Genomic DNA, 72,089 nt, shown 5'->3' on the forward strand with positions numbered 1-72,089 from the left:
TGCTTCAGTTACTGCATTTTTAAATTTTCTCCTTTCGTCAATTAAGTTCAATATTTCTTCTGTTACCCAAGGATTTCTACTAGACCTCGTCTTTTTACCTACTTGATCTTCTGCGGCCTTCACTACTTCATCCCTCAAAGCTACCCATTCTTCTTCTACTGTATTTCTTTCCCCCATTCTTGTCAATTGTTCCCTTATGCTCTCCCTGAAACTCTGTAGAACCTCTGGTTTAGTCAGTTTATCGAGGTCCCATCTCCTTAAATTCCCACCTTTTTGCAGTTTCTTCAGTTTTAATCTACAGTTGATAACCAATAGATTGTGGTCAGAGTCCACATCTGCCCCTGGAAATGTCTTACAATTTAAAACATGGTTCCTAAATCTCTATCTTACCATTATATAATCTATCTGAAACCTCTCAGTATCCCCAGGCTTTTTCCATGTATAAAACCTTCTTTTACGATTCTTGAACCTAGTGTTAGCTATGATTAAGTTGTGCTCTGTGCAAAATTCCATCAGGTGGCTTCCTCTTTCATTTCTTAGCCCCAATCCATATTCACCTACTACGTTTCCTTCTCTCCCTTTTCCTACTACTGAATTCCAGTCACCCATGACTATTAAATTTTCGTCTCCCTTCACTATCTGAATAATTTCTTTTATTTCATCATACATTTCTTCAATTTCTTCATCATCTGCAGAGCTAGTTGGCATATAAACTTGTACCAATGTCGTAGGCGTGGGCTTCGTGTCTATCTTGGCCACAATAATGCGTTCGCTGTGCTGTTTGTAGTAGCTTACCCACATTCCTATTGTTTTATTCATTACTAAACCTACTCCTCCATTACCCCTATTTGATTTTGTATTTATAGCCCTGTATTCACCTGACCAAATGTCTTGTTCCTCCTGCCACCGAACTTCACTAATTACCACTATATCCAACTTTAACCTATCCATTTCCCTTTTTAAATTTTCTAACCTACCTGCCCGATTAAGGGATCTGACATTCCACGCTCCGATCCGTAGAACGCCAGTTTTCTTTCTCCTGATAACGACGTCCTCCTGAGTAGTCCCTGCCCGGAGATCCAAATGGAGGAATATTTTACCTCCAGAATATTTTACCCAAGAGGACACCATTTAACCACACAGTAAAGCTGCATGCCCTCAGGAAAAATTACGGCTGTAGTTTCCCCTTGCTTTCAGCCGTTCGCAGTACCAGCACAGCAAGGCCATTTTAGTTAGTGTTACAAGGCCAGATCAGTCAATCATCCAGACTGTTGCCCCTGCAACTACTGAAAAGGCTGCTGCCCCTCTTCAGGAACCACACGTTTGTCTGGCCTCTCAACAGATACCCCTCCATTGTGGTTACACCTACAGTACGGATATCTGTATCGCTGGGGCACGCAAGCCTCCCCACCAACTGCAAGGTCTATGGTTCATGGGGGGGTTGATCAATACTAATCGTCCCTTTTTTCCTGTTTCGTTTTATTCTCATGCCAAGACGCCAACTAAGTTAACTAAGGTCTCTCATCTTAAACTGATTCATTAATCCTTTCTTCAATTCTTTCTTCCACCTTATTATTTCTATTAGAGAAAATGATCAACTCGTCTACATAAACAGCTATAATGAGTATATTTTGTTTCTCAATTCTGAAGTAAATGCAAGAATCATATTCTGACTTCTTTAGATTCATTTTATGTAATGTAACATCTAATTTTATATTCCAAATGCGTGACGCCTGTTTTAGACCACAAACTGCCTTCTTCAGCTTGCAAACCTTCATCTCCTCCCCCTTCTTCACGTAGCCTTCAGGTTGACGAATGTAAACTTCTTCATCGAGATCACCATATAGGAACGCAGTTTGAACATCCATATGTTCAATGTCAAGATCAAATTCAGCTGATAAAGCTAACAGGATGCGAAGTGAAGAATGACGAACAACAGGCGAGGACGTTTCATCAAAGTCTATTCCTGGTATTTGGTAATAAACCTTCGCTACAAAACGAGCCTTATAACGTTCAATTTCACCATTTGACGTTTCTTTCACCTTGAACACCCATTTCGAATTAATTACCTTCCTGCCTGGTGGCAAATCAGTCAAAATCCATGTTTCATTTTCAAGTAAAGATTTATATTCATTATCTAAGGCTTCCTTCCATTTTTCACAGTCATCACAATTCATTGCTTCTTCATACGAATTTGTTTCAGAAATACAAGCAAGACAAGCAAAATTATCATTAAAATATTTAGTATTTGGTTTTCTTTCACGTGATGATTTTCTAATTTCTGGTTGCATTTCTGGCTGCACAACATCCGTGTGTCTATGTACGTTGCTATTTACTGTTTTCTCTGTGTCACTTTGTGCTAATTCAAGATAAACTGCATTTCTGTCAACTTCAGCAGGTTGTGTCAGTTCAGTTGCCTCTTCAATGATGTTAGGTGCTGGCGGTAGTTGACGACTGTCTATACGATTATCGTCAATTGGGTTACTGTTTGGAATACTGTTTCCACAAGTGCACTTTGAGTTTTCGATGAATTGCACATCACGGGCTTTCACAATTGTCTTTGGTGAATTTGGTTCAATCAGACGATATGCTTTAGAATCTTCGCGATATCCAACAAAGATAAGTTCCATAGATTTGTTTTCTAATTTCGTCCTTTTTTTCTTTTGGTATATGTACAAATGCTCGACATCCAAAGATTCGTAAATTCAGATTTATCCAACAACCACTCCATAATTCCTCGGGAGTGACATTCTTAACAGCTTTTGTTGGAGATCGATTCTTCAAATAAATTGCTGTGTTTACAGCTTCAGCCCAAAATTGTCTACTTAGACCTGCATTTGTTAACATTGATCTTGCTTTTTCAATGACTGTCCGATTCAAGCGTTCTGCAACACCATTCTGTTCTGGCGTGTAAGGAGTTGTTGTTTCATGTTTAATTCCATTCGTCTTTAAACATAACTTCATGCGCCGATTGACGAACTGTTTTCCATTGTCTGTTCGAAGTATTTTGATTTTTCGACCAGTTTCATTTTCTACTCGTGCTTTGAATTCGATTGATGTGTGTCAGACTTCTGTTATTGATTTTAGCATATAACCAAAAGATTTTCTGGACAGATCATCCGTAAAAGTGAGAAGATATCGTGATCCTCCCCACGAAGCCATGCTCATTGGTCCACAAACATCAAAATGCACAATGTCAAGTAGATCTTTTGCTCTTCTACCTGATGTTTTAGGAAAAGGTTGTCGAGACTGTTTACCTTTTATGCAGGGAATACACGGATCTAAATTGACGTTCGTCCAGTTCAGTCCATCAGCCATTTTTTCTTTTAATAAATGCAAGCTTACACGCTTCAGATGTCCCAATCTTCGATGCCACAATTCATAACTGTCAATTTCTACAACATTTGCGTAATGATGCACTTCATCTAATCGATACCATACCATTTACTTGAGTAAATGGTATGGTTCCAGAAACAATTACATCACTTTTATTGTATACACCGCACTGCACATTGTCAAACAATACACACAATCTACGTCTTGTCATCTGACTAACGGACAATAGGTTGTAAGCAAGGCTTAGAACATACGCAACATCATTAGCAGTTATCTGTTTATTCTTGTCGTCACAAGTAACACGAAGATGAACGTCGCCTTCTCCAATAGCCTGAAGATTGGTATTATCTGCTACTGTCACTTTAGCAGCTGTGGTCGATTGGAAAGTGTTGAACGAGTCTCTTTGATTCGTCATGTGTCGTGAACACCCGAAATCCATATACCAACCATCACTGTGATGCGAAGATGCAGTTAGAGCCATTAACACAGTTTCGTTTTCAGTACTCACTGCATTCGCAGAATTTGTAAATTTATTTGGTTTCTTCTTTTTTCTACACTCATTCGCCTTGTAACCAGGTTTCTGACATTTATAACACTTAAAAGGCTTGATATTTCGCACATCACGTTGGATATTCGTCTTCTGGTGTTTACTGTTCTGCTTACTAGCTACCAGCGCCGAATCTGTGGTCTCATTTGTGGATGCAAAGTGACATTTCGTCGATTCTTGAATTAATTGCTGACTAACTAAATCACTAGTAATCTTGACACCCGAATTCTCAATTGCGATAATCAAGGGTTGGAAATCTGCTGGAAGTCCACTTAGCATAATTGCAGCTACGAAATCATCGTCTATTTTCTTACCAATGCTTCGAATTTGTTGAGCAAGTGACATAATTTTCGACAAATACGCCTCCATATTTGTCTCAGAAGCCAATCATACACTCATTAAGCATTGTAACAGCCCATTATAACTAGATAAACTCTTATCTTCAAATGCAGATTGTAAATTTTGCCATCCTTCTTTAGCATTCGTGGCTCCACGAAGTTTTGGATACACAGATGAATTTACAGATAAACATCATTTTGATAATGCTTTCTGTACAATCTTCTCATCTTCGTTAGTGCCAGCAATTGTGTCCCATAGTCCCCCATGAACCATGGACGGTGCCGCTGGTGGGGAGGCTTGCGTGCCTCAGCGATACAGATAGCCGTACCGTAGGTGCAACCACAATGGAGGGGTATCTGTTGAGAGGCCAGACAAACATGTGGCTCCTGAAGAGGGGCAGCAGCCTTTTCAGTAGTTGCAGGGGCAACAGTCTGGATGATTGACTGATCTGGCCTTATAACATTAACCAAAACGGCCTTGCTGTGCTGGTACTGCGAACGGCTGAAAGCAAGGGGAAACTACAGCCGTAATTTTTCCCGAGGGCATGCAGCTTTACTGTATGATTAAATGATGATGGCGGCGTCCTCTTGGGTAAAATATTCCGGAGGTAAAATAGTCCTCCATTCGGATCTCCGGGCGGGGACTACTCAAGAGGACGTCGTTATCAGGAGAAAGAAAACAGGCATTCTACGGATTGGAGCGTGGAATGTCAGATCCCTTAATCGGGCAGGTAGGTTAGAAAATTTAAAAAGGGAAATGGATAGGTTAAAGTTAGATATAGTGGTAATTAGTGAAGTTCGGTGGCAGGAGGAACGAGACTTTTGGTCAGGTGAATACAGAGTTATAAATACAAAATCAAATAGGGGTAATGCAGGAGTAGGTTTAATAATGAATAAAAAATAGGAGGGCGGGTTAGCTACTACAAACAGCATAGTGAACGCATTATTGTGGCCAAGATATACACAAAACCCAAGCCTACTACAGTAGTACAAGTTTATATGCCAACTAGCTCTGCAGATGATGAAGAAATTGATGAAATGTATGACGAGATAAAAGAAATTATTCAGATAGTGAAGGGAGACGAAAATTTAATAGTCATGGGTGACTGGAATTCGTCAGTAGGAAAAGGAAGAGAAGGAAACGTAGTAGATGAATATGGATTGGGGGCAAGAAATGAAAGAGGAAGCCGCCTTGTAGAATTTTGCACAGAGCATAACTTAATCATAAAAGAATCATAAAAGAAGGTTGCATCATAAAAGAATCATAAAAGAAGGTTGCATACCTGGAAGAATCCTGGAGATACTAAAAGGTATCAGATAGATTATATAATGGTAAGACAGAGATTTAGGAACCAGGTTTTAAATTGTAAGACATTTCCAGGGGCATATGTTTACTCTGACCACAATCTATTGGTTATGAACTGCAGATTGAAACTGAAGAAACTGCAAAAAGGTGGGAATTTAAGGAGATGGGACCTCGATAAACTGAAAGAACCAGAGGTTGTAGAGAGTTTCAGAGAGAGCATAAGGGAACAATTGACAGGAATGGGGGAAAGAAATACAGTAGAAGAAGAATGGGTAGTTCTGAGGGATGAAGTAGTGAAGGCAGCAGATGATCAAGTAGGTAAAAAGACGAGGGCTAATAGAAATCCTTGGGTAACAGAAGAAATATTGAATTTAATTGATGAAAGGAGAAAATATAAAAATGCAGTAAATGAAGCAGGCAAAAAGGAATACAAACGTCTCGAAAATGAGGTCGACAGGAAGTGCAAAATGGCTAAGCAGGGATGGCTAGAGGACAAATGTAAGGATGTAGAGGCTTGTCTCACTAGGGGTAAGATAGATACTGCCTACAGGAAAATTAAAGAGACCTTTGGAGAGAAGAGAACCACTTGTATGAATATCAAGAGCTCAGATGGTAACCCAGTTCTAAGCAAAGAAGGGAAGGCAGAAAGGTGGAAGGAGTATATAGAGGGTTTATACAAGGGCGATGTACTTGAGGACAATATTATGAAATGGAAGAGGATGTAGATGAAGACGAAGTGGGAGATACGATACTGCGTGAAGAGTTTGACAGAGCACTGAAAGACCTGAGTCGAAACAAGGCCCCGGGAGTAGACAACATTCCATTAGAACTAGTGATGGCCTTGGGAGAGCCAGTCATGACAAAACTCTACCATCTGGTGAGCAAGATGTATGAGACAGGCAAAATACCCTCAGACTTCAAGAAGAATATAATAACTCCAATCCCAAAGAAGGCAGGTGTTGACAGATGTGAAAATTACCGAACTATCAGTTCAATAAGTCACAGCTGCAAAATACTAACGCGTATTCTCTACAGACGAATGGAAAAACTGGTAGAAGCCAACCTCGGGGAAGATCAGTTTGGATTCCGTAGAAATGTTGGAACACGTGAGGCAATACTAACCTTACGACTTATCTTAGAAGAAAGATTAAGAAAAGGCAAACCTACGTTTCTAGCATTTGTAGACTTAGAGAAAGCTTTTGACAATGTTGACTGGAATACTCTCTTTCACATTCTAAAGGTGGCAGGGGTAAAATACAGGGAGCGAAAGGCTATTTACAATTTGTACAGAAACCAGATGGCAGTTATAAGAGTCGAGGGGCATGAAAGGGAAGCAGTGGTTGGGAAAGGAATGAGACAGGGTTGTAGCCTCTCCCCGATGTTATTCAATCTGTATATTGAGCAAGCAGTAAAGGAAACAAAAGAAAAATTCGGAGTAGGTATTAAAATCCATGGAGAAGAAATAAAAACTTTGAGGTTCGCCGATGACATTGTAATTCTGTCAGAGACAGCAAAGGACTTGGAAGAGCAGTTGAACGGAATGGACAGGGTCTTGAAAGGAGGATATAAGATGAACATCAACAAAAGCAAAACGAGGATAATGGAATATAGTCGAATTAAGTCTGGTAATGCTGAGGGAATTGGATTAGGAAATGAGACACTTAAAGTAGTAAAGGACTTTTGCTATTTAGGGAGTAAAATAACTGATGATGGTCGAAGTAGAGAGGATATCAAATGTAGACTGGCAATGGCAAGGAAAGCGTTTCTGAAGAAGAGAAATTTGTTAACATCGGGTATAGATTTAAGTGTCTGGAAGTCGTTTCTGAAAGTATTTGTATGGAATGTAGCCATGTATGGAAGTGAAACATGGACGATAACTAGTTTGGACAAGAAGAGAATAGAAGCTTTCGAAATGTGGTGCTACAGACGAATGCTGAAGATAAGGTGGGGAGATCACGTAACTAATGAGGAGGTATTGAATAGGATTGGGGAGAAGAGAAGTTTGTGGCACAACTTGACTAGAAGAAGGGATCGGTTGGTAGGACATGTTTTGAGGCCTCAAGGGATCACAAATTTAGCATTGGAGGGCAGCGTGGAGGGTAAAAATCGTAGAGGGAGACCAAGAGATGAATACACTAAGCAGATTCAGAAGGATGTAGGTTGCAGTAGGTACTGGGAGATGAAGGAGCTTGCACAGGATAGAGTAGCACGGAGAGCTGCATCAAACCAGTCTCAGGACTGAAGACCACAACAACAACAACAACAGTCCCTCATGTTTCAGGTACATTTCCATCGTGAATTTCCAGTCGTTGTAGTTTGTCATACCGGTCAACTTTTCAAAATTAAACAGTGATTGTCCACTCAAAGCCATCTTGAATACGTTCAGATAGTTCAACAAATAAATCTTGAGTTTCTCTGCAAAAAGAAAATACGATAGCAACACGTTGAACACTCGCAAAAATTATGTAACCTTGATTTATCATTTTAATTCTTTGGTATGGAAAGTTCACTAATATCTCCTGGGCCCATAACATATTGACTCTAAATAGTCCTCAGTGAGATTAAAAATTTGACCTTTTAATCAAATACGCAATACATCATATTGCCAGGAGCACATGTTTTTAGAGACCATTTATTCAACGATGTAGCCGGTGGTGTGGCCGAGTGGTTCTAGGTGCTTCATTCTGGAACCGCGTGATCGCTACGGTTGCAGGTTCGAATCCTGCCTCGGGCATGGATGTGTGTGATGTCCTTAGGTTAGTTAGGTTTAAGTAGTCTAAGTTGTAGGGGACTGATGACCTCAGATGTTAAGTCCCATTGTGCTCAGAGCCATTTGAACCATTTTCAACGATGTACATAACGAAGATCAAGGAGAAAACATAAACAACCATACATATAACGCGTCAAAGAGTAAAATATGAATGTTCCCAACAAGTACCGTTCCTACTGACTGTCACAGCTTGTCCTGCCTTATCTTCAAAAAATAAGTGCTGATGACACCACACAACCAAAAGCCATGCCACTTGTTATGGATGCGTTTCCCTTTCTTGGATCGTGTAAGGATTTTAAGTGTGCTTTGTCACCAAAAATGATTTTGTTTGCAAAGTTGTCACCGTCACAGAACCTAGTCAAAAATGTAAATGTCGCGACTAGGGCCTTCCGTCAGGTAGGCCATTCGCCGGATGCAAGTCTTTCGATTGGACGCCACTTCGCCGACTTGCGCGTTAATGGGAATGAAATGATGATGATTAGGACAACACAACTCCCAGTACTTGACCGGAGAAAATCTCCGACAAAGCCGGGAATCGAACCCGGGCCCTTAGGATTGACATTCTGTCGCACTGACCACTTAGCTACCAGGGGCAGACGTCTCCTCTGGTGATCTGTCACTTTCAGCTGCTACATCAAGTGACTTTTACAGGGCCGTTAATGGAGATTATATGGGAGAATTCTCCATACTGAAGAAAAGCTTAAGCCCAGTGTTGGGAACGGTAACGAACTGATTTCATCGGGCTAACAGCAACATTGCCATGAACCACTCAGCCAGAAAGATGATGCCAAGGTCTTTCAAGGTTCAGTGCTGAACCCGTCTCAAAGAACTTTTTCATAAGACTGCGAACTGTTGATTCATTTGGTGCCTCATTACGCCCAAGAATCGCGCGATGTTGCCTAACAGCTGCTGCTTAACTTTGTAAATTCTGATAACACGTTTTCACGATTAGCATACGCTATATACAATTGAATAGCTCCATGGTTAGACACCAAATGCGAGAAATTGAAACCGAGTGAACAGTCAGAATGTTTCCTGCAAATAGAAATGAATCAAAACAATGTAACTAACTGACAAAGAAGAATTTACCAGCCGATTCAAGACTGGGGCTCTTTTTGAACCACCCTTTATTTTTAACTTCATTAATGGTGACTGTGGCTATACAGACTGGATCATATATTTTATGGTCAGTTCTTTGTAAAAAGTTCATAGTTGTGGTCAAGGAACTCTTACAACCTATGTGTTCTGCTGCACTTAAGGAATGATTGTGTAGAGTCGCTATAGTCAAGAAGGTTACCTATGGTTGTACAGTCCTCATTTCAGTCACTCATACACACTTGACATTAGATCGTGAGGCACTCATCACAAAAAGAGGAGTATATTGCCACTGATCATCTTTGCTGTATTTCTGTCATTGGCAACTTTGGAAACCACATGGTTATTCTATGAAGGTTAGGCCTGAAGCGAAAGGACGTTCTATTGGCCACTGGAACGACGTCAGCATCGAAACAGGGCTGCGAGTGAGGGATGCGAAGTTGTGTGGCGCCGTCACAAACTAGGTTACTCAACAAACAGAATTTACCATTTACGCATTGTTTATTGGCAGTTACTTACTTCCTTAGATCCCGCCTTCTGGTGAGGAGCACCATCGTCGGGATTTCCGCCTCTGTGATGCTGCTGCTTTCTCTCTTTTTAATTAAATATTGGAGTAGCATACTCTAATAAAAGTTCAGTCGGGTCCATAAAAATATTTCAATTGCCTCCAGCGCCACTTCAGTATATTTCTGCTAAGTCACGTTGGCTAATCTCTTATGAATGTTTTTTTTTTCTTTCGACATTGTGTCAGTTCCATTATTCTTGTTGAACAGGAGCTAAGATTCTGATATATGTTGCATCCACTTGTCAGACGGTACTAACAAACCTCGGAATAGAAATTCTACCCAGATAGGGACATTGGAGGAGGTCAAAGTAATTCACTTAACGATGCCCCCAGTATGTTATCACATTATGCAGCACAATGTACAATATAGCCTGCCAGATATCTGAATCCTTTTGCTGAGCATTCAACATCATCTGTCACAGCAGATGGTGCAGAAGCCTCGCAGCCAAAACTTATATCCTGTGTCTGTTCTTCCCCATCTAGCATGGCCAGTGCTTTAGACATATCAGGCAGGATTCCACAAATCAACTCGATGAGAGGAATTGCTGTTCTTCCATTTGAACATACTATATGTTCGACAGTGGAATGTCATGAGCATTCTTTCCCAGAAGCAACAAACGTAGGCGATGTTTCACTTCTTTCGTAGGAGCATGTTGATAAAAACGACCTACCTCACTAATTTGAGAAAACAAATTTACGAGGCCTTCCTGGTTCAACCCTTCTGTTAAAATGTACTTACGTCTGAGGTAAAATAAAGAATTAACTGATGTTAACAGTCCTTTCTGGAATATCAGTCGCTTCTTTCTGTTGCTAATCTGTATTTTCTCACAGCAAGAATACGTTTTGTTGAGTATTGGTTTTCTGGAGTTACTCTTCAGTTCCGCTAATGTCTTTTTATCGAACACTGTACGAGAATTCGGAATGTGAAAAGATTCGCTGAAAAGTTGAAAGAAGTCTGCCGTTTCCTCTTCTTCCGGCAACAGGTAATGAATTGCTTCAGCAGTTATATTTGAAAACAGTTGCAAGGCTAGATATACACGTTGCCGCTCTCTTATTTTGAATGTTTGACACTGAGAAGAAATTGTGACAGTTTGGAACACATTATAATTACCATTTAACTAATGATAGGAGTTTCTCGATTGGCACTTTCGTAATAACTTTCCCATCGGAAAGCTTTATCCCTTTGTCAAGAAAGTGATTGCGGAGTAATTTGTACAAGTGAGAGACATCTGAAAATACAATTTTTTCACTGGATCCCGTGGATGTGGGAAACATGAACTGACGTGATTGAGATGCAGGTTGTTCCCCACAAATTGATTTTTCGTCCCAAGGTCACGTTATAACTTACATTATGATTCGAGGAAACAGTTGAGTTTAGAAGCGCCTCTGCCATCTGAATGTCAAAGTCATAAAATATCGCATGTTTCTACCCTGAACAATGTCCATGACGCACAACAACAAGAACATTACTGTGTGGACATACAACACATTCCTTCACTTCATTAAATGTCACACTTCCATAGACGTTCGTAAAAAGACAATACATACACGTGCTCGATGTCAGAAAATGATCGTCCCTTGGCTTTCATCAAATATAACACATTAGTCAACACCCCCAGGCTACAATGGAACGACGGTGACTACCATCTCTTCAAAGTTGAAATTTCATGTAGTGGAAAATCGAGTCTGTTCCTCAAGAAGGTGTAGCACTTCCTCGGGATAGAACAAATTGTCACTGCTTTGCATATGTCCTCTCTTTTCTTCTTTCCAGAGAGCAAACAGCTGATCTGAGTTTCTGAGAAAATCTTCAAAACATCCTTCACTGTATTAGATACTAGATTATTAGAAGCCAATGGACTCTCCGTTTGTCTGTGACGAATGGACTTCAGTTTTTCTCTCATAACTGTGTCTTTAGCTTTTAAAGTGCTGCACATAGTTTCAAGTTTTTAGATTCTAGTCTTTAATCTCTTCACTCAGTTTCTGAGCTGACACAGTTATTGATTTTCTGGGTTCGTAGTATCAGTTAACGTGGATTGATCGACCTTCAGTTTCTTGGATGGCAAGTTTCCAAATGTTTCCAGTGCCCTTCTCAGACTCGCTCTCGCCTGATACATGTCTTCCCAGCTATGTTTTAATTGTCATTCAGCACCAGTACAAAAACATGAACCACCCAGCAGATTCATGCTCGGTACAGCATCCGGTTTCAGAACTTTTCTGCTGGGTATATTCTACAGCTCCACAAGCAACTACCAGGCAAAATCGGCTGATTTAAAATGCTGTAAACAAACAGTAGCATTAGCCACATTAACGCTATCTTTATGGTAACACTTTGAAATCCACATAGTATCATACTAGTGACGAAGGGAGTTTGTTTACACTTGCACTTCTTTTCGACAAACAGAAACAATTTTAATACCTTATTATGCTAGTAACTTGATAAATTTTCATTATTTCTGATAGTAACAGGTTGAAATGTTTTAATACTGTAATTAGATCATACGTTCATTGGTGCTGTGTATTGTATGTGACTTAATTTGTGGTTATAAGGATTCCAGCATCACCTTACATTTCTTTAAAGCCTGATCTGTAACATTACTCTTATTATACATACAATATGACTTAATTAGCCTTTCCCTAATGTCTTGTTTCTACTGTTGCAGTCTTCTGTAATTGCATTATTACACTCTTTTTAATCGTGGGTAGAGACACTGTGAAAAATTTACAGACAACATAGGCACACAATATTTTGCTATATCTATTATGCAGTACCATGTATATGAACCACATGATACACTGAAGAAGTATATTTCAGTCCATGACTAGTGATCACATGTACACTGAACCACAAGTACACTGAGGATACATTCATCTGTAACTATCAGTTACACGTATGTTTAACATATTTAGTGAACATTCTGTTAGGGTATCCACACAGTAGCTATTACAGTTGTTACTGATACAGTGGCTTCATTAAAATTTGTCATGTTTCTGGCGTATTTATTTCCTTATTCTGGAATTCCTATAGAGTCCTGGACTGGGAAATTACATGGGACAAAATAGTTTCCTTATGGTGTCTGTGCATTGTTTCCCTGCACTTCTTTGCCACTTACTTCTGCCCCTCAAGTTACTTTCTAAGTAAACTGAATCGCCCAACCTACAACTAAAGTAACATAATAACACATGGAATGCTTGCAGTTAGCAAACACACAATTAGCTTTTATTTTAGGTACCAAATTCCATTCTCTGTAGTGTTTGGATCTCACTTGTACTATCTACATTATTTTACTTCTACTCATTATGCTTTGTGCTATTTCTGTTAAGAACACATTTAATTTTCGTAATGTGTACTGAAAGTCATATTAATGCTTCCACCAAAACCGTACACGGTACACAAATATGGCGTGGAAGATAAGAGTACAACAAAGACCATTAGCGAAAAAATCGAATCTTCGTGTGATGAATGCATCAGCTGCTAACGGCTACTCTCGCACGCATGTGCGATGTTGACTTTCGACCGGCGTTCAAAAAGAAAAACTAAAAGACTCCGCTATCCAAACAATGAACAGTGTAGAACAGTGGTTCAGCTACAACAAGCTAATTATAAACAAAGAAAAGACAGTAGCACTGAACTTCTATAATGTAAAAGTAAGACACCACCCAAACATAGAAATAGAACTTAGGGACAGAGTTCTTGAAAGTGTTGACAGCACTAAATTTCTGGGACTCTGGCTCCAGAGCAACACAAAATGGGAGGTACACATTGAATATTTGCAAAGAAAACTAAGCAAAACCTGTCACATGATACAGATCTTAAAAACTTGTTGCAGCAAGGCCAGCATGTTAAATGTATACTACTCCTATGTGCATTCTGTAATTTAATATGGCATAATCTTCTGGGGCAATACACCAACAAATATTAAACTTTTCAGGGTGCAAAAGAGAATATTAAGAATTATTGAAGGGTAAACAATACAAAATCATGCAGACCCATATTCAAAAAACTGTCAGTTCTTCCTCTTCCTTGCATTTTTATCTACGAAACATCAGTTTTCATCAAACAATATATCGAGAGACACCCTACATCTACATCTACTTGAATACTCTCAATTCACATTTAAGTGCTTGGCAGAGGGTTCATCGAACCACAATCATACTATCTCTCTACCATTCCACTCCCGAACAGCGCGCAAGAAAAACGAACACCTAAACCTTTCTGTTCGAGCTCTGATTTCTCTTATTTTATTTTGATGATCATTCCTACCTATGTAGGTTGGGCTCAGCGAAATATTTTCGCATTCGGAAGAGAAAGTTGGTCACTGAAATTTCGTAAAGAGATCTCGCCACGACGAAAAACGTTTTTGCTTTAATGACTTCCATCCCAACTCGCGTATCATATCTCCCACACTCTCTCCCCTACTACGTGATAATACAAAACGAGCTGCCCTTTTTTGCACTCTTTCGATGTCCTCCGTCAATCCCACCTGGTAAGGATCCCACGCCACACAGCAATATTCTAACAGAGGACGAACGAATGTAGTGTAAGCTGTCTCTTTAGTGGACTTGTTGCATCTTCTAAGTGTCCTGCCAATGAAACGCAACCTTTGGCTCGCCTTCCGCACAATATTATCTATGTGGTCTTTCCAACTGAAGTTGTTCGTAATTTTAACACCCAGGTACTTAGTTAAATTGACAGCCTTGAGAATTGTACTATTTATCGAGTAATCGAATTCCAACGGATTTCTTTTGGAACTCATGTGGATCACCTCACACTTTTCGTTATTTAGCGTCAACTGCCACCTGCCACACCATACAGCAATCTTTTCTAAATCGCTTTGCAACTGATACTGGTCTTCGGATGACCTTACTAGACGGTAAATTACAGCATCATCTGCGAACAACCTAAGAGAACTGCTCAGATTGTCACCCAGGTCATTTATATAGATCAGGAACAGCAGAGGTCCCAGGACGCTTCCCTGGAGCCAGATATCTTATTAAAAAATGAAGATATACGTGCAAACAATACAAGACAAAAATCTGACCTTCATATGAAACAGGTGAGAACATCATTGTGCCAAAAAGGCACACTACATACTGGGATAAAGATTTTCAATAACCTACCTAACCATATTAAATAAATAGGTAAACTCTGTAGTTTTAAGACTGAAGTAAAGGCATATTTAATTGATCATTGCTTTTACAGTCTGACAGAATATATAAAAGCCAAACAACAAAAATAAAGATGCATTATTAATATTCTACCTTGTATGTTGCCTGTAATGTTTGTTGTATGTATGAATCTTTGCTAAATTACTTCAATATCTACTCCTTAGGATTGCAATACAAACTGTATTTTATCTTGTAAATACCTAACCATGTCCAAGATCCTTGTATATATTCTATACATATGGGATTTGAAGGACTAAATAAATAAATAAATAAATACTATAGACCACAGTCTAACATTAGACTGTGCTATAGACTGTGACGAGGAAGTTTCGACCACCGCTGTTGGCTACCCTGCAAGCTGAGTTGGAACTTGACAGTAAAACAAGTGAACGTGGAGAATTCGCGCGGTTGGTTTTGTGAATTTATGAGTTGGAAATATTTATATTATTGAAGGTACGTTTCAGAAAATAAAGCAACGTATTCTTGTGTCATTGCCTTACTCTGGAAATCCGTAAATATTAAAGACTTCGTGTATTTAAATTCACTGCTCTTGGAAAGTCGAGCCATTAGGAGTAAAAGTTTTCGTTGTGTCATATAATGTTCAGCGGATAAAGATTTTACGTATTTATGTGTCTCAGTGACACTTTTAAAGTACCTTATGTAGTGAAAGTCTTAATTACCAACTGCTGTCCACATCACTGAAGCAGGATACTAAATTGATTAAGTGCTGCGAAACGTTGCCGATCTTGGTTTTTCTGTCAGTTTTTGTACCCAAAACATTTCATGTTGACGCGGAGACAATTTAGACAGCGAAGTATTTTCTGACGTTTCCATCACTGATGTGAAAAGCCTGCGGAGTGCTCAGTATTCAGCGACTTGCCTATTGACAGGGTGTTGACCAGAATAAAATACCATTTGGTACTGACTTCAAGCAAAAGTTCTCCGATGCATGCCATGCTAGAAAATGCCCTGGCTCTCGTTCCGCGAGCCCCACCCTTCATTGCCGCTCTCACTCTTCCGTACTCTGTTTCAGTAATTTCAGCCACATTTTCTTAAATGTAAGAACAATTGTGCAATACGGAACTGACTTGGTGCATAAGGTTACGGTAACAATTGTTGATTTCTCTTTATGTACATAATACCCATAAAAACTCGCATATGTTTCATTTTCTGTGCTTAGTTTTCTGTTAAGCCAGTGCTGTCATGATAGGGATGTGTCCAGTTTTGTATATTTCCGCCTTTGTCCCTTCATTCCTGTGTGGTATTCTCTCCACATATTATAATGTTACAGATTGCTTTGTCTTTTCCCCATGATTCTTAAATCTATCTTCCAGTGTCATCCGTATCAGGCTTTTTAACAGCTTGATACAGTGTCGATAAATTGATGGGCTTGAACTGGGAATTTTCTTATTAACCCCCTCAGATGCATAAAAACTTTAATGTATTGTGCTAAAATGGGAAAGTAGGAGTTTTTATCAGAAATGCAGCTGTAACTGGAATACTCAAATGTATAATGCCCATTTTACTGGCTTTGCCAACTCACACTAGACTACTTCATTCCAGCCCGACATAGTCATCTGGCTATGATACAGTTCAGTCTGGATTGCAGGCTTATAAAGGAACATATATATACTTCTAGTGTAGTACATGATCCAAAATATTCTTCCTCCCAGTGGATCACGATCTTCACTATTTCTGTTTGGGTCTAGTAAACAGCGCTATCTAAGCCACAACCCACAATAAATAAATGGCGTACTATAAACAAAATGCAATACTGATGTTTATCACTAAACATACAAACAAAAACAGGCCAGGCAATATTTATGTATCGTATATCATCAAACTTAAAAGAATTCATCAATTGCTCACATTGTCCATGAGACCCAGTTTCTCTGTATAGTTTATCAGAACTTTTCTATATGTGCTCCTGTCTTATTATTTAAATGTAGACTAGATTTATGTACTTAGCAAAAGCTCAATAAATTTCCAATTTCCCTCTTAATTGGACATCTCCTATGCTTACTGGTTATGTCTGTCAATTGGAAGAGGGCAGTGAGCGTAGAAGAGCGTTCCAGTAGGCATTCGTGTGTCTTTGAGAGTTTTGTTGTGGCTTGTGCTTTCAATTCTGTTGTGTGCTGTGATCCTTTCAATTTTGCATTCCACATAGGCACCAGCATTAGTAACACATTTTTCCAGTCTGAGTGCATCATTCGTGACAGACCATTGCAACATATCATTTGGTACCTGCGCATGCTCTTACCTGATGACTGCTTCTGAAGTGGCCAAGTCAGGCAGTTTTCTGGCATATACTTACAACTAACCCCAAAGGAAAAAATTGAGTGGTGTCATTCGACTTCTCAGTGGCCACTCATTTCCACGATGTCCAATACCTGGAAAAGCATTGTCAAGCCATTCTCATGAAATCACTGCAAACAGGGGAGGTGCCCCATTTTACTGATTAGAGCATCATCATGAATAACACACTACAGTCAATGAAGGACATGCTGCAGTTTTTCAGTCATAACTTCAGGACTGTAGTTACTTAGACTGCAATAATGGCAGTTATGGCAATTTATGAACCCACCCACAAGGAACACGGCTTTGTCTGACCACAACATCTGGATCTGGTTTGTCTTCCAACAGTTGTAATGTGGATTCAGCAAACTCCATTAACATCACAGCCTTCAAGTGACAATGCTTGGACAAAGTGCAGTTTCCACTGTCTCCAGTCAGTCAACCACCTGAACCATATGTTAAACTAGTTTCCCTCTGATATTGTCTCAGGGACTTTGTTCATATGCTGCAACACTGCTGGTTTTACCCTCTTCAGTGAAAACTCTCTCTGGGGGTCCACCACCTCTTTGGTGAATAACTGAACCTGTACGCAACAAATTCGCACACAGTCTCTTTATTGTTTTCACATCCAGAGTTGTGAGTCTCTTCTGTCCCACCTCCACCATCGTTGCACCGTTAGAGGTGACTGCCTCCACCCTAACTGCAGTATGGGCATGATCAGAAATTTCTAATCTCCATGCCATCTTCACTTAATTCGTGGTTAGAACTGCAACAAAAACAGATCTGTAACAATTACATAATGACATACAACAGAGCATAATGTATGGTACAGTGATTGATCTTACATTGCTTGTGATGGAATAGCAGTGAAATAAAATCAGGGATATGATAATGGATCTCCTTGCACATGCTGTTGACTTGCACCATGGTACAAAGCCAGTGTCAAACTGCGGGTCCTGCTATAACTGACTGGGTAAGCCAGTTCATAGATCAGAGGAAGGTCAAGATTTACCACCTCCAAATCAGCACTTGTGTTGTTGGCTGATTTAGGTACTATATAAAACTCTAATTGTGTTCTTGTTAATCAGTCCCTTTTTTTCTGTTAGCTTGTTATGACGTTTAGAAGATTTATTTAAATTTGAATTATTTTTGTCTTTTTCCCAGAAATGACGTGTGTTGGTAAGATGTACCGTTCAGCATTTCTACTTCTGGTTATCAGTGTAGCTCTGGCCATTCCAAAACCAGAAGACAAAGAAAAAAAAGACAGAGTCTTGAACAATGTAAGTTATATTCACATATAATTTATGAGAATAGTATATGTATCTTAATTTCACTAAATGGAAAACTTCCTTTTATTAGGATCTGAGTGATCAGGAACATTACCAGAATGCAGAGCATAATACCCAGTATGACCATGAAGCATTCTTGGGAGAAGAGGCAAAGACATTTGATCAGCTGTCACCTGAAGAAAGTAAAAGGAGATTGGGGTAAGGAGCTTCCAGTTCTGGAACTAAGATTAACTACATGATCATTAACACAAACAATATGTAAAACTCGGATACTTGACTGCATGTACTGATTCTGGAACTGGTTTCTTGGTTTCTGTTGTCTTCGTCTGGTAAATTTTGATAACTGGCTACACTGTAGATTAAAGCTATTGATGGTCAGAAACACTACCAGAACACACAAAAAAAAAAAACCTGTGGGACACATTTGATAAGTCATAGTAAGAGACTAGATCAGGGGAAGTGGCAACGTGTAGCAGAGCGGTGTTGGCAGAGTTCAGTGTGAGATATGAAAGGAAAGTAAGGTGTGTGTGTGTGTGTGTGTGTGTGTGTGTGTGTGTGTGCGTGCGTGCGTGCGTGCGTGCCCAACAAGAAAGCAGCCGTGATGTACAAAACTACCATCCAATATTCTTGACATCCATTCATTTTATTATCATAGAATGTATTCTGAGTTGAAATGTAATGAGTTAATTTGAACAGAATGACCTCCTCCAAGCTAACCAGACAATACTAATAGTAACATCAGCCTTTTTGCAGATGATATAGTTATCTATAAGGAAGTGCGCTCAGAAAAAAGCTGCACAAATATTGAGACTGATCTTGATAGCATGTCAAAGTGTTGCATAGATTGGCAACTTGCTGAAAATTTTCAATAATGTAAAACAGTGTGTTTCACAAAACTAAAAAAAGGTAGTATTCTGTGACTAAAATATGAATAAGTCACAGTTGACATCACTCAGCTCAAATACTTAGGGTAACAATTTGTAGGGATATGACCCGGAACAATTGCATAGCCTCATCATAGGTAAAATGTGGTAGATTTCGATCAATTGGTGGACAGTTAGGAGAATGCAATCAATCTGCAAAGGAGATTCCTTACAAAACACTTTTGCACCGTGTCCTAGAATATTGCCAAGTATGTGGGGTCAGTGCCAGCATCTAACTGAGAATGTTGAACATGTACATGGCAGCACAAATGTTCACAGGTTTGTTTGACCCATGGGAGAGTGTCAAGGAGGTGCTGAAAGAAATCAACTGGCAGACTCTTGAAGATATATGCAAAATGTTCCATGAAAGCCTACTCAGTTTCCAGAACCAACCTAAATTGATGATTTCTGGAATATTCTTAAACCTACCTATTGCTTCCATAGAAGCTGTGAAGACAAGAGTAATGTGATTACTGTGGTAACAAAGGTGTTTATGTAATTATCCTTCCCACACTCCATACGTGAATAGGATAAGAAAAAGTCCTAATAATTTGTACACAACAAGCCAAAAACTGTTACAGCTTATTCTTGAAAACTCAGGTTTTTAATTTCAAACAAAATCATATCATGAAAACTCGAATGAGGTACATCAACAATGTAAGGAAAGGAAATATTGCTACGGGGAAGGGTAAGGGATAACAGTGTATGGGTTGGGAGAGAGAAGTGTGCTGTCTGGCAGTGTGGGCTGGGGCTAGACTGCCAACAGGCACAGTGTTGGGAGGTGTGTAGGGAGAGGAGGAACGGAGCGAAAAAGGAGAGAAGGGAGGAAAGATGGGCAGCTGTGTAGGCAGAGTGGTGCATACAGAGGGTGGAAGATGAGAACAGTGATAGGACAGACAGAATTGGTGATAGGACAGAGGGGTGTAAACTGTTAGGTTTAGGGAGTGGGGACGTATGTTACCATAGGATGAGGCCGGATAATTTTGGAAGCGGAGATTGTGTTATAAGGATAACTCCCATCATCGCAGTACAGTTAAGCTGGTGGTGGAGGGCAGGATCCAGATGGCTCAAGTAGTGAAGCAACCATTGAAATCAAGCATGTTATGTTCAGCTGCATGTTGTGGCGCAGGATTATCTACTTTGCTCTTGGTCACAGTTGGGCAGTGGTTGTTCGTCCTGGTGGACAGCTGATTGGTAGTCATATCAATATAAGAAGTTGTGCAGTGACTGCAGCAGAACTGGTATATGACATTGCTGCTTTCATACATGACAGGGCCTGTGATGGGATAGGATAAGCCTGTCACAGGACTGGAATAGGAAGTGGTGGATGGGCAAGTCTTGCACGTGGGTCTTCCACAGGGATATGATACAAGTGGCAGGGGGTTGGGATTGTGAGTGGCATAGAGGTGAACTAGGATGTGGGGGATAGGTGAGCAACGGAACATTACTTTTGGAAGGATGGGAATGATCTTTAGTAGTGCCTGTCTGTGAAGACCTTGTTCAGACCCTCAGCATACTGGGCAAGGGAGTTCTTGTTACTGCAGATATAATACCATTCCTGGATAACTGGGCTGTATGGGAGGGTTTTTTTGTTGTAGAAGGGATGACAGCTGTCGAAATGCAGGCACTGTTGATGGTTGATGGGTTTAATGTGGATAGAGGTGTGAATGGAACCAGCAGAGAGGAGATGCTAAATGTATGTTGGCAGACTTGAGTTTGGAGAACCAGATGAAGTGGATGGCAAAAAAGATGTTGAGACTGTGAAGGAAAGAAGATAGGGTGTTTGGCCCTTAGTCCAAACCATGAAGATATCAGCATGAATCCTGAATCAGGATTCCCGATCCAGATTAGGAGTTTGGTGTCTTTGGATGCTAGGAATATCTCTAGATGACCTATAAACAGGTTTGCATAGGAAGGTGTAATGAAGGTGCACATGGCTGTGCCTCGGTGTATACCTTCCCGTCAACGGAGAAGTAGTTATGAGTTTGACTAATGTTAGTAAGGCATAAAAGGAATGAGGTGGTGGGTTTGGAGTCTGAAGGATCTTGGGAAAGGTACTGTTCAATAACAATAAGACCATGGACATGAGGGATGTGGGTGTGTAGAGCGATGGTGTCAACAGTGACGAGTAGATATCCGGAGCTGAACGGGTGGGGATGGTGAAGGTGGTGGTTGGTATCTTTGATGTGGAAGTCTACATTACGGGCACTTGGTTTGGGGTGTTGGTCAGTGAGAGCTGAAAATCTGTCAGTGCTGGCACAATAACGAGCCACAATGGAATGTCAAGGATTGTTGGGTTTGTGAATTTGGGGAGTGGCCTAAGGATTTAAGCAGGAATTGAAGGTTATGTTGGACTTCTGGTATGGGACCATTCTGGCAGATTTTTTAGATGGATGAGTCAGGCATCTACATCTACATTCATACTCCGCAAGCCACCCAACGGTGTGTGGCGGAGGGCACTTTACGTGCCACTGTCATTACCTCCCTTTCCTGTTCCAGTCGCGTATGGTTCGCGGGAAGAACGACTGTCTGAAAGCCTCCGTGCGCGCTCTAATCTCTCTAATTTTACATTCGTGATCTCCTCGGGAGGTATAAGTAGGGGGAAGCAATATACTCGATACCTCATCCAGAAACGCACCCTCTCGAAACCTGGCGAGCAAGCTACACCGCGATGCAGAGCGCCTCTCTTGCAGAGTCTGCCACTTGAGTTTATTAAACATCTCCGTAACGCTATCACGGTTACCAAATAACCCTGTGACGAAACGCGCCGCTCTTCTTTGGATCTTCTCTATCTCCTCCGTCAACCCGATCTGGTACGGATCCCACACTGATGAGCAATACTCAAGTATAGGTCGAACGAGTGTTTTGTAAGCCACCTCCTTTGTTGCTGGACTACATTTTCTAAGCACTCTCCCAATGAATCTCAACCTGGTACCCGCCTTACCAACAATTAATTTTATATGATCATTCCACTTCAAATCGTTCCGCACGCATACTCCCAGATATTTTACAGAAGTAACTGCTACCAGTGTTTGTTCCGCTATCGTATAATCATACAATAAAGGATCCTTCTTTCGATGTATTCGCAATACATTACATTTGTCTATGTTAAGGGACAGTTACCACTCCCTGCACCAAGTGCCTATCCGCTGCAGATCTTCCTGCATTTCGCTACAATTTTCTAATGCTGCAACTTCTCTGTATACTACAGCATCATCCGCGAAAAGCCGCATGGAACTTCCGACACTATCTACTAGGTCATTTATATATATTGTGAAAAGCAATGGTCCCATAACACTCCCCTGTGGCACGCCAGAGGTTACCTTAACGTCTGTAGACGTCTCTCCATTGATAACAACATGCTGTGTTCTGTTTGCTAAAAACTCTTCAATCCAGCCACACAGCTGGTCTGATATTCCGTAGGCTCTTACTTTGTTTATCAGGCGACAGTGCGGAACTGTATCGAACGCCTTCCGGAAGTCGAGAAAAATAGCATCTACCTGGGAGCCTGTATCTAATATTTTCTGGGTCTCATGAACAAATAACGCGAGTTGGGTCTCACACGATCGCTGTTTCCGAAATCCATGTTGATTCCTACATAGTAGATTCTGGGTTTCCAAAAACGACATGATACTCGAGCAAAAAACATGTTCTAAAATTCTACAACAGATCAACGTCAGAGATATAGGTCTATAGTTTTGCGCATCTGCTCGACGACCCTTCTTGAAGACTGGGACTACCTGTGCTCTTTTCCAATCATTTGGAACCCTCCGTTCCTCTAGAGACTTGCGGTACACGGCTGTTAGAAGGGGGGGCAAGTTCTTTCGCGTACTCTGTGTAGAATCGAATTGGTATCCCGTCAGGTCCAGTGGACTTTCCTCTGTTGAGTGATTCCAGTTGCTTTTCTATTCCTTGGACACTTATTTCGATGTCAGCCATTTTTTCGTTTGTGCGAGGATTTAGAGAAGGAACTTCTGCAAGGTGGTCACTGTGATTCATAACATCAGTGGTGGAACCTTTGTCTGTAGGTAACCTGATTATGTCAGGGTTTGTTTTGAGGTTGTGTATGGCTGGTCTTTCTTCTGCTTAAAGGTTGTTGTTCTGAGGAAGGGACCTGGGAAAAGATAGTGAGGCCAAATTGGAGGATGACTTAGCAGGTGGTTAGGTGGGAGGGGGAGAGGATTATATTTGGATGGTGATATGAACTGCTAGAGGCAGGGTTCAATATTGGGATTAATTTGGCTTTGGCTGGAGGACTGGAAGCAAAGAAATGTCTCCATTGCAAGGATCAGGAGGAGGAGGAGAGTAGGCCTTTGGCAGGTCCAGCATGGTTAAATTTGGATGCAGTGTTGAAGGTGAGGCTTTTGGATAGGACCGATACTTCTATGGGGCAGAGGGTTTTGGTGGAAAGTTTAAAAACAGTGTTACAGAAAAGCTTCAGCTCTGGATGGCCTGTGCCGGCAGCTGCATGTCAGCAAGTTGGATAACTTATGGATGTGGTGTCTGGAATGATCCTCCAGGTGCTGAAGAGCAAGGCATTCAGTTTCAGAGATTTGATATATGGCTCAGGGATTGCACAGTAGCAGTATCTTGTGGAGGGGGCAAAGGTGATTCTGGGATGCCTGTGCCATGGAGATGTCTCTTTACAGTACCAGGTCAATTGGAAAATGTGAAGGTCATTGTGGAAAGAAGGGTTGGGTGCAAAGAAAGAAACTTTTTATGGTTAGGTCATTGGGGGAGGGGAGATTCCATGGCTTAGGCAGCATTTAAGAAACAGAATGTGGGACTGGGTCGTAGAAGTGGGCAAAACAAGGTGTTGGATGGTTGTGAGGGGAGCTGGATAAGGGAAAGGATGTGTAAAAAGTATGTAAAGACATGCAAAGACATACAAAAATATGCACAGAAATGTAAAACATACAGAAACGTGGGAGAAAAGGAATGGATGATTTATAGGATTATTTGTGTGTTGCAGTAAGGGAAGAGAGGGGCAGGGGGATTGATTAGAGCGAGAGTTAAAAGTTCATGTGGTGCAGGTAGGTGTGAAAAATAAAATGATCAATATGAATAAAAATAAGTATCGTTGGGAAGAATTTCGGTTATCGGTTCAACAACCTACACAGTGTGGTTCAGAAGTTTGTGTGGTGTGGAAAGTGGTGAAAGAAGAGAAAGAACACACACTGATAAGAGTAATGCTATAGAAAATAGTAACAGAGAAAAACATCAGAGGGTTGTGGGATGGAAGAAAAGCCATCAGGCAAAATCAAACATTGGAAACTCCATGCTATTTACCGTAAAGATGAAACATTAGGTTGTAGACTTTGTAATTTGAGCCACAGGACATTTCTTCAAATTCTTTCTGACATTCTAGCAATGTGTGTTTCACATGTTTAATTTCTGTGGCAAAAGGATTCTGAATCCACTCTGATTATTTCTAAGTTTTGGTAGAAAATACTTCTAAAAATGATTTTCCAGATATAACAAAGGATCAGTTATGTGCGCACCACACAAAATCAGATTTAATGTTCGTTTGTTTGGTCATCAACCCCAGTAAGCAGAAAAATGTTATTTGTGTGTGTGTGTGTGTGTGTGTGTGTGTGAGAGAGAGAGAGAGAGAGAGAGAGAGAGAGAGAGAGAGAGAGAGAGAGAGAGAGATAGAGAGAGAGAAAGGGGGGGGGGGTTAGTCGGGGCGAGTTGTAGAATGTGAATGTAACAGCTGTTAGAGACTGGTTGAAAGTTGTAGTGTTCTGCTGATGTTTTGTGAAGAGTTCATGGAAGAGCGAGCAGGAAGGGGTAATTATGATGATAATCCTCTGCTGGAATTTTTCTGTGTTATTGTATCTATAATTGTACAATCAGTGAGTTGTTTGTCATGCGTACTTGATCATTCAACAGAGTTTTCTGTTGTGCTTTGACTTTTTGTATGTGGTAATTTTCTTGTGGTGTTAAAGGTGTCTTGTACTGTTTGTAATTATTTTCGTGTCTTCTTCTCTGGAGTTTGGCTTGTGATTATGATCTTGTAGGTGCTCTGCAAATGTAGAGTGGTTTGTCCCATACATCCAGGCTCCCACATGTTTGTATCTGATATCAGACATTTGGCCTGTTTGTCTTGTAATATATATATGCCATTAGAGGTGTTACACTTTGATATAAACTTGCTTTCTACTATATGTGTATGTCTCTTGTCAGTTTCCAGGTTTATTTTTGGATAGAATTGTCTGTTGTGTGTGCTGTGTTTGTGCCCTGTCCTTTGAAAATGTTAGTGATTTTATGTGTGAGTTTGTATTTGTATCTCATTGTGTACCATTTTGTCTCTTCTCTTATGTTTTCCTGATTATTCTGTGTAGTTGTTATGGTACAGAATGTTTGTGATTGTGTTTGGTTCAGTTGTGGTGTTGTCTGTGGTTTTGTGTTTCTTTTAATTTTCTTAGTTAGCTTTGTGACTGTTACTATTGTAACCATTGTTTTTGGCTATCCAGATAATTATGTCAAATTCGTTTTGGTAGTTTTCTTTTTTGAGTTTATGGAGCATGTGTCAGTGCTGCTTGCATGTGTGAGTGTGGGTGCTTCAAGGATTGAGCGGTGATAAGGCATTTGCTGTGGGTTTACGGTAAATTTCAAACATGTCCGTATTGTTTTATTTTTTTATTGTTATATCCAGAAAGTTAATTTGGTTTCACTTGAGAATATTGTGTTTATATATTTTGTTGACTTCAGTATTTAGTTTATAAATTTTTGTTTGTGGTTCATCTGTTAAGCAGAGGATCTCATCCATATACCTGAATGGTATAATATATTGTATTCATTTGCTGCCATTTTTGTGAAAATTATGCATTCAATGGGATTTATAAAAATACTTGCAAAGGCTCTTGAAACTGGGGATCCCATTGGTAATCCATTTTTTTTTGTAAGTAAAATTTATTATTAAATTAAGAGTATTTTTGTTTATTAATGCAAATATGTCGTTATTCTATTCATCAGGGAGCTGACTTTGTGTTTTCAAGTTTTTATCTGTGATTATTGTTTCTGGTACTGGTATATTGGTATACATGCTTTCTACATCAGACAAGATAAGTATTGCTGCTTGTGGGATTTTTATATCTTTTATTTGTTGTATTAACTGTGTAGTGATTTAATGGTTCTGAAGTCTTGTACTTTGAAGTTTTCAGACAATAATTTTAACATGTGTCTTTCAAGCTTGTAAGTGGAGCATTTTCTGAAATCCAGTGTCAGTATCACTGGGATATTTGGTTTGTGGATCTTTGATTGGCTTTGGAGGAGAGGTGCAGCAGGATTATTGTGTCAGCTTTCTTTTTTCTATATTATTTAGGATGCTGTCCATATTTTTCAGTGTGTTATTTTACGTTTATCTGGAGTCTCTTTTTGGGTCTGATTTTAGTTTGTTATGTTATTTTGACAGATGAATTCTTGTGTTTTTCGGTGTATTGTTCTTTAACTAAAAATACTACTGTGTTCCCCTTATTTGCTTCTGAAATAACAATTTTCATTTTGAAGTTTTTTCCTACGCCTTCTGAGTGTTATGGATTCTGTTTTTGTGTTGTTGTTTTTATGTTGATTATTATATTATGATTTTTTTTTACTAGTTCTCTAGTTAATCCAATGTTGACACTGCTGTTTTCTCTCTTAACTTCACTTCCCTGTCAATAGACTTTCTGCTTCTATAATTAGATTTTTTTACATAATCCTCATCTATTTTTTAATTTATATTGTATTTTAATCTTTTCTCTAACAGTTGTCTTTCTTTGCTGTTTTTTGTGTGTCTGTAAGGTTCACTTGAGTTGAATTTGTGTATGTGTTTTTGTTGGTTGTGTTTAGAGTTATTGTGTTGACTGGAATTCTTTGAATTGACTAACCTTTCTCCTATGCACTGTTTCCATTCTTTGTACAGTGGTTTTCGTGTGACTTTCGACCTTGCTGACCAGATGGGAGAAAACTGTTGTATTATTAATGGAGTTTGCGTTGCAAATGCGTTCTGTATAACTCGTAATTTAGCTCTTATTTTGTAGAGCAAAGGGATTCGATTTCTAACGAATCGCGTTTTTTGGGCAACATTAACTGCTGTTTGAGTGCTGGGTGAATGGTTTCTAATCTTTACATTGATATAAATAGGTACAGTATCATTACATTTGCATATGGTGTTAAATTTTGTGTGTTATATGGTTTTACGAACATTCAGGTGAAGTCTTCTTAATTTATGGTAGAGACTACATGGAAATACCTGGCATAGTCTGAATAACAAGTTTGTTTGCATGGCCATGATCTACAGCAAGCACAAAAATATTCCTTGTGTGTGTGTGTGTGTGTGTGTGTGTGTGTGTGTGTGTGTGTGTTAGGGTGAGTTGTAGAATGTTGAATGTGCATGTAATAGCTTATTTATTTATACATTTGTCCATAGATCATATTTTGCAATGATATTAGACATGTCATGTTTACAGTTTTATGCAAAATAAAACAAATTTTTTAGAAATTTCTTGTTGACACACAAAAAGATTTTCTTTGTAATAATGCTTTATAGAGAATCAGTACTAACACACAATGATGAAATATATTAATAGCTTAAATAAATTCATGCAACACTCCTGCATACAAGCAGAGACTACAAAGCTATATGTCTGTGCTATACTGCTGAAAATGCTAATACAGTGACTGTGTTGCAGAAAATGTTTGGACATACACACATAGTGAAAAACATTTAAATCATATCTGCATGCAGCTTTACTGTATGATTAAATGATGATGACATCCTCTTGGGTAAAATATTCCGGAGGTAAAATAGTCCTCCATTCGGATCTCCGGGCGGGGACTACTCAAGAGGACGTCATTATCAGGAGAAAGAAAGCTGGCGTTCTACGGATCGGAGCGTGGAATGTCAGATCCCTTAATCGGGCAGGTAGGTTAGAAAATTTAAAAAGGGAAATGGATAGGTTAAAGTTAGATATAGTGGGAATTAGTGAAGTTCGGTGGCAGCAGGAACAAGACTTCTGGTCAGGTGAATACAGGGTTATAAATAAATCAAATAGGGGTAATGCAGGAGTCTGTTTAATAATGAATAAAAAAATAGGAGTGCGGGTAAGCTACTACAAACAGCATAGTGAACGCATTATTGTGGTCAAGATAGACACGATGCCAACACCTACTACAGTAGTACAAGTTTATATGCCAACTAGCTCTGCAGATGACGAAGTAATTGAAGAAATTTATGATGAAATAAAAGAAATTATTCAGATAGTGAAGGGAGATGAAAATTTAATAGTCATGGGTGACTGGAATTCGTCAGTAGGAAAAGGGAGAGAAGGATACATAGTAGGTGAATATGGATTGGGGGGAAGAAATGAAAGAGGAAGCCGCCTTGTAGAATTTTGCACAGAGCATAACTTAATCATAGCTAACACTTGGTTCAAGAATCATAAAAGAAGGTTGTATACATGGAAGAAGTCTGGAGATACTGACAGGTTTCAGATAGATTACATAATGGTAAGACAGAGATTTAGGAACCAGGTTTTAAATTGTAAGACTTTTCCAGGGGCAGATGTGGACTCTGACCACAATCTATTGGTTATGAACTGTAAATTAAAACTGAAGAAACTGCAAAAAGGTGGGAATTTAAGGAGATGGGACCTGGATAAACTGAAAGAACCAGAGGTTGTACAGAGTTTCAGGGAGAGCATATGGGAACAATTGACAGGAATGGGGAAAGAAATACAGTAGAAGAAGAATGGGTAGCTTTGAGAGATGAAGTAGTGAAGGCAGCAGAGGACCTAGTAGGTAAAAAGACGAGGGCTAGTAGAAATCCTTGGGTAACAGAAGAAATACTGAATTTAATTGATGAAAGGAGAAAATATAAAAATGCAGTAAATGAAGCAGGCAAAAGGGAATACAAACGTCTCAAAAACAAGATCAACAGGAAGTGCAAAATGGCTAAGCAGGGATGGCTAGAGGACAAATGTAAGGATGTAGAGGGTTATCTCACTAGGGGTAAGATAGATACTGCCTACAGGAAATTAAAGAGACCTTTCGAGAACAGAGAACCACTTGTATGAATATCAAGAGCTCAGATGGAAACCCAGTTCTAAGCAAAGAAGGGAAAGCAGAAAGGTGGAGGGAGTATATAGAGGGCCTATACAAGGGCAATGTACTTCAGGACAATATTATGGAAATGGAAGAGGATGTAGATGGAGATGAAATGGGAGATACGATACTGCGTGAAGAGTTTGACAGAGCACTGAATGACCTGAGTCGAAATAAGGCCCTGGGAGTAGACAACATTCCATTAGAACTACTGACGGCCTTGGGAGAGCCAGTCCTGACAAAACTCTACCATCTGGTGAGCAAGATGTATGAGACAGGCAAAATACCCTCAGACTTCAAGAAGAATATAATAATTCCGATCCCAAAGAAAGAAGGTGCTGACAGATGTGAAAATTACCAAACAATCAGTTTAATAAGTCACAGCTGCAAAATACTAACGCGTATTCTCTACAGATGAGTGGAAAAACTGGTAGAAGCTGACCTCGGGGAAGATCAGTTTGGATTCCGTAGAAATGTTGGAACACGTGAGGCAATACTGACCCTACGACTTACCTTAGATTCTGGATTAAGGAAAGGCAAACCTACGTTTCTAGCATTTGTAGACTTAGAGAAAGCTTTTGACAATGTTGACTGGAATACTCTATTTCAAATTCTGAAGGTGGCAGGGGTAAAATACAAGGAGCGAAAGGCTATTTACAATTTGTACAGAAAGCAGATGGCAGTTGTAAGAGTCGAGGGGCGTGAAAGGGAAGCAGTGCTTGGGAAGGTAGTGAGACAGGGTTGTAGCCTGTCCCCGATGTTATTCAATATGTATATTGAACAAGCAGTGAAGGAAACAAAAGAAAAATTCGGAGTAGGTATTAAAATCCATGGAGAGGAAATAAAAACTATGAGGTTCGCCGATGACATTATAATTCTGTCAGAGACAGCAAACGACTTGGAAGAGCAGTTGATCGGAATGGACAGTGTCATGAAAGGAGGGTATAAGATGAACATCAACAAAAGCAAAACGAGGATAATGGAATGTAGTCGAATTAAGTTGAGTGATGCTGAGGGAATTAGGTTAGGAAATAAGACACTTAAAGTAGTAAAGGAGTTTTGCTGTTTGGGGAGCAAAATAACTAATGATGGTCGAAGTAGAGAGGATATCAAATGTAGACTGGCAATGGCAAGGAAAGCTTTTCTGAAGAAGAGAAATTTGTTAACATCGAGTATTGATGTAAGTGTAAGGAAGTCATTTCTGAAAGTATTTGTATGGATCGTAGCCATGTATGGAAGTGAAACATGGACGATAACTAGTTTGGACAAGAAGAGAATAGAAGCTTTCGAAATGTGGTACTACAGAAGAATCCTGTAGATTAGATGGGTAGATCATATAACTAATGAGGTATTGAATAGGATTGGGGAGAAGAGAAGTTTGTGGCACAACTTAACTAGAAGAAGGGATCGGTTGGTAGGACATGGTCTGAGGCATCAAGGGATCACCAATTTAGTATTGGAGGGCAGCATGGAGGGTAAAAATCGTAGAGGGAGACCAAGAGATGAATACACTAAACAGATTCAGAAGGATGTAGGTTGCAGTAGGTACTGGGAGATGAAGAAGCTTGCACAGGATAGAGTAGCATGGAGAGCTGCATCAAACCAGTCTCAGGACTGAAGACCACAACAACAACAACAACAACATATCTGCAAATGTGCGGTAGCGTTCTCGCTTCCCACGCCCGGGTTCCCGGGTTCGATTCCCGGTGGGGTCAGGGATTTTCTCTGCCTCATGATGGCTGGGTGTTGTGTGCTGTCCTTAGGTTAGTTAGGTTTAAGTAGTTCTAAGTTCTAGGGGACTTATGACCACAGCAGTTGAGTCCCATAGTGCTTAGAGCCATTTGAACCATATCTGCAAATGCTTTGTATGTTCTCTTCTGTAATTTCAACACTACACTTCGTTTTCCATTTTCCTTCTTTCAGGAAATTTGGTTCCACATGAAAAAGAAACTGTTTTACTCCATATTCAAGTTTACGTTTGTGCTATGGATGTGCCTGCAGGTATTTCTTACCGTGTACCGATATCCAGAGATGAGATGTTCCTTCAGTTTCTATTTGGAGGTGCTCACTTCCTTTATGCTCTTTATGTTAACTTACAGTCCGTTATAAAATAAGCTTCGTGCATTTATAGGTCCCCTATTTATCATTTTCTAGCTTTTGCTGCAGATAAGGTAGTTTATTTCTTGTGTTGTGGTCATGTATGTGTCTCAAGGGGATGCAACAATGTTGGAATCACAGATTTATTTCTAGCTTTGTACACCTTTAGTAGGCCGTTAAAACAACATAATGTGCATATTGTAAGGTGCACTGTTCTGACAGTTCTGAGAAAATTGTAGGAGAAGTTTTATGTGCCTGTTATGTAACAAGTGAACCTATGTGAAGGGGCCGGTTGTAAGAGGTCATTGTGGTCAAGCAGTTAGCGTTCGCACATTTCAAATGGGTCGTGGAGGAGGCAGTGGTTTGAATCCTACTTCCACGTACTTTTGTTATCAACATTTCTATTGTTTAATTTATATGACATTTGAGAGAGAATATAATGAAAAAACACATGTATTCACATGTAGTTTAATTTGTTTTACATGTCCATATGATAAATATTATCCTGAAACGTGTGATACGTGGAGCACATCCCAAGTAATTGTACATTACTCTTGTGGTCTGGCACATTGTGACTTAGTATATTACTGATTGTCAATAACATCATTCACATAATTATTTATCGATGTTTGACTTGGGCTTCCAATCCTGTCCCAAGTCCTTGAAAATTTAGTTACAAAGAGAAAATAGTCAAATAACATGTGAAATTCACTACTTCATCAAAATTCAAATGTTCTTTTCTCAATTAAAAAATCCAGCAGTGTGAGGATTCGAAGTGCCGCCTCCTCCAAGACTAGTTTGCAACATGTGAATGCTAACTGCTTGATCATGATGACTTCTTACGACTAGCTCCTTTGCTCAGATACATCAGTTACATAATAGATGTGTAAAACTTTTCTTGCAGTTTTCTTAGAATTCTAAGAGCAGTGCACCTTACTACTTGCACATTGTTGTTTTAATGGCCCGCTAACAGTGTACAAAGTTTGAAGTAAGTCCGTGTTCCCAACATTGTGGCCTCCTCTTGTCTGTTTAGAGGTGCTGTGTAACTTGGCACAGTTATTATTTCAAATTCTTTGAATTTGTTTTTGCAGGATTTCAATGGTGTTACTGCAGCTAGGCATCTGATGGCTTTCTTTTGAAGTTTTAAGATTCTTTAAATGTGTGTGTGTACTGCTCCTCCCCATATGGTATACAGTACAGTATGTGCGGGGAGATAAATCTATATTTTTATCACAGTTTCTGTGCCCACTGCATAGCACATTCTTTTCAATGAGAATATATTTATACCCCTCTGTGGGTCCGGGAGCTGGAATAGGACCGAGGTATTCCTGCCTGTCGTACGAAGCAACTAAAAGGAGTTTCACACGTTTCGGCCTTTGTGATGGTCCCCTGTAGGGTTTGACCTCCATTCTTCAAAATTTTCCCGAAGAGCGAGCCAATTGGGGAAGGGCGCCTTACAAGGTGTGTCATGTCCATCGTGCATTGAGATCTTTAGCCCACTTTCTCATTGTCGCATTGCAGTCCTGCCCATTCTCCATCTCTTGGGCGAGGACACCTTCATGGGTGCATTTCTGTGTTGACGATGACCATGGACTTCTTTGCACCTGATATCCAGCATGATAGCCAGTCCGTTGTGGTGGGGCTGCCATGTACCCTGTTGGTTGTAGCCCCCTGACCACACAGGGATCACTCTGCTGATGCCTGCACCATTAACTCCCCACGTATGCCAAGGGGTAGATGCCCATCCCCGTGGGGCATCAGGACTCCCGGCAGGTAGCCTTCGCTGCGGCTGGTTGGCGCCTGTGGAGAGGGCCCCTGGTCGGAGTGGGTGGCATCAGGGCAGATGACACGTGATGAAGCCGAGTCCATCATCTCTTGCTGGTGGTGAAACACCAGCAGTCTCTAAGCGATCACGAGCTCAATTCAGTGCACAGAAGTATGACCCCAAATCATTCCCCTCCCCGGCCATACCATGTGAGGAACGTCAGGCTAAGGATGTCAGCGGATCTTATTCGCCCCGGTACCTTGTATGTTCGAGAGCTGATGGGGAATGTTTCATGGCAATGAAGCCTCAGTTTTTTGTTGAGCATTTAGAGGACAAGATCGGGGAGGTGGAAGACCTGTCCAAAATGAGATCTGGGTCAGCCTTGATCAAAACAGCATCCTCTGCCCAGTCATGGGAGTTACTCGATTGTGACAAGCTGTGGGTTGTTTCTGTAACCATCACGCCCATAAGAGCTTAAATATGGTACAGGGTATCATTTTTCATAGAGACCTCGTTTTGCAGTCCGACGATGAGCTGCGCGCCAATTTCCAGCGGCGAGGTGTACATTTGGTCCGGTGTGTCCACCGGGGTCCGAAGGATAATCATGTTGTCACCGGTGCCTTCATCTTGGTCTTAGAGAGTGATACATTGCCCAAGAAGGTCAAGGTGGTGGTCTACCAGTGTGATGTAAAGCCCTATATCCCTCCCTCGATTCGGTGCTTTAAGTGCTAGAAGTTCGGCCATATGTCTTCCTGCTGTACTTCCAGTGTCACATGCCGAGATTGCAGACGCCCGTCACATCCCAATACTTCATGTGCCCCACCTCTCACCTGTGTCAATTGTGGAGAGCACCATTTGCCTTGCTCGCCTGACTGCAGGATTCTCCAGAAAGAAAGGAAAATAATGGAGTACAAGACCCTGGACAGACTGACCTACACCGAGGCTAAGAGAAAATCTGAATGCTTGTATCCTGTGCTTATGACATTGTGTTAAGCTGCTGCTACAACAGTTGTGGCACCATCAGCTCTGCCTACCCAGGTCACCTCTCAGAGCCGGAAGACTACACCTGCCCCCTTGATGGTGGGGGGCATTTCCCTCCCTGGTGCTCCTGCACCACCTACTTAGGGAGCAACCCCCCCCCCCCCCCCCCCCCCCAACCATCAGGGACATCCGTCCCCACTTCTAAGCCAGAGAAGCATAAGTCTTCTCTGGCTTCTCTCGCTAGGAACGGGTCCCTTGGGTCACTCCCTTCCCAGGTTTCTTCTAGTGGGAAAGATGACATTCACCAGTGGCTGAAGAGCTCAAAAGCAGCTGGTCATACGGCTTCATGCTCATCTGCAGTCCAGGAGACTGAGCCAGTGAAGTCCTCGCAGCCAGGGAAACCCAAGGAGCAGCGAGAGAAATCCAAAAAGAAAACCCCTAAGACCAAGGAAATTGCGGTGGCACCCACACCACCGCTACCTACAAGCTCTGCGGCTGAGGATGGGGTGGAGATTTTGGCGTCCGCTGACGCCCTAGATCTCGCCAGACCCTCAAGACACAATGGATATAGGTTGCACAGGCAATAAATCAGTGGCAGCAGGTTTAAACTGCCTCATTGAATGAATGCTCCATACCTTCCCAGTCTCACGATGTGATCCTCCAGTGGAATTGCAGTGGTTTTTTCCACCGCCTGGCTGAGCTGTGGCAACTGTTAAGCTTTACACTTGCTATCTGCATTGCCCTCCAGGAAACCTGGTTCCCAGCAGTGCGGACCCCTGCCCTCCGCGGCTATAATGGATATTACAGGAACTGTAGCGACTATAATAGAGTGTCAGGCGGAGTTTGTGTTTATGTCCTAAATTCGGTCTGTATTGAACATGTGCCCCTTCAAACCCCTCTTGAAGCTGTGGCTGTCAGAATAAGGACGACACAGGAAATAAGTCTTTAATGTGTATCTTCCTCCAGATGGTGCAGTACTCCTGAATGTATTAGCTGCACTGATTGATCAACTCCCTGAACCTTTCCTACTTCTGGGAGATTTTAATGCCCATAACCTCTTGTGGGGTGATACCATGCTTATTGGCCAAGGCAGAGATGTCTAAACTTAACTGACGCTATTCAACCTCTGCCTCTTGAATACTGGGGCTGCCGCATGTTTCAGTGTGACTCCTGGTAGTTACTCAGCCATTTGATTTATCAGTTTGCAGCCCAGGACTTCTCCCATATATCCACTGGAGAGCACATGTCGACCTGTCACTGCCCCAGTGTCAGGCACACGGACGTCTGCCCAGACGGGCTTTGAACAAGGTGGACTGGGGAACTTTCACCTCTGCTGTCACAGCTGAATCTCCCCCACACAGTAACATCGATGTGATGGTTGAGCAGGTGACTAGCACAGTTGTTTCTGCTGCAGAAAATGCGATCCCTCTCTCGTTAGGGTGCCCAAGGCGTAAGGCAGTCCCTTGGTGGTCACCGGAAGTTGCTGAAGCAATTAAGGAGTGTCGGCGAGCTCTACAGCGGCATAACCGGCACCCTTTCCTGGAGCACCTCATAGCCTTTGAACAGCTCCGTGCCCGTGCTCACTACCTCATCAAACAACGTGAAAAGAAGTGTTGGGAGAGATACATCTCCACCATTAGGTGCCACACGTCACCTTCCCAAGTCTGGGCAAAGATCAAACGTCTTTTCGGGTACCAGGCCCCAATAGCTGCCCCCGGTGTTACCATAAATGGCGAGTTATGTACCAACACAAACGCGATTGCCGAGCACTTTGCTCGAGTCTCTGTGTCGGAGAATTATCCCCCAGCCTTTCGCACACTCAGGTGGCATCTTTCCATCGCAATGGCGGGAGAGCACCATCATTCCAGTGCTCAAACCCAGTAAAAACTCACTTGATGTGGATAGCTATCGGCCCATCAGCCTCACTAACGTTCTCCATAAGCTGCTGGAACGTATGGGTATGTCGGCGGTTGGGTTCGGCCCTGGAGTCGTGTGGCTTGTTGGCTCCATGTCGGGGCGGCTTCCGCCAGGGTCGCTCTACCACTGATAATCTTGTGACCATCGAGTCTGCCATCCGAACAGCCTTTTCCAGACAGCAACACCTGATTGCTGCCTTTTTTTGGCTTACATAAAGCATACGACACAACTTGGCGACGTCATATCCTTGCCACATTGTATGAGTGGGGTCTCCAGGGACCACTCCCGATTTTTATCCAAAACTTCCTGCCGCTCCGTACTTCCCGTGTCCAAGTTGGTGACTCCCATAGTTCCATCCATATCTAGGAGAATGGAGTCCCGCAGGGCTCTGTATTGAGTGTCTCTCTATTTTTAGTGGCCATTAACGGTCTAGCAGCAGCAGTCGGGCCCTCCGTCTCACCTTCTCTGTATGCAGACGACTTCTGCATTTCGTACTGCTGCTCCAGTACTGTTATTGCTGAACGGAGCCTCCTTGGAGCCATCCACAGGGTGCAGTCATGGGATCTAGCCCACGGCTTCTAATTTTCAGCCGCAAAGTTGTGTGTCGTGCACTTTTGTCGGCGTCGTACAGTTCATCCAGAACCCACACTTTACCTTAATGATGATTCACTCTCTGTAGTGGAGACACAAATTCCTTGGACTGGTTTTCAACATTCGATTGACTTGGCTCCCTCATCTTCATCAGCTTAAGCAGAAGTGCTGGTAGTACCTCAATGCCCTCTGTTGCCTGAGCAGCACCAATTGGGGTGCAGATTGCTGCACGCTGCTGCAGCTCTACAGAGCCCTTGTCCAATCCCGAATTGACTATGGGAGTGTGATTTATGGTTTGGCAGCACCACTGTGGGGTTCAATTGGCGACAGGAGCTTTTAGGACGAGTCTGGTGACCAGCGTAATGGTGCAGGCTGGTGTCCCTCCACTACAGATCAGACGTGCGCAACCGCTCACCAGTTGCGCAGCACACATTCATAGTTCCCCTGCGCATCCGAATAACCATCTGCTTTTCCCGCCCGTGGCAGTCCATCTCCTGCATCTGTGGCCCAGATGGGGGCTAACCATTGCGGTTCGCGTGCGGCCCCTTCTCTCTGAACTGGAGTCCTTCCCTTTACCACCTCTACTTGCGGTCCATTCACGTACACCTTGGCCGCAGCTTCGTCTGGACCTTTTGCATGGCCCTAAGGACTTCGTTAACCCCGCCTCTCTCCGCTGTCAATTTCTCTTGATTCTTGACATGTTCTGGGGCTCTGAAGTGGTTTACACCAAAGGCTCAATGGCTGAAGGTCACATAGGCTTTGCATATGTTCATGGAGGACATTTTGAGCAACACTCCTTGCCAGTTGGCTGCAGTGGTTTCACTGCAGAGCTGGTGGCCATATCTCGTGCTCTTGAGTAAATCCACTCATGCCCTAGTGAGTCATTTCTCCTGTGTACTGATTTATTGAGCAGCCTACAAGCTGTCGACCAGTGCTAGCCTCACCAACCTCTGGTAGCATACATTCAGGAGTCCATCTATGCCCTGGAACAGTCCCGCTGCTCCGTGGTGTTTGTGTTGACGCCAGGACACATCGGAATCCCCGGCAACGAATTTGCCGACAGGCTGGCCAAACAGGCGACGCGGAAACCACTTCTGGAGATAGGGATCTCCGAAGCTGACCTGCGTTCTGTCTTATACCACAGGGTTTTCCAGCCTTGGGAGACGGAATGGCATAACAGCATGCATAATAAACTGCATGTCATTAAGGAGACTATGAATATGTGGAAGTCTTCCATGCGGGCCTCTTGAAGGGAATCAGTTGTCCTCTGCCGGCTCCGCATTGGCCATATGTGGCTAATGCATGGATACCTATTCCGGCGCGAGGACCCACCTCAGTGTCGCTGTGGCTCTCAAATGACGGTTGTCCACCTCTTGCTGGACTGCCCACTTTTAGCTGCTCTGCAGCAGACTTCTAACTTTCCGTGCACTATGCCTTCAGTGTTGGGTGATAATGCCTCCACAGCACTTTTAGTTTTACGTTTTATCTGTGAGAGTGGGTTTTATACTTCTATGTAAGTTTTTGCACATGTCCCTCTGTCTTCCACCCTAGTGCTTTTGGGGTGGAAGTTTTAATGTGTTGCAGAGTGGCTGTCTTTCCATTTTTATTCTCTAGGTTGGCCAGCCACTGTAAAGTGGTTTCATGTTTTACTCTCTTCTGTTTCTAGTGTCTCTATTTTCTTGTCCATTTTTTGTTCCTTTTACTGTTCATTGCCTTCCCTTCGTTCTAGTGGCTCTCCCTTTCTTTCCATTTTGTGTTATATGTTTTGTTCGTTTTCTTCTCAAACTTGTGGCACTGTTTTATTAGGAACAAGGGAGTGATGACCTCGTAGTTTGGTCCCTTCTCCCGCCTTTAAACCAACCAACCAACATATTTATATTGATTTTGGAACAAATATCATCAGTGTGGTTTTCTCATGTTATAAATTTGTCTACTTCTATTTCCAGAAATCAGTTACAGTCCAGTTCGGTCCCCAATGCTCAGAATAAATTCCTCTGAGCTTTTAGTTATTTGTTTCAAATTTTGGACACACAGTTTTTTTTTTACTGTTGATTAGTAAATTATTTTCTCTAATAAACTGTTCCTCCATGTCCAGATTCTCACTGGCTCTCTTTTTCCAAATCTTCCACCGAGTCTCTACATACTAGTAAAGTTGTGTAATTGGCATACATATGAAATTTGTCACTGCAGTCTTAATGTATCTCCCTTTCTAAATCCATGTTGTGCTTTGTTTAAGATGTTTTGTTTCTCAATGAAGTTATAAATCTGTCTTTAATCACTGCTTCTATTATTTTAGACAAAACAGTTCGGATTGTTATAGGTATACAGTTACCTTTTTCCCTCCTTTAAATAGTGCCACTACCTTGCTCCTTTTTAAACATTTTGGGAATATGCCTTTCTTCATTACTAAATTTATCAGGAATGTCAGAGGATTTGCAAGAGCCACTTACCCACTTTCTCCATGACCCCTCTGAGGATGGATTGTGGCTTCACATCAAATTCCTTTTTATATATGTGTGGTGTCATGCGGTTCTCTTCATGAAATGTTTTGTCCTCCTACAGTAAAGTACTGAAATTGGAAATTAGCATTTGTGTTGGTTTTGGTGGCCTTTGGCACTACCTCCATGCTGTCCAGTGCCCCCTCCCTTTTTCCTATGTTTCGTCTGGTCTTTTGTGCCATTTTGTTCCCTCTTTCTTTGTGTGTTCTCTTTGTGGCATTTTCCCTGCTGTGTCATGATCATGGTTTTGTGTGAGGATCCAGATGGGTCAGCGGTGGTGCTGTCGCCCTGTCGTGTGTAGAGTGCCTCTGGAGCATCCCATGCTCTTAGCCCTCCCTCCTCCCCCTCCCCCTGTCCATCCTGTTCTTTGCTCTTCCTGCCACCACAGTGTTCCCTATAGCTCTATGTTTGCTTGTTTTCCTTTCCCATTGACTGGACTGTGCTGTAGGTGTTGTTCCTCTCTTAATTTCTATCAACTTGAACTTTGGGACCAGTGACCTCACTGTTTGGTCACCCTGCCCCCTTCTCCCCTAATCAATTGACCAACCTCAGCATAACAATCCCTGACATATGCCAACAGCTTGAAAAGTTTGTTGTCTGTCAGTTCATCTACCTGAATTTCAAATTTTGAACCTCCTTTAATTCTTGCTCTAAGTTTCACACACGAGCCGGTGCTAATTTCCAAGATACATCTACTTACTTTATCATTTGACACCGGAACTTTGTTTTAATTTATTTGCGAATATTTGGTCCAGAATAATTTCTTTCATCCTTACTTTAACTGTCAACAGTAAACCTTTGCCTGTAGTATCAAGTGATAAAGTAAGAGGCTTCATAGACTGCTTTTAGGAGCTTCTTATTGACCAGTGAATGGTATCTTTCACTTTTTGCGTGTCAAGGCACAATTCCTGCACTTTTATCTATCTTGTCATACCTATTGTTGCTGGATTGTCCTTCTGCTGTAGAAAGTATCGCTTCAGTATTGTCTGTTGTCTTAGTCTTTGAGAAACCAATGTTAGGATACTTGGGATTATTTTTGGCTCTGAAATAATGCCAGCCAATAACTTGACCCAGTTCACTCGCTTGTTTCTTACTTTGGATATAGCATTCTATAAGTAATGCATTAAACTTATAACCAGATAAACCGAACGAGGTGGCGCAGTGGTTAGCACACTGGACTCGCATTCGGGAGGACGACGGTTCAATCCCGTCTCCAGCCATCCTGATTTAGGTTTTCCGTGATTTCCCTAAATCGTTTCAGGCAAATGCCGGGATGGTTCCTTTGAAAGGGCACGGCCGATTTCCTTCCCCATCCTTCCCTAACCCGAGCTTGCGCTCCGTCTCTAATGACCTCGTTGTCGACGGGACGTTAAACAACACTAACCTAACCTAACCTATAACCAGATAAACATGGTGACCAAAACTATGAAACTTGCTAGATCACTGAACACAGCGCATCACAAACTGTTACTAGCCATTCACACAATGTTGGCATAAACGTCAACAAAGCTAGACCATGAACATGGTTGATGCAATCAGAAGGGAGTTCATCATACACCAGTGGTCACACATTGGCCAAATTATAGGGAACAGAGTGGGGCCATATGTCACAACAAACAAATCTTAACTTCTGTCGTTATTGATGATGGTGATTGAAATAAAGTGTGAAAATATGTAACCAAGTGGTAAAAGCTTTTCACCTTCTACTGCTCAACAAACAGTATTAACACCTTTGTTGAAAGTGAAGGATAAGATAAAAAAATTAAGGAAACAGCTTTTTCTGTATTATTATGTGATCGCCAGAGTTAAGCTTCTGATTGCTGTTAACAGCATTGTCTCAGGATGCAGGGGAAAAAAAAAAAAATGGAAATGGTTTGCATCATGCTTAAAATTTTGTTTCTTCATTGGTATTGTGCATTTGTCTTTTCAGAGCAAGTACTTTTAATAATTTTTAACTGGAAGACAGTGGATACATACTTTTGTGGTAATACTGAAATTATTCACAATTTTGTACTTCTTTTAATTGCAGTTTAATAGTGGACAAGATTGACAAAGATAAGGATGGTTTTATCTCTCAAGAAGAACTTAAGGAATGGATACAATTCACTCAGAGGCGATATATTGTTGATGATGTTGAACGGCAGTGGAAGACTCACAATCCAGACAATAAAGATAAAATTACATGGGAAGAATACAAGAAGATGGTTTATGGTTTTATGGATGGTATGCATTTTCTTCAATTTTAGTTACCATGTAGCACATGTTATTCCTGCAACATTAATTTTATATGACCATTAGCTATTTAGAAACCGTGATTACAAGTCACCTACTTCATGTGCCAATAGGGAGGGAAAGGGGTGGGGAGGCACATCAGTTGTATTCATTTGATTGTGTGACAGCTCTGTATAAAACTGTTAAGTAACAGTTTTTGTGTGCTTTAACTGACATTTATGTGAAAGTGTTACTATTCTGTTCATGGAGCAAAAACCATTGGATTACTCGCAGCACTTATTTTCGGTCGGTCTGAATTTCCCATCATAAGTTAGGATGTACACTGAAACTTATCATACACTAGCTGTGACAAAGCTGCCAGTACAATCCCTTGCCTATAATTTTCAAATATTTTTTTTTAAAGAAAAAGGGGGGGGGGTAGTAAGCAAGAAATGGATAGTTTGTTGTTTTTATTCTTTTCCCATTTGCTGCATCCTGTTTTTTTCTGTCATAAATGTTAGACAATGAACTGGTTGTTGTAAACATTGTGGAATGTGTATGTTAGTTGCGTTACAGAATATGATTCAGTTTTCTGTCTGAAATATGTTATATCTCAATCTATTTGTCTTGGCATTAAGTTGTCCTCATACTGTATTATGGCACACAAATATTGAAGAAAAGAATGTGGTTTAAAATTTTGTGTAACAACCAATTAAAAGCGGGAAGGAAGGCTAAGTTTTTATGTCCTGTCGGCAACAATATCTTTACTGATGGAGCACGAACTAGAGTAGGAAATTGGCAATCATCTGTGCATTTGTGAAAAGTGATTTAGGGAAATCAAAGGAAATCGAAATCTAGATGGGGATTCAAACAGTCATCTTCACAAATGTGGGTTCAGTTACTTACCATTGCACCACCTTGCCCTATCCCATCAACTGTAAGTTTTACACACACTGTCTCTCTCTCTCTCTCTCTCTGTGTGTGTGTGTGTGTGTGTGTGTGTGTGTGTGTGTGTAATTATTTTTTGTTATGTTTTAGATTGTGTCTCTTCTACATTTCAGACATGGACCCATCAGAGTTGGAAAAAGAGGGTGAGGGATTCTCCTACCAAAACATGTTGCGTCGTGACCAAAGGAGATGGGATGTGGCAGATGTTGATGGTGACCGTGCTCTTACAAAGGAAGAGTTCACTGGTTTCTTGCACCCAGAAGAAACAGGACATATGAGAGATATTGTTGTAGTTGAAACCATGGAGGACATTGACAAGGACAAAGATGGAAAGATCTCCTTGTCTGAATACATTGGCGATATGTATAGAGGATCAGAAGGAGAAGAGGAGCCAGAATGGGTGAAAAATGAACGAGAACAATTTTCCCAGTACAGAGACAAGGATGGGGATGGATTTATGGACAAGGAAGAGGTTTGCGAACTTCACTTTTAATGCTAAAAATTGTGGTGCTTTGTTCTACAACAAGTTTTTTTATGAAAATAATTTTTTTCCTCTACATAGGTGAAGAACTGGATAATTCCACCTGACTTTGATCATGCAGAAGCTGAAGCAAGACATCTAATCTATGAGTCAGATTCTGATGCAGACCAAAAACTGACCAAAGAAGAAGTACTTAACAAATACGATTTATTTGTTGGCTCACAGGCTACAGATTTTGGTGAAGCTCTTGCGAGACATGATGAATTTTAATTTATATTTCTTATTTGCTTTTAGCTTAAAAATTTACATTTCTAGATGAGAATATGCAGTCAGAAATGTATTTTCCTAACCAAGCAAATATGTGGATGAGCCTGGAATTTGTGTTGTTCTGTGAAGTACTAAAAATTGTGCTTTTCAGAAAGAAGTCATTTGTTTAGTACTTAGTTAAAATAGTTCATTTCTTAATTAACATTTATAGACTTTGAAAATCAGCATTTACTGAGTACTCCTGAGTGAATTATAAAATCATTGCAAGGCATACCTCATTTTTAATGTGCAGGCTTGCCTTGAAATATTTCAGGTTGAGAAGAAATTGCTGTACAGATTGTACTGTACTGCTAACAGGTCCTAAGATGTCTGTATTTGAATCTCAATTTGGTGTGTGAATTGTTACAAACTGGAAAAAATATTGTGAAGCAAGAATTGGAAAATCTTTCTCTAATAATGTTGATAAAATTGTAAAATTGAAACAAATTATTTACAGGACAGGTGAATCTCATGTTAGTAAGTGTATTATTCATTTATAAAATAATACAATTTTGTAAGCCCTTTACAGAAGGAAACTGTCACTAAAGTTGTGGCAGAAAGTATGATTGTAGCAAACGAAATTCCATGTGACTGAACAATAACAAGTACATGCATTTACATGAAGGTATTCTGAACTTCGTCTTAGTGCCTTGTCTTCCATTTTAAAAGCTTGTTATAATGTTAGTCATATTGACTGAAGTGATGACTCTAGTGTTTGATAGCTATGAAACAATGCTCTACAAATCATAAATACAACTTCAGGTGTGTTATTTTATTTAGCCATCCATCATTCTTGCACTATATGTTCATTATCATATGACAGTGATTCTCATTTAATTGTATGTAAGAAACCAAAAATTGTCCAGAAAATTACTCATCAAATCTTTTTATGATAACCAATCATAGAATATTAAAAAAAAGGTTAAAATTTGTATACTTTGTAAGGGCAGTATATTGGGATGCATTCACATGACATTGGTGGCTACTGTTTTAGTGCAATTATTGCCTTTCCAATTAAGGAAAGGATTTAGGTGGTAATTTACTATAGTGAGAGAATGGTTGACACCGGGAATGAGATTCGTTGTTGGCAAAAGTGCAGTAGTTGCAGGTTCATTCTCAAAGTTATATTACTTTAAATATTTCAAAGCAGAGACAGAGTAAAAGTAAAATGTTTGGAATCCAAACTGACTGGTCTGCATTACCAATGTCAAAATTGGTTGTTGCTCTCCTGTGTGTAAACTGTTATGAAAAGTGAAGTATATTTCATGTCTCTTGTGTAAAGGTTAGCAATGTGGCAGCTTTACGTAATTTAGATCAACTTTTACCAGATTTGTGAGAGGCTGGTTTAGTTGTCCATTTACTTAAAATTCACACTTGTTAGCCACTGATAAGTGTTTGATTCTTTACAACATTACAACAATTTAAAATATCCCTTTTTTTAAGCAAAAATCTTGTGTAACTTCAGGTTTATATTTATTTGTTAAGATATGTTTGTGCCAAAGCTTACAAATAGAGAAAATGGAAGAGGAAGTATGAATGTTATATTGGTGCTGTGTATAATATATTTATAGTTTAATTAGTTACTGTTTTCTACTTTTTTATTTCTCTTTTTATATGTTATGTATCTTGTGCTAAAGATATTGTATAATTTGTGCTTTAAATTTCATTTTATTTGGAAATAAGATTTCCTGTATTACTGCCATTAATGTAACAGTTATAATTACAGGAAAATACTTACTATTTTTATTGTGTGTGTGTGAATGCTGTTCTAAATGTTGTGGAATATTGCCTATTTTCCCCTTCCTCTTGATTACATGCAAGGGCATTCAATAAGTAATGCATCACATTTTTTTATCTGAAAGAATTCTTTTGGCTTAAAAACTCTGTTTTCCAACATAATCTCCATTCAATGTGACAACCTTATGTCACCTTACTGGGAAAGCCTTTTTGTCTGCATGGACCACAAGTGTCCTCGAGTGCACAGACGTGTGAAGCCTTCCGTTGTCATGAAGAAGGAGAAGTTTATTTGGATTTTTGCGGTGATGAATGTCCTGAAGTAGTTTCTTCAATTTCCTGAGGGTAACATAATACACGTCAGAGTTGACCGTTGAACCATGGGGGAGGTCATCAAACATCCACTCCATGGATTGCTGTTTTGTTTCTGGTTTGAAGTGATAAACCAATGTTTCATTGCCTATGATGATGATTGCAAAAAAATGTCATAATCAGACTCGTAATGCTCAAGCAATTCCACATAATTGGTACTTGGTTGCTGTTTAAGCTCTTCTGTTAGGTGGCGAGGAATGCAGCAGGTGCACATCTTTGAGTACCCCAACTGTTGGATAGAGTGTCAGCACTACCGAGACATCCAATTGAGCAGTTAGGTGTTTTATTGTGATCTATTGAATGGGAGTTTCCACACATTCCCTTATTGCAGGAGTCACAGCTGTGTGCAACTGATTGGGAGATGGAAGATTGGACGGATTTGTGTGACCTTGTTGCGATGGTGACTGATGCCTTGCCCAGTGACTCATTGTGCTTGTGTTAACTGCTATTCTCTGCTGACATTCTGCAAGTGCCATGAATATCTTTGATGCTCGTGTTCTTTGCCAAAAGAAACTCGCTGACAGCTCTCTTCTTGGAGCACAATTCCGTTACAGACACCTTTTGAATGCCATGTATAGTGCCCACTCCTATTGGAACTTTGTGAAACTGTAGGGGCTAAAGCAGGAATATTCCAAGATCTCCCACATTTAACTCCACTTCATGTGAAATTGGGGGAGAAAAAAAGTATGTGGCATAACTTATCGAATGCCCCCCATAGTAAAGTGATAGAAACAATGCCAACCATGAAGGTTGCTCACCGCATTATATTGCATAGCCTTTAACTGGTATATTAATCATAGAAGTAGTAGAAAATGGTATGTAAATAACGTTCTTTAGTCATGTCGGACCTGACCATGCGAGCAGGTAAAAAAAGTAATTTTATATTATTGGGGCAGGTACTGTTTGCTCTCAAATTTGTTTGTCCACTGATTCACTTAATGCGTTCTCCGGAGCCTATCCTAAATGGCCCCCCTATGGATTTTAAACAAATGAAGATCCACATATGCAGCTATTAGAAAATGTTTTGGTATATTGCACTAACTGATTTTACTTGTGTGACCATATTCTGCTTATGCTTAAAAAGTTTGTGATGGTGTAATACACGGTGCTCCTTTTCTTGTTTCAAGCAGTGGAAAGTCCAGGTTGGAGTAATGACAATATTAGGAAAAGGGTAAATTGCTCCTCACTGTAAAGATGGTACACTGAGTTGGAAGATTTTGGCCGGAGCTTTCTTTAGCAAAGACAGCACATACACTGGCACGGACAAGCACTCCTCATGCACATCTCTGACAACTGTGACGTTGTACAAAAGCAGCAGGTGCAGGGAGAGATGATCACTGTCTGGAGTAATGTGCAGGGTCTACACTGAAGAGGCAAAGAAACTGGTATAGGCATGTGTATTCAAATACAGAGATATGTAAACAGGCAGAATATGGTGCAGCAGTCGGCAACACCTGTATAAGACAAATGTCTGGTGCAGTAGTTAGATCCGTTACTGCCGCCAGAAAGGCAGGTTATCAAGATTTAAGTGAGTTTGAATGTGGTGTTATAATAGACGCATGACAATGGGACATGTCATCTCTGAGGTAGCAATAAAGTGGGGATTTTCCCATACGACCATTTGACGAATGTACAGTGACTATGGGAACCCGGTAGAACATCAAATCTCCGACATCACTACGACCGGAAAAAGATCCTGCAACAAAGGGACCAATGATGACTGAAGAGAATCATTTGTCACAGAAGTGCAATCCTTCCACAAATTGCTGCAGGGGTGTGTCTGTCTGTGAAGGCTTTGGTAAGACCTTCAGCATACTGGTCAAGGGAGGTCTTATCACTGCAGATACATTATCCCTGGGTGGCCAGGCTGTATGGGAGGGATTTCTGGGAGCTCCACCAGACAGCACTCTTCTTTTCCCCCTTATATTACCCACCTATGCCACTACCCCCATCTCCTTTGTCCACACTCCAGATTGTTGCTTTCATTCAATGTGATAGCTACATTCTGATTGGAGCTGCTGGAGATAGTTGTCATGTGTATGTGATAGCTGCACTGGGTTTGGCCAAAATCTAAATGCGTAACAGTGTTCTCTTGTTTACTACTCAGCTGGTGTTTGTTACTTCATGCTCAGTATTTGAGACTGTACGGATGAATTTCTTTTAATAGTTATTATGTGCAGTATACATGGAGATACATTTAATTGTTCCTTGCAGTGTTAGGTGTATTGTCAGTTCTCTTCTCATTTGTCTTGTTGTGTCCCTGACCATGCTCCAAGGTGACATTCCTGTGTCACCTTTTTCCTAATAAGAGGGTCTGATGCTCAATGTCCATACCATTTTATAAGCAAACACTTGTGGCATATATCACACAATTGGTATGAGTCTTCATTGCTCAGGAGTGGTAGTGTGGCAAAACTGCAATTTCTGAGGCAGAGTCTGGTTAATACTACAAATTCTGTATTGTCATAAAGTCTGTGGATGTACTTGAAAAGATCATAGTTTAACTGGCTAGGTAAAGTGTTGAACAAACTTTTATAATTAGCTGGCCAGCTTTAAAGAGAGCTGTGTGCTGTTGGAGTATATGGCTCCTGATGTGGAACAACTTGCGGGAGCAATCTATGGGGTACCTGCCATGCCTCAATAGTATGCGATACTGCTCAGGTGTGTGGACATTGCTTCAGTGAACTTTCATTTATACAGCTTTTCCGGGATGGAAACAATAGCATCCACTATGAAAAGGGGGATTCAGACAGTCTCATCAAGAGAATCATATCAAAATAGAATATAGAATTCTTGTCTGGTAATAGTGCTGTGAATGTTTTCCCTGCAATAGAGAGAAGGCACCTTTGCCATTGTAAAGGCTGCTATAGCAGATATGTTGGAGTCTGTTAAATGTTCTAGAAATTGTACACTTTTGATGGAAATTGCTACATCTTTACAAACGACAGTGTCAGAAAGCAAAAAATGCTTGGTCATTACCCTGTTTGTACACATCTTGAAGTGCAGTAAGGGTACTTCTCCCACAGAAACTTGATGTATATACAGGGTGTCCGTAAAGTTCAAGTTTCAGAACCCTGTGGAAGGAGAACCACTACTCCGAATGACATCAAATTTAAACCGCATACTATTGATGCTGGGAGAATGTCATGGGGGGGGGGGGGGGAGGAATAATGGAAATTTTACCAGCAGATGGTGCTGTAAGTACACTAACAGATGTGCAGCACACTGCTGTTCCTCAGTTTGCATCTGAGACTCGCAACATGACTGTCTATATGAAAAAATGTGCACCGCTGGTAAAACACTTTTTATAGGAACTGCGACTGTACCAGTAGCCCTGCAAAAGTTCCATTCAAGGGTATGAAAAAAAAAGTGTTGGTCCGATTCCTGCCAAGGGTTTGGTGAAAATGATTACAAAATTTGAAAAAGACAGCTTTTTTTGAAGTGCTGTGTGCCAGAGGGGAAAGCGGTAGATCGGACACCTGTTGAAGATTTGGCCAAAGCATTGCAGGAGCGCTGGTGTACAGACCTGTGGTGTATGGTGAATTTCACAAACATTGGGCTTGCCTGCAAGCACGGTGCATAAAATCCCACAAAACACTCTGGATTGTTGTCCATACAAAGTTACCCACATTCAGGAGTTGCTTCGTGCTGGCTTGCCAGCTAGACAAATGTTTGCTGTGGAATTTGCCCAAAGTGCAAAATGAACAGCCAAGGAACATTTTGTGGCTGGACGAAGCCCATTTCTATCTCCAAGGACTTGTCAATACACAGAAGTGCAGAATATGAGCAACAGAAAATCTGCACAAACATCAGCCAGTGCCACTTCTGTGAAGGTGACTTTGTGGTGCAGGTTGATGGCATCATTTATTGTAAGACTGTGTTTTTACGAAGAGGTGAGTCCTGTGGGTACCATTACGTGTGCTGTCACCGGTAAATTCTACGAGATCTTTTGCACACCAATGTCATGACTGTCCTCCACACATTGCACAGCTAGTGAATTGGCTGCTGCAGAGGCATTTCGGAAATGCTAGAATTATCAGCCGTAATTTCCCCACCTGATATCAATCTGAGAGACTTTTAGCTGTGGGGCTGTCTGAAAGGTGTTCAGTGCTCCAATTAAAAACATAGCTGATCTGAAGGCATGCATTGTGCAAAGCACTCTGAATGTGACCCTCAAAACCCTCCAGTCTGTTGTGGAACATGCTGTTCCTTGATTTAAACTTGTGGCAGAAAATGGTGACAATGTATTGAACATGTTTTGCACCAGTCTCACGACAATTAACAACAAATGTAATTTTGCTTTTTATGCAGATTTTGGCCCAGGACAATTAAAAACTGACGTCTTTTGCTTTTTATGCAGTTTTTGACCTCGGGACAATTAAAAATCGATTTTTCCTATCGAATAGGGTATGGCCTCACCGTGATTAAAGGGCTTACCAACTACAGTGCAACAACTGTTGACTGCTGAACTTTTGCAGTCATGCACATTGAACAGTATGGATGGTGTAATGTGCAACTCAAACCATAGACATCGTACTGCGATTCATCTGTCATTTGTAGTGACCCCATTTATGTTAAAATATGTACAGCACCACCTGTTGGTAAAGTTTGCGTTAATTTTTTTTTCCATGATGTTTCCTCCTATGTCAGAAATGTGATGTTCAAGTTTGAGAACCTCTGCTCAGAATGATATCAATCTACAGCATTTTGAAACTGCAACTTTAGTTACTGACACCACATATATTTACAAATGCTGAAGGATAAATGGAAAGTCTGACTGGACAGACATTAAAATGCTATGAAGAGAGTGAGAAGTTAGCCGGTGTTCATTAACTAACACCACGACATGATTGTTATTCTTAATAACTCGGTGGCTTCTTGCTATATGATTGAAAAATTACGAGGCCGTCTGCAGCCGATCAGCATTCACATTCCTGCAGATCCACACATCCAGTATTCACTGCAGAGAGGTACTGCTCACACTATCAGAGAAGGGCTCAAGACTGTGAGTTACCAGCTCAGCATCTCGGAATCACTGTTTTGATGTAGTTTATGTACCCTTGAATAATGTCAAAAAAATAAAGCCTGTTGGCCGTATAGTGTACTGTTAGCTTTACTGAATATTCATTCTGGTAGCTTTCTTTTAGGCACTCATACAACCATTAAATGTATTCAGGTTGGGAACTGACCACACTAGGGTACAAATAATTGACACATTGCGCTGGGCAGAGGAGGCCATTGACAAATTGTCTGGGGCATGTGATGGAGGTCCATAGCATACTGTGAACATTTTATGCCCCCCACAGAGAAGAAATAGTCAGTGAAGCAGTATGACAAGCTCAGTGAAACTTCATTTTTTAGGGGATCATGTGGTGTCAATTAAAAGGAACAGTTTGTTACTCTATATGGTAAGTGTGCTGCAACAGTTATTGCTAGCAAGATTGTGTCGACGAGGAGATGTAAGTAGTACAATTTGTCTTTGACAAATATGGCTACAGCACTTCCATAACTATCTATGGAGATTGCAGTCATATCAGAATATCTAAAAAGGGTTTCATGTAGACGTAGGATATTTTACTATTAATGAGGTCTTGTTTGAGTCTCATCTATGTGATAAACATACAGTTCATAGATGTTTAGTTTAGGGATTGTTAATTTCACTTTGGCACCTGTACCCCAGGGGATGTAAGTGAGCGTCTTCTCCAGATCTATCAGTCAGGAATGGAGGAGGATGGTGTAGATTACCTTCAGTCCTGAAGATTCCCAATAATTAGTAATAAAATGATATTTATTAAATATGAAGAAATCTCAACTGAAATGATGCTGCTTCTTGTGAAATGTCCCACACAATTAGACATTTGAAATTGTTACAAGTCCTCTAAAATATTATAGTCCTGTCACTGTCTCAGAATGTTGCCTTCATAGAGCCCAGAGCTGGTCTACAATGCATGAGGAGCATAAGTCTCAGAGATGGCGTGGCAACTGGAGACTGTGCATGACTCGGTCAACTGATTTCAGTGCTCCGGTATTAAATGAGACATTGATCAATTGCTATCCACATGCATGATGCCCATGGGTTGTCAGCTGCAGCCCCTGGCAGACCTTGGTATAGTTCGTACTGCCAACCCATACAGCTGTTGCACTGCAAGTGTTTCGAATGTGGCTTATTACTTTTGGTGCAGTACTTTCTGGAGTCTCCCCTCCCTCCCCAAATTGATGCACATCTTTAGAGGACGTTGGAAGGTGGAAAGGGAAGGGGTGAGCATTGTTGCTGAGCGTATAGCATGGTGCCGGCAACTGACATCTGCCGTATGAGCATCCTCTGAGAAATTTTTGGCAGCGTTCACACACGTGGCAGGTCTTCAGGTTAGCCAGGAGGCGAAGCGTCCATGGTGGGTCTCGAAGGTAGTTGGCAATGGAGGTGATGTCAGTGCACTCAGTTCCATGGGGGGTCGGGTCGTCCAGTGACGACGGGTCCATGTCCATGTGGGCTGGCAGAGGGGAAGATGGTGCCACTGGTGAAGGCGACTGCATCCTGTGGTTGGGGCAGCCAGAGGGAATACCACAACGCCAGAGAGAAGCCCTGCTGCCCAAAGGGAGACAGAGCAATCTGCTAAAGCCCTGGATGGGGATCAGTTGGAGTCTGTGGAAGGAAATTTCACTGCAGAATTGCTATAATCATCATAATAGGGGGGGGGGGGGGCTCAGTTGGTTCTTCTACCAATGACATATATGACCAAAAGCCAACGAGACGTCATAATGTGCCTGATCATGAGTGGTGACCACAGTGCCCGGTTCCCAGGCATGTCACTGATTTATATGCAGGATTATACCTTGTCAGACACTGTGAACTTTGTAAGAAACTGCTGAGGAGATGACATAGTTCAAGGATGCAGTGAGCTCAAAATAGTACAATGAGGATGTCCATGTAGAGGCTCTGCTGGAGACTTGCCATCAGAAGGCAGAGAGTGATAAGAACTGTCTGGAATGTTCTTGGCGGAGCTTCGTCATCTGCATCTTAAAACATTCTTACGAAGTGTTCAGCTTCCCTATTGCTTTGTGGTGAAAAAGGCAGTGTAGTCAAATGATTAATTTTATCGAGGGAACAAAACTTATGAAATTCTGCTGCAACAAATTGAGGTCGATTGTCAGAAACAATCACTTTTGGTAAGCCCTATGAACAGAAAATAGTTTTCAATGCACGAATGGTGCTCGTTGATGATGTAGGGTGCAGAATGGAAATCTTCTGTATGTGTCCACTATAGTTAGCCATCTCATATTCCAGAATGGTCCACAAAAGTCAATATGAATACATTACCATTGAACAGTAGGACAAGTCCAAACTAAGTACAATATCGACGAGCTAGCTGTTTAGTCTTGACAAGACCCCCAGTGTCCCATATGGAGTTGGTGTAAAACAGAAGCTTGACACTTGCGAGAAACTAAGGCTCAAGTATGTCTGTTTGGTGAGTGAATCAGAATAACACCTTGTTGTATTGACAGTGCCTGCCGTTGTGGACAGTAACAGCCAATGATAGGATCTGTGAACTCCAATCCATTAGTCGGGCATCTATGTTTGATGAATTGAGAAAGCCGTTTCAATTGCAGATCATATGCGGTGACTGAAGCAATGATCCGCACATCGATCAGGAAGGGTTGCAATGTTTCAACTTCACACTGATCCAGTTGACAACAAGAATATTCTGATGAATCAAACACTGGGTCTTCACTTTCTGGCAGACATGAAAGTGTTTCTTCATTTACATGCTTAGTGGTGGGGCTATAGGCAATATCATAATTACAGTCGGAAAGGATCATTGCCCAATGTTGAAGTTTCTGAGCTGTTCGATCTGATATATTCTTGGACGGATGAACCAAAAAAGTCAGTGACTTATGGTCAGTGGTTAAAGTAAACCATTTTTGATAGAGGTACTGTTTAAGTTCAGAGATGCCAAAAATGACGACCAGTACCACCTCCTCTATCTGGCTGTAATGACGTTGCGTCTCAGTAAGCAACCTAGATGCGAACATAATGGGTTGTTCCAAGGAGCCCAATTTGTGTAACAGCACTGCCACTACACCGACATTAGAAGCATCCATTGCTAGGTTAAATGGCTTCACCAGATCAAAAGGCATGAGGCAAGGGTCACTGAGAGGTGCATACTTAAGTTTTTGGAAAGAACATTGCCCACTGAAAAGGTACATGCTTCCAGCAAAGGCAGTGAGGCGGAGCAACAATTTGAGCTGCATTGAGAATGAATTAATGTAACAAGGCAACTTCCCCAAAATAGTCTGTTGTTCAGATGTATTCTTTGGAACTGGTAACCAACAGATAGTGTCCAAATGTTTTTGAGATGGGTGAATGCCTGATTTATCCAAATATTCCAACTTAGGAACAAAAAATACAAACTTGTCATGATTACATTGAAGCTAAAACATTTCTGAGGTTATTCAAGGGATCCTCAGCTGATCTTCCTGAAACTAAAATATCATACAGATATGTGGCACAGAATGGAACATTACACAATAGTTTTTCTAAGTACTTTTGAAATAATACAAGAACAGAAGAGCTGCCGAATGGTAAAAGTTGGAAATGAAAGAAGCTAATATGAGTATTGATCACCATGAACTGTTGGAGTTCTTCATCCAGTGGTACTTGTTTTAGATCAGTTTTGAAGAATGTGCCAGATTGAAGTTTATCAGTGAGATCTTCAGGGTGAGAGAGAGGAAAAGTATCAACTATGGTCTGGGCGTTTACAGTAGATTTCAAATCCACAAAAATGTTGATATCTCCAGTAGGTCTGGTTATTACGATGAGAGGTGATGACCACTGACTTGCTGTAATAGGCTGCCAAATGCCAATGCTTTGCAAAGTGGCATAGTTCTATTGCAGATTTGTCACAAAGTGCATGGGGGACAGGATGCGCCGTACAAAACTTTGGACGTACGTCAGGGTGAAGAATAATACCTGCAGCATAATCTTTTGCACACCCCAGAGATCCGCCAAATAAAATTTGAAATTCATTACATAAGGCATGAAAATCAGTAAAAGGTGTATGAGAAGTCAGGTGCGGCACATTGTCCTGTGTTTTCATCCAAACCAAAAACATTCTGACTCAAAGCTGCATGAAGGACAGTAAATGGCACTGATTTTGTGGTGTTCTTACAAGCAGAATTTAAGAGACATGTTCCTAAAATGTCAAGTTTAGCACCATCATAAGCTGTTACACATGTATCTGAAGGGAGCAATGAAAGACTTCCAAGCAATGTGTAAGTATTTTGATTTGGTAATGTAAGAGGTGCGTCTGTGTCCAGTTGAAATAGCAAATTGTGCTGTCTGGTCTTCAGAGAGATGAACAATTTATTCAAACTTCTAGTAACTTTTGATCAGCTCTGGACAGGTTTTGCTTTATAAGCAGTGGCAGACGCAGGTGCAGATTTATGACATCTGCATCGACTTGACATTTTGGGGACATTAATAACATTTATATCCATGTGTTCTACTTGCTGTCTACATGCTGAAGGCTTTTGTGAATGTAATTTATGAGAGCAGACTTGTGTACATGATCAGGTTTCTTACAGAAAAAACATACAGTGTCCTTATGAGGACAATGTTGACATTCTTGGCAGACAAAGCACTGTGGGCATAATTTTAATTTATTTTCGACAGATGCACGTAATGACTGTTTTGGCTCATGTGAGTGCGTCTCTTGTTTACAAGAACACTGTACTTATGCTGGCCCAAAGGTGCATTACTGGCAGCCGTTTGCTGTGGCACTTTGTCAACAGCGATTACAGTAAATGGCATGTCAGTGTTTGCTGAAGATTTGAGAATTTGCACAACATCTGAGAGGGTTGTGTGTTCTGGTCTGTGATATTTGAGAAGTGATTCTTCCACCAGGAACATTCTGAGTAATTGTGTCATGGAGTATATCATCTCAGCAAAAGATTTTCCACAGGAACAGTCAAATCTGCAGTTTCTAGAAAGATGACGTAGCTCAGGAAGCCATTCCTTGTAGGTTTGCTGTGGTCATTTGGTACAGTGAAAGAATTTGAACTGAGTGTCAACGACGTGAATTTTGCTGTTCAAAAATGGTTCAAATGGCTCTGAGCACTATGGGACTTAACATCTAAGGTCATCAGTCCCATAAAACTTAGAACTACTTAAACCTAACTAGCCTAAGGACATCACACACATCCATGCCCGAGGCAAGATTCGAACCTGCGACCATAGCAGTTGCGCGGTTCCGGACTGAAGCCCCTAGAACCGCTCGGCCACTGCGGCTGGCAAATTTTGCTGTCTTAGTAACCTGTCAGAGATGTAATAATGTGCTCGTAAGTGCACTTGCCTGGGTCAGACTCAGGAAAAAGTTTAGCAACGAGACTGAAGGTCTTCTCACTAACTCAGCTTAGAAAAAATGATCGATGATCCTCACCTTTGATATTGTAGGCCATAAAGTGCTGCAGTAGTTGTTGAAGGTAGATTTTTCCATCTCCTACCTTCTAGTCAACTACGAAAAGGTGGTACATCGATTTTATTGGTTAGTCCCTCTTGTCAAAGCACCAATGTTCGAAGAGCAGCCATAAGTTGCATCATCTGTTGTGACAGACAAAAATAATTCACATAAATTCACAGTACTGTTAGGTGTTAAAATGGTAAATAATGAAACCCACAGATATACAGAGTGTTTCAAAATGAATATACGGGTTATAAGGCTTTTTCAGATTTATTACATTTAACTTACAATTATAAATAGTACACCAAATGAAACAGCAACTCAAACAGCTTTGTTTGTGTAGCTGTATGAAAAGGGAAGGCAACATCCTTGCCGCAGTGGATATACTGGTTCCCATCAGATCACCGAAGTTAAGCGCTGTCGGGCATGGCCAGCACTCGGATGGGTGACCATCCAAGCCGCCACGCACTGTTGCCATTTTTCGGGATGCATTCAGCCTCGTGATGCCAATTGAGGAGCTATGTGACCGAATAGTAGTGGCTTCGGTCAGAGAAAACCATCGTAATGACCAGGAGAGCGGTGTGCTGATCACACACCCCTCCTATCCACATCCACATCCTCAGATGAGGATGACACGGTGGTCGGGTGGTCCCGATGGGCCACTTGTGGCCTGACGATGGAGTGATGAAAAGTGAAGAGAATGGAATGACCCAAGAGTGAGAGAAGAATGTGCTGAACCAGTGAGACCCTTTCACGCGCAGCCCCAAGAAATCAGTTCGAATGCCTAGTCGTGAATTAGCATTTCCAGTGACATCTGTGTAGAGACTTTTAAAGAGAAGCTTATTGCAATCATTTGCAGTTGTTACAACATCTAAAGCCTACAGAGTATGATTTACATGCCAACTTTGCAAACGAAACGTTGCTGCATGACTATGAAGATTTTCTGGATTGTGTTGTCTTCAGTTATGAATTGACATTTCACCTAAATGAAAATGTGAACAGACATAATGTGCACATCTGGGGATCAACAAATCCCTACAAGATAGTACAATTGAAAAGAGACTACCCTAAGCTGAATTTTTCTGTGCCGTATCCCTGCGCAAAATTTATGAGCCTTTCTTTTTCAGTGAAGCAACTGTGAGTAATGGGTCTTGTCTTGATATGCTAAAACTGTGGTGCTTTCCTTAACTGAAAGAAGCTGAACTACGGAACTTTATTTGGCAGCACTGGTATAACAGTATGTGATTGATTAAATGACATTGCGTCTTAACACTGGATTGGCCGCAAGAGGCTGAATGACAGAATTTGTTTTGCATGATCTCTACCTTCACACATGATCTGACTCAATGTGATTTTTACCTTTGGGGATTCGTAAAGGACGTGGTGTATATGTGGTCCACTACTGGTTGATCCACCCGACTTAAGAAACAGCGTTGTTGCACCAATTATACCAGGAGCACTGTTGAAGGTCTGGGAAGAGCTCCCGTATCAATTCTATGTGAGATGAATGGTGGTCACATTGAAAACTTGTAAGAATAACTGTTTGAGCTTCTCTTTCATTTGATGTATTGTTTATAATTGTAAGTTGAATGTAATAAATGCTACAAAGCCTTAGAACCCGTACATTCATTTCAAAATGCTCTATATATGATAAATAGGAAATACTGTTAAATTAAGTTGTGCTTTCTGCCTTTCTGAAATAGAAATTTGCCCTCATGCACAGTAAATTATTACAAACAAACACTACACTTTGTTTTTTCTGCTATCTGCTGGTCACTGTAAAGAAAATGATGTATCAAACAGAAATTGCCTACTGTGCCATTTTGATGGGAATGCAGGAGGATGGTGTAGATTATCTTCAATCAGAAAGATTCCCAACAATCAGTATAAAAATGATATTTATTAAATATGAAGAAAAAATCAACTTAAATACTTCTTCGTGTGAAATGTCCATCACAATTAGACATTTGAAATTATTACAAGTCCTCTAAAATATTAAAGTCCTGTTACTGTGCCTCTAAGTGTTGCCTATGTAGAGTCCTGAGCTGGCCTATGATGCCTATGGAGCCTAAGCCTCAGAGACAACGAACGAACAATGCAGCTTCTAGACTAGGCGTTAACTGGAGACTGTGCATGACTCAGTGCACTGAACAGAACTATCCACCGTAGCATAGTGCTCTGGTATTTAACGAGGCATCAACGAATCCGCCCCTGGCGGACCTCAGAATAGTTTGCACTGCCAATCCATACATATTGCGCTATAAGTATTTTGAGCACAGCTTATCGATTTTGGTGCAGTACTCTCTGGAGTCATGTATGATGAATGTTGTTTGGTCTGATGGATTTAGTCAGATTTTCCTTTGTGTAAGCTTCTTCAAATGTATCCCCTGTTATAAGTCTGCTTCCTCAACAAGATAGATTTTGTTGAATATCAAGTAAGTATAAATAACTCACAGAATATTGTAGGTCCAGACTTTTGAACTAAATGGAAACGGACTTCTGGAAATGGGTGCCCTGGTTGATAAAGTACTCTGGAGATTTACTGAAGAACTGAAACGATTGTGCTGGGGAACTCAATCTGACTGGTAGGACCTCGAATACGAACCACTTCTTTGCTGCATGCAGACCCTGTCAGTTTGCTCACTTGAGGCACAACATGTGGTCAAAAGAAGAAAGCACTGCATTAGGGAAATACGCCCTGTGCAAGCGAAATATCAATGGCAGGGAATAAAAAAAGTCCAAATCATTCTCAATAAAATAGCCAAATATTGCTAGTCCACTGGAGGGCTTGTGGTACATGTCAGTGAGCTGAGACAAGTGAGGTCGAGATAGTCCCTGGCAGTGTCCTCTTTTCCCACATGACCTGATGCCAGCAGATGTAACACTCTGTGCTGTGTGTAACAATCTTGCCAGACATATCCATAATTATATTGACTAACCCAGTCTGATGTGATGACAAGCTCTAACACTATCAAGAGAAAACTACTTGCATGTGTGATGGTATGCCTACTGCTTCATCTTTTTCCTAAATGTTGTTGTCTTGGTCATTGTACATTCACTAAGGGTCTGATAGTTACTCTCAGCTAGTAGCTGCTCTACCATTAGAGTTTTCTGAAATTTCACCCTAAGCTACCAGTTTCCTGTGAACCAGTTGTAAGCTTCTTATATTGTCTTGGATTTGACTATTATGGTTATGCTTGGATCCTTTATCAGTATACTTGCATCAACAGCAGCTGACATCACAATTTTTAAGTGTTCCCTGATGTCTGTGTTAAATAATTTATATAGATCAAGAATATTAGTGGGACAGGTACCAAACCTTACCAGATCACATATTTAATGTTTCCATTTTTTGTTGTGATATCTTTTGTGAATGTCAATCCAATTTATTAAGATATGTCTATCCTGCTAAGTGGTTACTTTAATGCCATGATGGTTTAGCCTCTTAGTAGGACTTTGTGATTTATTGGTCTAAGGTCTCAAATCCAATCACTGAACAAGTATCGTGTCTATGATGCAGATTTGTATGAGATCTTAAGTACGCTGTAAGAAATGAGAGACATATTTGAATTATGCCCTGCTTCTCTCACTATACTTCAAGCTGCATAATGCATGAGCCCAGCAGAGGTACCGGTGCAGTGCAACCAGGGCACTCTCCTCTGACCACATCATCTGAGGAAGAAGGTTCCTGGTAATGTCAAAATCCAGAGCCACAAATTTATGGATCCAACAGCCAAGGAGTCTTACACAGTTACTGCCATATCACAGTGTAACGTCCCATTATGTAGCCTACTATAATACTGCTGCTGACAAACAAGGTTATGTATCAGTGGCAACAAATGATGGTTTTTATTTACGGTATATATCTTCAGACCATTAAGATCTGAATATAGATTAATAAAGTTGGAGGAGGCATTAAATAACATATCACATTAACACACTACAACACTGCAGGAACCAATTAAGATTGGAATAGGACAACATTAAATATTTCCTGCGAGGTTTGGTGTTTGACCCACTATATGATGTCTGTTAAAAAATTCCGGAACTTTGTTCACAAAATTTTTCTATGGTTGCATTTTACTTATTATGCATGGTCTCCATCGAAATACTCTCCTCCACAATTGAAACACTGCTCCCAATGATGTTTCCACTTCCAGAAGCAGTCTCCGTATGCCTCTTGCTGGATCGCGTGAAACACTGTGAATATTCTTTTATCTCATTATTGTAGCAAATCTTCAACATTTGAATGGGGTTTTCACTTTTGGAAATAAAAATATCTGCTAGGGCCAGGTCTGGAGAGTACAGAGAGTGAGACAGCACAGTGATTTCATTTCTTGTGCAATAGTCACACATCAACAGGGATGAATGTGTGGGTGCATTATCGTGATGCAAGAGCCATTAATTGTCTTGCCACATTTCAGGGCATTTCCTTCTTACATTCTCTGACATGCGTCACAAAATGCCCTTATAGTACCAGCAATTAACATTTGTCCATGTGGCATGAATTCATGATGAAATAATCATTCAGAGTCAAAGAAAACTATCACCATGGTTTGACATTTGATTTGACCTGATGAACTTTTTTGGTTTTTGGAGAAACTTCCCCAACCCACTGTGAAGACTGAATCTTTGTCTCAACATTATAACTGTAGACTCACATCTCTTCACCAGTTATGATTCTCTTAAGAAACATGTTGTTCTCATTTATGTGATCCAAAAGCTCTTCACAGATTGTGGGGCAAAGATCTTTCTGGTCTTGACTCATGAGCCCTGGGACGAATTTAGTAGCAACAAGATGCATTCCAAGGTGCTATGTCAGGATTTCATTACATATCCAAGTGAAATGTTATATTCTTCTGCAATCTCTCAGACAGTCAGTCTTCGATTGGCACCCACAGCTTCATTGAGATTCCTGACATGAGCGTCATCAGTAGATGTTGAAGGATGTTCTGAACAAGGGTCATCTTTAACTTCTGTCTGGTGATTTGTAAACAGTGTGAACCATTCATAGCATTGAGTATGGCTTAAGCACTCATCATCATAGGCTTCTGCATCATTTGGTGTGTCTCTGTAAAGATATTCTTGAGTTCTTGAAATTCGCAGAGTGTGCGACACAATGTCCTACTCAATGCAGCACTGAACTATAACTAACAGACATAAAACAGTGAAACTTCTGGCAGTTACACATTAAACACAGGCATGTGCAGGGATGTCAACCGCAGTTTGCTCAAACACACCATTAACAGGAAATAACAAATGTTCTGGAACTTTTTGGACACACCTCATGTATTAGACTTCTTAAAACATTGTTTTAATGCTTTTCTGCAGATTTTGAAAGTGTGAATACAACATTTGTACTAGTAAAAAAAATGAAGTTCTGTCACATCACATCTCAAAATCTGCAGTTCTGATTCTGTTTTGTCCAAGGTACTGGTGGGTACTGCTATATATTTATCAGGAGCACTGGATAATTCTTGAAAACTGTGAAGAACATGTGTGTACTCATAAAGGGCCTCAGCACATGCATACTAGACAGAGCCAATAGAATAGTGAAACAGATTTAAAACTGGTTCCCAGCAAACAGTGCAATCCTTACTCTTAAAAAGACTTGTATGATGCAGTTTCATAAAAATAAAAAATTCTTACAGGTACTAGAAGTCGACATTAATGGGCACACAATGGATGAAGCTCAATGGGGAATTCTTAGGTATCCAGATAGGTAATAAGACGAAATAGCGCCAGCGAGTGGGTAAGTTAATGAAAAAGCTCAGTTCTGCCTTCTTTGCTCTTCAAAATATTGGTCATTGCTTTGACTGGCAGATAGTTATTACAGTATTATGCAGTTCTGTATTGTGGCACAATCTTCTGGGACAATACAGCTAAGGTAAAAATAAAAAAAAAAAAAAAAATTGGGTGTGTTCTACAGACACGTGCAGTAAGACTTACAGTGTGAAATTCCTAATTTATTACTGGACATTTTGCAAAGCCTCTTTGGGACCTGTGGATTCTTATTCCTGTGTGTCAATACATTTACCCCCACTGGTACTTGTGGTTAACAACTAGTGAATTTAGGATGAACTGTGAGATTCACAACCACATTACTAGAAATAAAGATGCCTATATAAACTGTGTTGTTGTCTAGGTTTCCTAATGATGTCAAACAATAGAACTGTATTTGGGACATTCTTTTTGTTTTGTTGTACCTATCTGCAACTCAGCATGTCTGCTATAAGGCAAGTAGTGACTTTGCTTTTAATAAATTGTATCCTGATTAGGTTTTATATTCTGGATCAAATGTCTGGTACAGGTTGCTGACTGATACCTGACTAAGTTTGGACTTGGGGATGTAAATTCCAATTAACACTAAAGTCCATATTAAGTAGGTTTTTTAAAAGGTTTTCTAATATAAAGAAAGCTCATAGTGACCTCTGAAATCAGCAAATTATGTCAATGCTTAATACTGAGTAGTAGGTAAAAAATAAAGCAGGTGAGTAATGTAAGAGCAGATACAGTGGCTTTTTTGTGTATGTACAGACACATTCATAAAGTGGTCTAGAAGTAATACATATAATCATCAGTGTGAGTAAATTAGTACTAGTCGCCTGCAGTGACTGCTTCTGTCTGTTATAGTATAAATAACTAATTCATATCACATTCCTGAAGGACCATCTTCATGATGAGATTTAACACATTGACTGTCCTGTGGCCGCCAGTGGACACAGCAGAGGTTCATGTCTGATGTCATATGCCCGCTGACTGCCACACACTGCACTATGTTTAGTACAGTGTATAGTGCAATACTGTATATTAATTTCTAGCTCTTGACTGAGTTGATTGTTGTGTACAGTAAATCAGGTGCAATGTCTTGTTCTATGTTGTGAACTTTGTTTTTTGCAATTCTACACACCATCAAAAGATACACCATACTAAATAGATTAGAATGAGTGGCAACTGGTGAGCATATGGCATCAGGCATGAACCTGTGCTGTGTCCACTGGCAGCCTTGTGGCAGTCAGTGTATTAAGGAACATGAATGAATAAATGAGTGACAGTAACAATATAACCTCAGTCCTAGTCATAAATCTGTCATCTACAATATATTTTTCTTTTTTGCCATACTGGAGGCTTCTTCACTAAATATTTGTGTATTTGGGTAAATACAGTGGGTAGCTATGTAGCAGACTTGTCACACCAGTTAACACAGCAACTGTAGATGCGCTTTTTTTTTAAAAAATTCTAAGCCCAAATTATGCAGGGAAACAGAAAATAATAATAAAAGACTGGATGGCCTAAATGTGTAGTTGAATAAAATAAACAGAGTGAATCAGAAATGGAATGAAATAAATGCTAGTCTGTAAAACTGGAAAAGAGTGGGGCAATCCTAATCAAGAGTTAACTGGTTTAAAGCAGACATTCTCTAATACTTGTGATATTTTACAAGAACTGCAAACAGTGGTTCAGAGCTTCAGAACACAACAGAAGGTTTGTAAGTATATTGTAACAAAAAGTTAAATGATGTTTAATAAAGAGGAATAGGAGGACAAAGGGTAATAAAGCAGTGTCAATAATTCAGGACAGGATTTGTGGCCATTCTCAAAATAACTGAATCCATTATAAAATTTAAATCACAATCTCCAGGCTAGCTACACTAACTATAAAAGCTGCAAATACAATATATACAATAATAAATATGCATTCCCCAATGAATGATAAAAATACTGGTTATAAGAAAGAACACAGGGAAGTTGTGGATGAATTTTGGGAGTTCAGACTGCAACAAACAAATGAAAATTGCATCAAAATTTTAATTAGAGATTTCAATGTCCAGTTAGAAAGAGAAAAGAGATGTAATAGGGAAATGGCCAGCACAGAGAAGATCAAACAGGAGTGCACTAGACTGGTGGAATTCTGCAAAAACCATAACATGATCTCAAACTCAGCATACTTCAAGAGAAGACCAAATTAACTCAAAACTTGGAAACATCCAGAATGCAATGGAGGAGTATAGCCCAGATTGGACTGGAGGAGAATGGCAACTGCATGATGTCTGCACAGATAAAAATTACCACAGGGAAATCTACAATGTGAATGTTCTGAGAGAGACAGGTACTGGATCAGATGAATACAAGATAAAAATAAAAATTCAATTCATCCGATTGACAAAGAAAAAATCCCACTCTAAAAAGAAGATAACCTACAATCCTGATAAACTGATAAGTTAGTAGGAGTATGAAGAACAAAGAATACAAAAATGACAGATGATTTACAGGGATTAGTTCTCCAGTTGAAACAAATGGATGAACAGATAGCTCCAATAAATCCAAGGGAAAAACCCCAATGGTGAAATGATGAGTGTGGTAAAACAGTGGTAGTTAGACACCAAGCCTGTTTACAGTAGAGTCATAAAACAGAAGAATCACACTTGGAATTCACAGAACAAAGGAAGATAACCACAAAAATGATAAGAAAGGTTAAATGCAAATATCAAAAAGATACACCTCTAATGATGTAAACAAATAGTTAGAAAATCAACTCAAGGGACTACTACAAAATATATAGTCAGACAACTACAAACATATGACCCTCCAATATTAGCACATTAAAATAATAATATGGTCCATAGCATGAACCTTGGACATTGCCATGGTGGGAAGGCTTGTGTGCCTCAGCAATACAGATAGCTGTACTGTAGGTGCAACCACAACAGATGGGTATCTATTGAGAGGCCAGATGAATGTGTGGTTCCTGAAGAGGGGCAGCAGCCTCTTCAATAGTTGCAGGGGCAACAGTCTGAATAATTGACTGATCTGGCCTTGTAAAACTAACCAAAACGGCCTTGTTGTGCTGGTTCTGCGAACGAATGAAAGCAAGGGGAAACTACAGCCATAATTTTTCCTGAGGTCATGTAACTTTACTGTGTGGTTAAATGATGATGGTGTCCTCTTGGGTAAAATATTATGGAGGTAAAATAGTCCCCCATTCAGATCTCCGGGTGGGGACTACTCAAGAGGACAGGTAGGTTAGAAAATTTAAAAATGGAAATGGGTAGGTTGAAGTTAGATATAGTGGGAATTAGCAAAGTTCAGTGGCAGGAGGAACAAGACTTTTGGTCAGGTGAATACAGGGTTATAAATACACAATCAAATAGGGGTAATGCAGGAGTAGGTTTAATAATGAATAAAAAAAAAACAGGAGTGTGGGTAAGCTACTACAAACAGCATAGTGAACGCATTATTGTAGCCAAGATAGACACGAAGCACACGCCTACTACAGTAGTACAAGTTTATATGTCAACTAGCTCTGCAGATGACAAAGAAATTGATGAAATGTATGATGAGATAAAATAAATTATTCAGATAATGAAGGGAGATGAAAATTTAATAGTCATGGGTGACTGGAATTCGATAGTAGGAAAAGAAAGAGAAGGAAATGTAGTAGGTGAATATGAATTGGGGCTAAGAAATGAAAGAGGAAGCCACCTGGTAGAATTTTGCACAGAGTACAACTTAATCATAGCTAACACTTGGTTCAAGAATCATAAAAGAAGGTTGTATACATGGAAGAAGCCTGGAGATACTAGAAGCTATCAGATAGATTTATATAATGGTAAGACAGAGATTAGGGACCAGGTTTTAAATTGTAAGACTTTTCCAGGGGCAGATGTGGACTCTGACCACAATCTATTGGTTATGAACTGTAGATTAAAACTGAAGAAACTGCAAAAAGGTGGAAATTTCAGGAGATGGAACCTGGATAAACTGACTAAACCAGAGGTTTTACAGAGTTTCAGGGAGAGCATAAGGGAACAATTGACAGGAATGGGGGGAAAGAAATACAGTAGAAGAAGAATGGGTAGCTTTGAGGGATGAAGTAGTGAAGGCAGCAGAGGTCGAGTAGGTAAAAAGACATGGGCTAGTAGAAATCCTTAAGTAACAGAAGAAATATTGAATTTAATTGATGAAAGGAGAAAATATAAAAAATGCAGTAAATGAATCAGGCAAAAAGGAATACAAATGTCTCAAAAATGAGATTGACAGGAAGTGCAAAATGGCTAAGCAGGGATGTCTAGAGGGCAAATGTAAGGATGTAGAGGCTTATCTCACTAGGGGTAAGATAGATACTGCCTACAGGAAAATTAAAGAGACCTTTGGAGAAATGAGAAACACTTGTATGAATATCAAAAGCTCAGATGGAAACCCAGGTCCAAGCAAAGACGGGAAAGCAGAAAGGTGGAAGGATTATATAGAGGGTCTATACAAGGGTGATGTACTTGAGGACAATGTTATGGAAATGGAAGAGGATGTAGATGAAGATGAAATGGGAGATACAATACTGTGTGAAGAGTTTGATAGAGCACTGAAAGACCTAAGTCGAAACAAGGCCCCAGGAGTAGACAACATTCCATTAGAACTACTGACGGCCTTGGGAGAGCCAGTCCTGACAAAACTCTACCATCTGGTGAGCAAGATGTATGAGACAGGTGAAATACCCTCATACTTCAAGAAGAAATAATAATTCCAATCCCAAAGAAAGTAGGTGTTGACAAATGTGAAAATTACTGAACTATCAGTTTAATAAGTCACGGCTGCAAAATATTAATGTGAATTCTCGACAGATGAATGGAAAAACTGGTAGAAGCTGACCTCGGGGAAGATCAGATTGGATTCTGTAGAAATGTTGGAGCACGTGAGGCAACACTGACCCTACAACTTATCTTAGAAGATAGATTAAGGAAAGGCAAACATATGTTTCTAGCATTTGTAGTCTTAGAGAAAGCTTTTGACAATGTTGACTGGAATACTCTTTTTCAAATTCTAAAGGTGGCAGGGGTAAAATACGGGGAGTGAAAGGCTATTTACAATTTGTACAGAAACCAGATGGCAGTTAAAAGAGTGGAGGAGCATGAAAGGGAAGCAGTGTTTGGGAAGGGAGTGAGACAGGGTTGTAGCCTCTCCCCAATGTTATTCAATCTGTATATTGAGCAAGCAGTAAAGGAAACAAAAGAAAAATTCGGAGTAGGTGTTAAAATCCATGGAGAACAAATAAAAACTTTGAGGTTTGCTGATTATGCCATTTGGGGACTAAAATAACTGATGATGGTCGAAGTAGAGAGGATATAAAATGTAGACTGGCAATGGCAAGGAATGCGTTTCTGAAGAAGAGAAATTTGTTAACATCGAGTATTGATTTAAGTGTCAGGAAGTCGTTTCTGAAAGTATTTGTATGGAGTGTAGCCATGTATGGAACTGAAACATGGACGATAAATAGTTTGGACAAGAAGAGAATAAAAGCTTTTGAAATGTGGCGCTACAGAAGAATGCTGAAGATTCAATGGGTAGATCACATAACTAATGAGGAGGTGTTGAATAGAATTGGGGAGAAGAGGAGTTTGTGGCACAACTTGACTAGAAGAAGGGATCAGTTGGTAGGACATGTTCTGAGGCATCAAGGGATTACCAGTTTAGTATTGGAGGGCAGCCGGCCGCGGTGGTCTCGCGGTTCTAGGCGCGCAGTCCGGAACCATGCGACTGCTACGGTCGCAGGTTTGACTCCTGCCTCAGGCATGGATGTGTGTGATGTCCTTAGGTTATTTAGGTTTAAGTAGTTCTAAGTTCTAGGGGACTGATGACCACAGCAGTTGAGTCCCATAGTGCTCAGAGCCATTTGAACCAAGCCATTTTATTGGAAGGCAGTGTGGAGGGTAAAAATCATAGGACCACAACAACAGCAGAGAGTACAGAAATTTTAGCTGAAACATCTAACAACTTACCATTCCTTCTCTGTAAAACACAATTACAGTACTCACCACAGATACGGTTTCAAACTTCCCTCTCATAATTTAAAACTTTACGCTTAAACACCAATGTACATGGGATTAAAAATTTACAATAAATTAAATAACACAAATCTGTTAAATATGGAGTTTGACCTCCTAAAAAGATTGTTATTTAATACACTTGTGGAAAAATATTATTATTACTCAATTGAAGAATTCATGCAGGACAGTTTGGCAATTTGAAAAGAAAAGAAACAATAAAGATTATGTATTGTATAATAAATTGTTACTACAGTGTACAAATTGTTTTGCAAGCTGCAAATTGACCATAAGTGTTATATATGTTCTTGTTAAATTGCTCATGTCTAAAAATTCAGAAATACGTGCTTCAATATGTTAATTATTATAACCTTATTTTTTTAAAGTAATTTGATGTGTCTCCAGTAAAAAAAATCTTTGATTTGTAAGTGTACATTATGAGACAAATAAACTGCATTCTACATTCTACTAAATTGTCAAGAACCCCCAGAACAACCACAAACAAACACATATATCCTTTTAAAATATCATCAGAAAATGTAAACCCTCATGCAGTCCATGAAGTCTACAAAGCTTTGGAAGGGCTCAAAAACTAAAAAGCATGTGGAGGAGATGAACATATGAGGAACTTTGGAAATATGCATCAGAATCAGTGATGATATCACTGCATCAGTGTATATTGAAAATCTGAAACAAAGAAGAACTACCAGAATATTGTACTACAGCTTTAATTAATCCATTACACAAAAAAGAAGAGACGTTAATCCAGACAATTATAAAGGAATTTCCCTTTTGGATATCATATATTAAGTCGTCAGAAGAATTCAATACAGTTACTGTGAAGATCAAGTCTTGAACTGGAACAAGGAGACTATCAAGGAGGATTTTGACCTTGGATATCTGCCCAGAACAGATAATAGGTTTGGAACTGGTACTGAATTACTACAAAGGAAGACAAAAACAACAATTCAAAACCTTGACAATATCATGAAATGGACAGATTGCTACTCACCGTATAGTGGAGATCTTGAGTCACAAAGAGGCACAACAAAAAGTCTGTTAAAAGGTTGGACTGCATGCAACTGTGCATGATGGAAGAAGCAATCTGGGTGGTGGGGCATCAGGAGGAGTCTGGGATGCGGAAGGGGAAGGATAGAAGTGTAGGGGTGGGAGACAGTACAGTCCTGGTTGTGGAGACATACAGGAATGAGGTGGAGAAAGGGTAAAGCAACTAGGTGAAGTTGGGAGGGAGATTAGGGGAAGTGGAAAAAGAGAGAAGTAGAAAGACTATGGGTGCATTGGTAGGATGGACTGGGAATAGGACAGGTGGGTAAAGCACAGTGACTAAAGAGGTTTCAGGCCAGGAGGGTTACAGAAATGTAGGATATATCACAGGGAGAGTTTCCACATCCACAATTCAGAAAAGCAGGTGTTGACAGAAAAGATCCAGATGGCACAGTCTGTGAAGCTATCACTGAAGTGAAGAACACTATGTTGGACAGTGTGCTCAGCAACTAGGTGGTCCATCTGTTGCTTGGCCACTGTTTGTCAGTTCCCATTCATGTGGACAGACAGCTTGTTGGTTGTCATGTCCATGTAGAATGCAGCACAGTGGTCGCAGCTAAGCTTGTAGATCACATGACTGATTTCACATACAGCCCTGCCTTTGATGGGACAAGTGAGGCTTGTGATCAAACTGGAGTAGGTGGTGGTGGAAGGATGTATGGTACAGGTCTTGCATCTCGGTTTATTATAGGGATATATGCCATGAGACAAGAGGTTGGGAGGAGAGGTTGTATAGGGGGACTAGGATATCACTGTGGAAGGGATGGGAAGGATAGTGGGTGGGACGTTCCCCATTTGAGGGGATGATGAAAAGTAATCAAAACCCTGGCAGAGAATGTGATTCAGTTGTTCCAGTCCAAGGTGGTCCCGAGACATGATGGGAATGCTCCTCTGTGGCTAGATGGTGGGATTTTGGGAGGTGGTGGGTGACTGGAGAGATAAGGCAGGGAGATCTGTTTCTGTACAAGGTTGAGAGGGTAATTACAGTCTGTGAAGGCCTTAGTGAGACCACTGTATATTTGAAGAGGGACTGCTCGTCAGTAAAGATGTGACAGCCACTGGTGGTTAGGCTTTGTGGAATGGGTAGCAGCTGTTGAAATGCAGTATTGCTGGTGATTGGTAGGACTGATATGGATGGAGGTACTGATGTAGCAGTCTTTGAGGTGGAGGTCAACATTGAGGAAGGTGGCTTGTTGGGCTGAGGAGGACCAGGTAAAGTGAATGGGGGACAAGGTGTTGAGGTTCTGGAGGAATGTGGATGGGGTGTCTTCACCCTCGATCTAGATCACAAAGATGTCATCAATGAATGAGAATAGGTGATACCTTCAAAGGAGAAGTAATTGTGGGTGAGACTATAGTTGGTCATGGTGCTTGGGAAGGAGCTTGCAGGTTTGGAAGTCAGATGTTGGGAAAGGTAGTGCTCAATAGTGGCAAGACCATGGACATTGGGGATGTTAGTGTAAAGGGAGATGGCATCAGTAGTGATGAGTAGGGCACCATATGTTAAAGGAGCAGGAACTGTGGAGAGTCAGTGGAGGAAATGATTGGTATCTTCAATATAGGAAGGTAGGTTGTGGTTAATACGCTGAAGATGTTCTATGAGAGCAGAGATTCTCTCAGAGGAGGTACAGTAACCAGTCACAATGGGACATCCTGGATGGTTGGGTTTATGGACTTTAGGAAGCATGTAGAAGGTAAAAGTCTGGGGAATGGTAGGAGTGAGGAAAGAGATAGATTCCAGGGAGAATTTCTGAGATGGGCCTGAGGATACAAGGGGAGACAGGAGAACCTGCTGGGTTTCTGGAATTGTGTCGCTATTGCAGGGTCTTTGGTTGAGTGTGATTGGTTGGACTGGTGGTGAAAAAGTGCTTTCACTGCAAGGACAGGGAGAAGGAAAGAACGCCTTTAACCTCCATCTGTTCAGATACTACCAGTTGTCTTCAACCCTCACCAACATTGTCCTGTTAAACCATGTCAATCAGGCCCTCTCCATCCACAAAATTCTCCTGCTGCACAGTCTCAAATTCCTGATGACATGTCACACATTGAAACTCTAGCCCTCCAGGAACTACAGGAGCATGCACAGTGCCACCTCAAAAAACTCTCCAACCTGTTCACTTCCTACTCCTGCCTTGGACTATCGATATCCACCATCTCTACAACAGCCTCCAAATCTCCCCCACAGCCTTCATAGCTGACAAACCCTTGCCTCATGAACCTAATCATTTAGCCCACCAGCAAAAACTATGTCCCACAACCATACAGTCCAGAAACTAAATAGACCCAAGACACAGTCATGAACCTTATCCCCAAAAGACTTAACCCCACAGAAGTATCAGTCCTTTCTGAAGGCTTTACCTTCTGCCCCATTCCCAAATTCAGTCATGCTGGACTTCTTAAAAACCTTCTCTCCTTCTCCCAGTCCCTATAATGAAACACTTTTTTGCCACCAACACTACCAATCAGACTCAACAAAAGACCAATGTTGAACCCTACCTGATCAGTTCATTCCTCCAGCAAATCATGATCCACCCTATTGCCCCAAATCACCACTTGTTAACTTTCCAGAATTTCTTAACCTCAAACCTTGCTCACCATTGTTCCCCAAGTCCCTCAACATGCAAGCTAACCTCACAACCGCAGAAAGAACCACAATCCACCACCTAAAAACTGATCATGACCTTATAACCCTACCTGCTGAAAAGGGCTCCACCCCTGTTGTTTTGAACTGCAAGGATTATCTGACAGAAGGACTCTGCTGGTTTTCGGATTTGTCCACCTACAAACCCTGCCACAGTGACTCCATTCCAGAAATCCAGCTGGATCTCCAGTTTCTCCTCTAATCCTAGGCCCATCCCAGAACCTCTCATGGAGTCTACCTCATTCCTCACCACTACCACTCCCTGGATTCCTACCTTCTACATGTTTCCTGAAGTCCATAAACCCATCCACCCAGGACGCCCCATTGTGATAAGTTACTGTACCCCACCGAGAGAATCACTGCTCTTATAGACCAACACCTTCAGCCTATTACCCACAACCTACCCTCCTACATTAACCAACCATTTCCTCCACTGAACTTTCACAGTTCCTGTTCCTTTATCACAAAGTGCCCTGCTCATTACTACTGAT

General features: G+C 40.7%; 1 protein-coding gene across 1 annotated transcript; it reads left to right on the forward strand.

The window, feature by feature from the left end:
- Positions 1 to 15,476: 15,476 nt before the first annotated feature.
- Positions 15,477 to 45,257, forward strand: LOC126198808 (calumenin). Its single transcript, XM_049935377.1, has 6 exons — positions 15,477 to 15,576; positions 18,583 to 18,698; positions 18,778 to 18,905; positions 41,595 to 41,788; positions 42,838 to 43,196; positions 43,287 to 45,257. The coding sequence occupies exons 2-6, from the start codon at positions 18,585 to 18,587 to the stop codon at positions 43,473 to 43,475; spliced, it is 984 nt and encodes a 327-aa protein (XP_049791334.1). The 5' UTR covers positions 15,477 to 15,576; positions 18,583 to 18,584; the 3' UTR covers positions 43,476 to 45,257.
- The last annotated feature ends 26,832 nt before the right edge of the window (positions 45,258 to 72,089 follow it).

The sequence above is a fragment of the Schistocerca nitens genome, chromosome 8, assembly GCF_023898315.1.
Source record: "Schistocerca nitens isolate TAMUIC-IGC-003100 chromosome 8, iqSchNite1.1, whole genome shotgun sequence".
Taxonomy (NCBI): domain Eukaryota; kingdom Metazoa; phylum Arthropoda; class Insecta; order Orthoptera; family Acrididae; genus Schistocerca; species Schistocerca nitens.

Excerpts from the sequence above, each read along its gene's own strand:
- LOC126198808 (XM_049935377.1), top strand. The coding sequence starts at position 18,585 with ATGACGTGTGTTGGTAAGATGTACCGTTCAGCATTTCTACTTCTGGTT. Across the intron at positions 18,699-18,777 it reads AAGACAGAGTCTTGAACAAT|GATCTGAGTGATCAGGAACA; the intron begins GTAAGTTATATT and ends TCCTTTTATTAG. Across the intron at positions 43,197-43,286 it reads GATTTATGGACAAGGAAGAG|GTGAAGAACTGGATAATTCC; the intron begins GTTTGCGAACTT and ends TCCTCTACATAG.